This window comes from Lynx canadensis, chromosome X (assembly GCF_007474595.2).
Source record: "Lynx canadensis isolate LIC74 chromosome X, mLynCan4.pri.v2, whole genome shotgun sequence".
Taxonomy (NCBI): domain Eukaryota; kingdom Metazoa; phylum Chordata; class Mammalia; order Carnivora; family Felidae; genus Lynx; species Lynx canadensis.
Genome location: NC_044321.2, coordinates 104,297,923 through 104,370,011, shown reverse-complemented (window position 1 = coordinate 104,370,011; position 72,089 = coordinate 104,297,923). Strand labels below are relative to the sequence as shown.

Below are 72,089 nucleotides of genomic sequence, written 5' to 3'. Positions count from 1 at the left end.
TTGACTAACACCTTGATCTTGGCTTCCCAGGCTCCAGAACAATGAGAAAATATATTTCTGTTGTTTAAGCCACTGCATCTATGCTATTTTGTCATGGCAGCCCAACCTAAGACACATGTTCCCTGGTATGGAGATCTCAGAGATCACATGTTCCAGATAGCTCAGTTATTTGTCATCTGACCTGCATTAGATGTTGTGTGATCAAGAAATAAGCCTTTCCTAGAGCCCGAATGGATAAAGAAGATGTGGTATGTATATACAATGGAATACTACTTGGCAATGTAAAAGAATGAAATCTTGCCATTTGCAACAATGTGGATGGAACTGGAGGGTGTTATGCTAAGTGAAATAAGTCAGTCAGAGAAAGACAGATATCATATGTTTTCACTCATATATGGAATTTGAGAACTTAACAGAGGACCATGGGGGAAGAGAAGGGGAAAAATTGTTTCAAACAGAGAGGGAGGCAAACCATAAGAGACTCTTAAATACAGAGAACAAACTGAGGGTTGATGGGGGCAGAAGGAGGGGAAAATGGGTGATGGGCATTAAGGAGGGCACTTATTTGGACAAGCACTGGGTGTTGTACGTAAGCGATGAATCATGGGAAGCTACTCCTGAAGCTAAGAGCACACTGTATACACTGTATGTTAGCTGACTTGACAATAAATTATACTAAATAAATAAATAAATAAATAAATATTTTTTTAAAAAAGAAAGAAGCCTTTCCTGTGTCAAACCACTGAGATTTTAGGGGTTCTGTGTTACTGCAACATAACCTAACCCATCTTGACCAATGCACACTGGCAGAGAAAAGGACATGACATATATACCACGTTTGTCCAAACAAGGGCAAAAGCAGATGAGTGCCACCAGCACTAGTGAGTCCTTGGTATTCAGACAAATGCAAACTGTGTTTCCTGGGTCCTGGGATTCAGCCAACAGTGAAGATGTAAACAGCCCAAGGAATCCGTTGTGGTTTCACATAAGAAAACAAGAGCTCCAGCTGCTAAACATTGGGAAACCTGAGTGATAAGGCATTATCTCCAGAAAGCCCTAGTGAAATGCATACAAGTTCCCTGGAAGGACTCACTCATTTAACCTATGACAACCAGGCGGCACTGTCTTTTTCTTTTCTTTTCTTTTCTTTTCTTTTCTTTTCTTTTCTTTTCTTTTCTTTTCCTTTCTTTTCTTTCCTTTCCTTTTCTTTCTTTCTCTTTCTTTCTTCTTTCTTTCTTTCTTCTTTCTTTCTTTCTTTCTTTCTTTCTTTCTTTCTTTCTTTCTTTCTTTCTCTTTCTTCTTGTGAACAAATTTGTATTTAGATTTAGCCAACTGGACTCAGTTGAGATGATCCCAATTTTGTTGGCAACATCCAAAGCATCATAGTCAAGAGCCAGTTGAACACATGCCTTCTTTTCTCCATCCGGCCTGATCAAGGTGTTGACCTTGGCCATGTCAATGTCATAGAGCTTCTTCACAACCTATTTGATCTGGTGTTTGTTGGCCTTGACATGTACAATGGACATAAGTGCATTGTCTTCTGTCTTCTTCATGTCTGACTCGGGACTCGGGAACTTGGTGATGGCAGAGTGGTCAAGCTGGTTTCTCCTGAGGGCACTCTTTTGAGGATATTTGGGCTGCCTTCAGAGACGCAGTGTCTTGGGCCGTCAAAAGATAGGTGATGGGCGGATCTTTTTGGCGTATGACTGTGGACACCTTTAAGCATGCTTTCTTGGTCTTCAAAGCCTTTGCTTTGGCTTTGGCTTTGGCTTTGGGAGGGGCCGGTGCTTCTGTCTTTGTCTTTGGCACTATCTTTGTGGGAAAAAGGAGGAAGCACTTTCTTAAGGACTGATTTCTCAGGAGAGGGGTGGAGGGATAGGCCCAGGGGCTCAGGTCCACTCTGGATCACAAACTGGAGGCAGACTACACAGTTTGGCCCAGGGTTGTCTCTCCTTCCTCTGCCCACCAAAGGATTTGAATTTCATCAGAAGCAGGAGGGTCATTTCATCACTCCAGTTTCCCTGTGGATTCTCACTGCCATACCTCTCTCAGTCCAGGCTACCTCTATGACTGTTTATGTAAACCACCCATGAGAGAGAATCAAAGTGAACTTTGGAGCTTTGGCTTTTTGTTTAAATGCTTGGCAAGACTTATCTACAAGCATCTTCTCCCATCTGACCTCCCAAATTCTTCTTTTTCAAACCCAAGTTCAAGCCTGATCTCTCCTATGAAACCTTCCCTGACTCCCCATTCCCACTGTAATGCCTACCAATTTTTTCCTTCCTTCCTTCCTTCCTTCCTTCCTTCCTTCCTTCCTTCCTTCCTTCCTTCCCTCCTTCTTTTAGAGAGAGAGTGAGCAAGTAGGGGAGGGGCAGAGAGAGAGGGAGAGAATCCTAAGCAGACTCTGCACTGTCAGCACAGAGCCCAACACGGGGCTTGATCCCATGAACTGTGAGATTACGACCTGAGCCCAGATCAAGAGTAAGACCCTTAACTAACTGAGCCACCCAGGCACCCTGCCTCCTGATCTTTTAATAATAACTATAGCCAACATTTATTGTATACCACTATGCACCACTAAGCCTTTCAGTAGCTCATATTTCTTGTATGCTATCTTATCTGATCCTCCTACATTCTAAGGGAGGTGTTATCATCCCTATTTTACACCCAGGGAAACTGAGGCTCAGAGAGGGGAAGTGACCTACCCAGGATCCCACAGCTCATACGTGGCAAAGCTGGAACCCAAGCCTATCAGATTCTAAGACCTCCTGCTATAACCGGTACTTTCTTCTGCTCCTGACAGGTCAGCCTCCATTATCATATGTTTTGAGTTGCTCCTCAATCACTGTAAGTTCTTTGAGGATAGGGACAGTTTCTTTTAATTGGTTAATAATTAGCCTTTCTCTTTTGGCCAGCACTTTCCAGTTTCTATAGGGCTTCTACATACTTGGTGTCATCTGATCTTTACTGCCTTCCTGAGACATCTGTGTTATCCTCAGTTTACAGATGAGGAAACAGAGGTTTGGAGAGGTCCATGAGTTGCACAAGGCACACACCCAATGAATGACAATGAGCTGCTCTTTTTGCTATCCCAAGGTGCCTCTCACTTGTAAACTGGCCACCAGGTAATCCCTTCCTCCTCTCCTGGCACCATGGTGTCCTAAGCTTCATTTTTTGCCCAATTGAAAATAGCTGAGGTCAATGAAGGGCACTCATTTTATTTCTGATCCTTAGGAGTTGGAATAGAGGCATACAGACTTATGCAGTTGACATTCAACAAGATGTGAATGGGAGTTTTGTAGTTCCAGAACCGGTAACTAGGGCCTAAAGCTGAGGTCAAATGTCACATGAGAACTGCCAAGGGACTTCCAACAATGGGGGGGCCAGCACTTTCTGTGGAGTTTATCAAGAGCCTACTAGAGGCAAATGGGTGGCTCAGTGAAGCGTCTGACTCTTGACTTCAACTCAGGCCATGATCTCATGGTTTGTGAGTTCAAGTCCCGCATCAGTCTCCATGCTGGGAGTGTGGAGCTTGCTTGGGATCATCTCTCTCCTTCTCTCCCTCTCTCTGACTCTCCCTCTCTCTCTCTCTCTCTCTCTCAAAATAAATTTTAAAAAGAGCCTACCGAACAGGCTCTACTGCTCCAAATACCCTCCCACACTGTCTATACAAGCAGAAAAGGGGGGGGGTCATCATTGGGATCAGGAAGCTTTGGACTAGTGCTGTAACTTTTCCCCCCTCCCAGGCCCCCAGCCAGGTTAGGGGGTTCCAAGAGAATGCCATCAAGACTGGGGGACCTGTGAGGAGAGTAGAATGGCCTCTCATTCCTGGTTGGACATCTGCTTGCATGGCAGACTCGTGGCACTTTCCTCAGGTCAAGTGGATGCTTCAGAAGGTAGTGAGGTTTGAGCTGTTTTACCTTATACTACCCAAGAGGACTGGCCACTGGGTGAGGGGACCCTGGGAGCAAAGGCCTTTGAGGATACTGCTGGCAGCATCTGTGTGTAAGTGTGGGCATGAGGGCAGGAGGCTTGGTTGGAAGAAGTAGTGGCTGAATAGCTTCTTCCACATCAGGAAACTCTGAAGTGGGGAGGCCTCCAGAGCCCTCTCAAACTGAAGATAGTGAGTGAAGAAAAAGAAAATCATTGTATGTCTGTACCCCATTGAGTTAAGACTACAATGAACCAGTTACACAGTGTGAAACACTATCCCTGAATACCTGCCATCCATCTGACCTTCCTTCAAAGAGCTCTGGTGGCCCCTGCCTCTTTGTGGACCCTCTGAGGTTAGGCTGGCCTGGCAGCTGGATGGAGAACAAGGTCTCAGATTTCAATGCTGTGCCTGGGGCCAGGGCACGGGTGAGGTGCCTAGGGCACAAATTGTCAGGAGGTGCTCACTGTCAGGTGCTGACCCTGAACTTGCTTGGCCCTGCAGTGGATGAGAGCACCCCCCCTAAATTTTGCACCCTGGGCACCTCACCTGCCTCACCTTCTCCCAGTCCTATTTGTAGCTGCCACAGGGCCTGGGCCAAGGCCCAGTGGTTTCCTGTGATTCACGGAGTCTTTCAGGTCTACAAGGACATTCTAGGCTTGGTTGATGAGGATCCAGGGATGTGCGGCTAGCACAGTGGCCAACTTTGACTGAGCCGGGCGCACCCAGAACAGACAGGTTTTCCCACAGGGGAGTGGGGGGATGGGGAGTGTCAAGATTCAGGGAGGCAGCTTTCTGTGCCATTCGCCAACAAGCCAAACAAAACTGAGGTAATTCTGCCCCCTGGTGTCCACTTCTGTCACTGCAGTCACTGCCAGAGGTCCCTCTAAGTTTCAGGAGATTTAGAATCACTTACTAACCATTCATTCGTGCCTCACACGAATATTGAGTGCCCCACCCTGGGCCAAGTGCTGTGCCGTACACTGTGGGTACAAAGATGAATAATACAGAGACCTCCCCTCCTTGAAGGGTGCTGTAGTCTAGTGGAGCAGATAGACACACAAAGATCATTTTGAAGCATTTAAGTAAGTGCTCTGTTAAAGGTCATTATGTGGCACAAAGAAGGCCTGCTTGGCTTAGCGGAAGCAGGGGACACGTCAGAAAGAGCTTGGTTGAGTTTGATGACTGACTTTGAGGTTTTTTTTTTAAATGTTTACTTATTTATTTTGAGAGAGAGAGCACGAGCAGGGTAAGAGGAGAGAGAGAGAGAGAGAGAGAGAGAGAGAGAGAGAGAGAATCCCAAGCAGGCTCCCTTCTGTCAGCGCAGAGCCTGATGCAGGACTCAAACTCAGAAACTATGAGATCATGACCTGAGCCAAAATCAAGAGTCAGATACTTAATTGACTGAGCCACCCTGGCTCCCTGACTTTGAGTTCTTTAGGTGGCTGAGGGAAAGGCCTTCTGACAGAGATAGGTATGTGTGAAGGCATAGAGGCACATGTAAGGGACAACAGAATGTTTCATATGCTGGGCCTGTAGTGCACATTGAGAGGGACAGTGAGAGATAAAGTTAAGAGCTGACTGATGGTCAGGGCTTGGAGGGCCTTGTGTGCTACACGGAAGACTTAGACCTGATCCCTAGGTGATCAGTAATCCCTGAAAAGCTTTGAGCAGGATAGTGACATTGTTGGATTTGAATTTTTGAGTTTATTCTGGCTGCTTTATAGAGAATGGGTTGTAGAAGTGTAAGGCTGGGGAGGCTCTTGAGAGGGTTGCCAAATGTAGAAACAAAATAAAACAGAAGAAAAGAAAACATGATGCCTACTGAATTTGGCACTTCAGATAGACAAATTTTAGTATAAGTCTATCCCAAATATTGCATGGGATATACTAAAATTAATTATTCATGTATTTGAAATTCAAGTTTAACTGGGCATCCCATATCTAATCTGGCAACCTTATCTTAGAGACATCAAGGATATGCTGGAGGCTTGGACTAGGGTAGACGTAGTGAAGTTGGATAGAAGTGGAAAAATTCAAGGGGTATTCAGGAGATAGAAATGAAAGAACTTGGGGATGACATGGATGAGAAAAAGTGAGAAGAATGGTGTCAAACATAAGACCCAATCTCCTGTTTGGGCTGCTTGCTCTGTGTTGGGTCCTCTAACCGCACCTCACCACAATTACCACATACCTTGAGGTCAAAGGTCCTTCCTAAAACATCCCAGAGAACCTACCAACCCAGAAACCAAGACAGCCTCCAGACCCTTGTCCTCCCCTGCTCTGGCCAGTCTCCTGCCTGGCTCCTTTCGATTTCACACCTGCTTGCTTCTGCACTTTGGTCCAGCTAATTGGCCAGGATCTGGTACCTAGAATCAAGCTAGGGTCCCTTTAGGCTTCGTTCTTTGACTCTCTGCACCACTCTCCCCAACGGCTGGCATGAGGTGCCCAGGCCAGGCCTCCATGACTGACTAGAACAGATCCTTCCTGCCAAGGAGGAAAATTCCAAACATTCCCAGAACACCACAGGTTTCCCTAGGGGCTTTCTCACCCCCCAGAAGGCTGAGGCTAGAAGAGTGTCCTGGCTTCTCAGAGCTTCTTGTGACCCAACAGTGCCACTTAGTGGTCACACGGCACACTGCAGGCTGAGGCAAGATGGGAGACTGGTTTGCAGACCATGGAGAGAGCTTTACATTCCTATCTCTCCCCTGGCAGAGCACAGGAAGCCTGCCTCTGCTGGTGGCCATCCATCAGGAGTGCGGTTGACGCTCCTCAGCTCTTACGAATCTGAACAACACATCCATTTGGTGGACTTGCTGGTAGAGAGGTGGCCCAAGATGGCATCCAAAGAACTGAACAACTAGGCCTTGAGGTCTCTGTTCTTGACAGGATTCAGGAAGCTGGCCTCCAGGTTGAACTGCTCATAGCCTTCAAACTTCCCAGCCTTCCATATTTGATCAATACCAGCCTGGTATCTATCTAAAAATAGCTGTGTTTGCGGTCCCTCCCACACCTGCTTGTGGGACATTCCAGCCCAGAAAACTGGAAGTGCAGAGTGGGTCTCACAATCAGGTTCCCCATGGTGGGCGTGTTGCCAGACAAACAGCGGGCCTGGCCACTCTCCAGCATGCCACCATCTTCTCTGGGGTTATAGCCAGTCAGAAAGAACCTACCAGGTGCCCCACCCTCTCTCCCCTCCACACCAGAGCTTGTGAGTATGTGACCAGAGCCAACATTCTATGCCCCAAGCTGGGGATCTGAAAGACATCAGGCCTCAGATGACCCTGTGGGTTGTAGCACAAAGCTGATCTGGAGTTATTGAAAAGGTTTTCTAAGGAGACTGCCTCAGGAAATTCAGCTCCCTCCCTTCCCCTCTAGGAACTTGCCATGAGGGCCTGGGGACACCCAGGCTGTGTCACTGAGGCTGAGGTGATCACTGACCCACAGCTGTCTCCCACACCATCTGGCTGGAGATGGTAAGCCATTCCCGATGAATGCCATTTCCTCGTAGCAGGTTTTAGCCATCAGCCTTTTTCATGGCCTCTGGGAGCCCTGGACCCTATTTTCCTGTGCCTAAGACTTTGGAGAAATCTATAATTTATCATGTGTCATCTGCAAAATAGGAATAATAATACCCCATAGGGTGGCCACCCAGGCCACATGAGTTAATATACATAAAGTGTTTTGCTGTTTGTTATAATTAATACTTCTAAGGGTCTGAGATTGAGCCCCTGCAAGGATATAGACACCAGTTAGGTCCAAGTGCCTCACACTTTCTCCCTTTCCCTTCCCATCAGGGTCTCTGGTTGTTGACTTGAAATAGGAAGTCCTTCATCTTTTGTATGGGCAGTGAGTCTTCCAGAATGAGGACCTCTGGAGGTTGGGTTGGGGGGAGAAAAATTGTCACGGACATTAAGTTGTACAGTGCCCCAGCAATCTTTCAGTAACTAATGAACAACAGTTTGCCTGACCTCCTGGGCTGACAGGCTGTGGTCTTCTTAGGACATCAAGATATGCTCTTCAGGCTTCACCTTATGTGAGCCACTGGCCTATTCCATCCTAGACCATCAGATTTAGCCCCACCTCCTGGCTGGCTTTGAGAGATATACATTTGAGAAGCCCAGCGTGGGTGCCTTCTGTCCAACCAAGGGCTCCACCTGTTGCAGACAGCTCCATGAAACCCAAATCCCTTGCAGTCTCTGAGTCCCACAAGGCACCAATCACCTTTCATGTCTCCAACCTGATCATCCTGCCAGTGGCCTCCTCGGGCAGGGGAGGAGTTTCTCAGTCCCTGATTGTGGGACTTGTTTAGATGTGAGCTGTGGATCCAGTTGTATTTTCTTCCGAATGACTACCCAGTTGTCCCAACATGGCTTGTTGAAGAGTACACACTAGAATCACACCCAGTATGGTAAGATGCTCACGCAGGGAAAAGCATGTAGGGACGGTGACTGAGGGAACAGCAGATTCACAGTCCCCATGTATCTCGTGCCCTTTTAAGGTATGTGCTTGTTGAGTGGTAGCAGACTGAAATTCCTTGCATAAATCATTTTATCTCTTTTTTTGTTCTGAGCATATATATGTAAATTCCTAAAAGTTAAATGCTACATGACATTTACTTCCTATCAAGGCCAACCTCCAGGTTTGTGTGTGCTCTTTAAGGAGCCCCAGGCTCCAGTGATGGAAGACTAATACCACAACAGTCTAGAGCAGGGGTCAGCAAACTTTCTCTGTAAATGTCCAGATAGTAAATATACTAGACTTTGCAAGCCATATGGTCTCTGTTGCAACCACTCAATGCTGCTTTTGTCAGACAAAAGCAACCATAGACAACATGTAAAGAAATAAGCATGACTCTGTTCCAATAAACTTTATTTACAAAAACAGATGGTGGGCCATAGTTTGTCAACCTCTGAGAGCAACTGAGACCTAATTTTACAAGACCTGTCCAGAGCCAAATTACACATCAGTTACACAAGAGAGTGCCAAATCAAATATAGGGTCATAGAGAATCTTCATGGACATCTTAAATGGAGCCTTTCTGGCTGTCTAGGTGGGCAGGGCATCTGGCTTATGTCCCTCAACTGTCCTGTGCCCACCCTCACAGAGCAGGACCTCCTGGCATTCTGGGTATCCTAGACTGTCACTGGATTAAATCCAAACCTCAACTAGGGCCATTACACATAGGTATCAGTTCCTTGACTGCAGCAAGCCATTTATGTTAGCTCACTGGCTGATTCCAAGCACACCACCAGCCAATCCTGGGCCACCCCTTGCTCTGCCTGTCTGAGGAGAGAAGAGACATGAAGATTGCCAGGGTGGGATGGTGCTGCCATTCATTGAAAACACAGGAAGAGAAGGAGGTTTATGGGGGTATAGTGAGTTTGTTGTGGAATATGTTGAGTTTAAGATGGCTGTGGGACATTCAAGTGGAGATACCCAGCAGGTGGTTTCACACAAGCATTTGATTTACCTGAATTCAAGTCTACTCATGCTGCCAAAGAAAAAGATGACGATGGCAAGTATTCCAGTGATTCCACCTGCCCTTTGGCCAAGTAAGCATGGACTCTTCAATTAATGTAAGACAAAGAAGTGGGTCTGTCGCTCCTTCAGTGAGTCTCAGTTCTTCCATGCCTGTCACAGTAGGATCATCTCTCTGGGCTGATACGGGTCATGTATTTAAAACTGCTATTGTGGGGAGCCTGGCTGGCTTGATCATTAGAGCATGTGAGTCTGAATCTTGCTGTAAGTTTGAGCACCATGTTGGGTGGAGAGATTACTTAAGAATAAAATCTTTTTAAAAAAAAAAATAAAGCTGCTCTGTCAACAATAACCAAATTATGGAAAGAGCCCCAATGTCCATCGACCGATGAATGGATACAGAAGATGTGGTGAGTGTGTGTGTGTGTGTCTGTGTGTGTGTGTGTGTGTGTGTGTGTGTATATATATATACATATATATACATATATATATATATATGTATATATATATATATATATGAGAATATTACTTGGTGATCAAAAAGAATGAAATCTTGCCATTTGAAACAACGTGGCTGGAACTAGAGTGTGTTATGCTAAGCAAAATATGTCAGTCAGAGAGAGACAAATATCATATGATTTCACATATATGTGGAATTTAAGAAACAAAACAGATGAACACAGAGGATGGAAAGGAAAAATCAGATAAAAACAGAGAGAGAGGCAAACCATAAGAGACTCTTAAATACAGAGAACAAACTAAGGGTTGCTGGAGGGAGGTGGTGGCAGGGATGGGCTAAATAGGTGATGGGCATCAAGGAGGTCACTGGGTGTTATATGTAAGTGATGAATCACTGGGTTCTACTCTTGAAACCATTGTTACACTATATGTTAACTAAGTTGGATTTAAAAATGCAAAAAAAAATAAAGCTGTTGTTTTATGGTGTGTGCATGTGCACACATGTGTGCGTGACATGCTTCCTGGGAGCATTATTTCTCTTTTGGGGTATTTAAGGTTTTTTTCTGTGTATATTCAATTTTTGCCTGAAGTACTTGACTGTAGAGTGTATGCTGAATGGGGTGTGATGACACCGTAAATGTGTCTGAAGTACAAGGTGGTGGGGAAGGACACCGTTTCAGAGTTTTGGGGTCCATGTGCACATAGGTGGCAACAGCAGACAGAAGAGTGAGTGGGGTTTCCGGAGCAAGAGTATAGAATAAGAAGACAAGTGGCTCAAGCCTGATGCCTAGGACCTAGGATATGCTATCATTTAGCAATAGGGTCAGGGAGGAAGATGAGCCTACAATGGAGCCTGAGACCAAATGGTGGGTGAAGTGGGAAAGAAACCGGGAGGAGTTTGAGTCCTGGTGGCCTGGTGGAGGGAGTGTTCCAGAAGAAGTAGTGAAGTGCTACTGAGAGGTTGGAGAAGGTAAGGGCTAAGAAACAACCTTTGGCTTTGGAAACATGGAGGTTGCTGGCGACCTTGGTGGGAGTGGTATCAGAAGGGTGGGCCAGAGAGGGCCAAGGGGTGAGTGGAGGTGAGAAAGTGGGGGTGGCAAGTGGAGATAACTCTTTTAAGAAGTGTGGCTGTGGGGGACAGATTGGTAGAACAGGAAGGCTTCTCTCCATCAGCCATCACTCCTCATACCAGCATGTATAGTCCTGGGGATGAGCAAAGGAATTCCATTCATTTTCTGCCACCATCTCATTTTTCCTAGAACCTTGGCCCAAAGAGTCTAGTTTTCGAAGAGGGCTGCCATGACAAAGTGCCACAGACTTAAGCAAAAGGCATTTATTCTCTCATAGTTATAGAAGCCACAAGCTCAAGATCCAGGTTGGCACAGTTGGTTCCTTCTTAGGGTGGCAAGGGAGACTCTATTCCAGGCCTCTGCCCTGGCTTCTGGTCATTTGCTGGAAGTCTTTGGCATTCCTTCGTTTGTACGTGCATCACCCAGATCTCTACCTTCATCTTCACATGACCTTCTCCCTGTGTGTGCGTCCATGTCCAAATTTCCCCTTTTTCTAAGGACACCAGTCATACGGGATTAGGGCCCATCTACTCCAAAGTAACCTCATTTTACTTAACTAATTACATCTGCAGTGATGTTATTTCCAAATAAGGTCACAATCACAGGTACTGGAGGTTAGGGCTCTAACAGATGGATTTTCATGGGGGCAGGTGGGGCACAATTCAACCTATAACAAGCCTTTTGGTCTCCCTTCTTTCCACTTCCTGTCCAGTTGTATGGTCAGGAATTATTCTATTCCTTCCCATTCACATCTGTGCCCCCCCCTCCTCCAGCTGTTTCCAGGCCTCCATCCCTCCTGACCCCTCTCCAGAGAAGATCTAATGCATCATTTTTCTGCAGCAAAATGACCTCCCCACCCTTGTTGAAACTTTCTAAATAACTTGCAGCATTGAGTGATGGTGAAGGAAGCAAGAGACGAAAATGATATTTCATTTGGCCTGTTTTCAGCGAGATGGTGCTGAAACCTCCATGGCCATTACATAATTTCAGTCTAGTCCTGAAACATTGTTTTTGTTGTTGTTGACTTCAAAGGCCATAAGTGAGAGATTATAAGGAAAATAGTCAATGAAATTCCTCAAAATAGAAAGAAATGATCAGAAAATCAAAGTGACTGCAGCTTTAAATACCAGCTTTACATCTGGGAACACGCTCCTCTGCCACCTACTGGCCACAGCTACAATCAGTAAAAAAGATCCTTGCTGCACGGAGCCAGGGCCACCATTAAAGGTAGAGTGGCCCATGGTCACCAGATGGCACTTGCAACTGTGCTTTATGCCAGGACATGGCTTAGAACATCATGCCCCAGGGAGCTGCCAGGCTGGCTGGAGAGCCCCATGGTTGCCTGCTGGTGTGCTGGTGTGCTGGTGTGCTGGGCCAGAAGTTAGGGAAGAGAAGCTTGCAGACGCTAGGGACAGAGCAGGCCAGGGATGTGAGGGAGCGGTGTCGGGCTGGGCTCCATGCCCGAGAGGCCCTCTCCAGCCTCCTACAAGCCTGAGCAGGACACTGTGCCCGTTCATTCCAACACACAGACGTTTCTTTCTTTTATGAAATAATGTTTTCTTTAATCTTTTTCTGATATAAAAAGTAATGGGTGCTCATTGTAAGACATTTAGAGAAGCAGAGAAATATAAAAATAACAAAATAATTTAGGTTGGCACAGAGGGTGGCTTGGGGGGCTTTACCGTAATCTCCATTAGCACTCCCAAAGTCGTTCTAAATATACACGCAATGTAAGGAAAAACTCCACTTGCTATGCAAATACGGCTTGCAGTTTCCAGACAGTCACTAGCCTCCCTTTGAATGGCTTCTAAACCTTCCTTTAACAGACATTCTGGAGCCACTGCAGCCCACAATGCCACCACCGCGGGGTGACTGCTATTGACTGAATGGAACATTGACTTTCACTATTTTTGTGTCTATGTATTATCTTTTGTAAATTTTACTTTTTGTTGAGATATAATTGATATATAACACGATATTAGTATCAGGTGTATGACATAATAATTTAATATTTGTGTATATTGTGAAATGATCACAGTCTAGTTACCATCCACCACCACAGAGTTACACAATTTTTTCTTGTGAGGAGAACTTTTAAGATCTACTCTTTTAGCAGCTTTCAAATAAACAATACAGTATTGACTGTATTCACCATGCTCTACATCACATGTTTTATCTTTATGTATTATCTTTATAACTGATTTTTAAAATTTAGGAACACTTGGTACATACCTACTTAGAGCCTGCTTTTCTGCTCATCCCTCAGCAACATTACTTGTAAAGGCTGCATAATGTTTTATCCATAAAATATATAACATGTGTACCCATCTTCTGGTTCTGATTGTTGCCAGGTTTTCGTTCTACTAACACTAAGATGAACCTCTGTGGACTTGCCCCTTTGTGCTCCTCTTGGCACATTTCCTAGAAGCAGAACTGCTACTATGAATGTCTCTAGGCTCTTGATACCTATGACCATATCATTTCTAGAGAGGTGACACTCATTTGCCTTTGACAAGCGGTGGACACACGTTTTCCTTCACCTGTGCCTCTAGAGTTATAGATGACACAGATTATTGGGTGCCAGATATTGGGCTACGTCCTGGGGTTAGCACAGTAAGGAAAAAAAAAGAACATGGTCTCAGCCTCCTCAGTTCCTGACCTGGTGGGAGAACAGCCTGACCCAATAATGACCGTGTAAGTACAGACTGTGACGATGCTGTGGCGGTGGGGGGAGGGGGACGGGAGCGCAGGATGGGAAGAGCTGGCTCTGTGGTGAGAGGAAGCAGAGAGCAGTCAAGGAAGAAGTCTGTATAGCTGAAGCAGAGACCATGGGAGTAGCAGGATGTGGGAGGAGGCTGGAGTCAGTGGCACTCAGACCTGCTGCCTTTTGGGCCCCGGTTTTGGGAAGCCACTAAATGGCTCTAAACAGAGGGGTGATGCGATTACATCTGGCTTTCGAGAATCACTTTAAAAAATGTTTTTTAATTGTGGTACAAATAAAAAAAAATTACCACTGTAGCCATTTTTAAGTGTATGATTCAGTAGTGTGAAATATATTCATATTGTTGTGCAATAGATCCCCAAAATGTTTCCATCTTGTAAAACTGAAACTCTAAACCCATTAAACAACAACTTCCTATTTCTCCCTCCCCCCAGACCCTGGCAGTCACCATCTACTTTCTGTCTATAAATTTGCTAGGTAAGTGGGATCATACAGTACTTGTCTTTTTGCCACTGGCTTATTTCACTTAGCATAATGTCCTCAAGCTTCTTCCATGCTAGAACATGTGTCAGAATTTGCTTCATTTTTAAGGCTGAACAATATTTCACTGCATGCAGATACCACACTTTGTTTCTCCGCTCATCCATCAATGGATACTTGGGACTGCTTGCACATTTTAGTTATTGTGAATAATGCTGCTATGAACGTGTGTGCAAATACCTGTTCAAGTCCCTGTTTTCAATTCTTCTGGATCTATACCCAGAAGTGCAATTGATGGATCACATGGTAGTCTATGGCCATACCACCCTGAACGTGCCCAATCTCGTCTGATCTCGGAAGCTAAGCAGGGTCGGGCCTGGTTAGTACTTGGATGGGAGATCATATGGTAGTTCTATTTTTAATTTTTTGAGGAACCTTGAGAACCACTTTTAAAAAGCAAATTCAGCAAGGCTGATCTTGTTGCCCACAAAAACAATAGAAAATAGTACTGGATGGCTGCTAAAAGCTATTAACTTTTTGGACTACATTAATATAATTTACTAAGTACACACACACCCACAAGTGAACTCCTCTAAAGTTAATAGAGCTCAGTAGGAATAATTAAATGTATTCACCTTTTAAAAACACCTATTGTATACAGACTTGTGTCTTTAAGTGATCTGAAGAACAGTATTTATTAACCAAATATCATTGAGCACTTCTCTCAGCAAGGCATTGTGGGAAAATCCAAAATATGCCTAGCTTGGTTCCCACTCTCATGATACTTTGAGTCCCAGGTTGGCAACAACACTTTTTTTGTGTGTGGTGTGTTAATATAGTGGAACAAGGGGAAGGTTCTAAGAGTTCACAGGAAGCAAGAGTTGTGAGGAAAAGCTTCCTGGAGCCAGTGACATTTGGATTTGATAGGGTTTGGACAGGTGGAGTGGTAGTGGCCAAAGAGTTCCAAGTGGCTTACACAGACTGAGCCAAAGTGGAGTGTATGTGAGTTTAGGGAAGGCGAGGGCATGACAAGGTCAAGAGTGGGAGGTTTGGCCAGAGAGGTCGGCGGGAGAGACGAAAGAGAGCTTTAATACCGGGCTGAAGAACCGGGACTCTGCAGTAAGCGGAGGCTTGGGACTATGAGGGGTTTTGATTAGGGGAGTGTCATCAAAGTAATGCATTGGGAAGATTAGTCTGGCAGTGATGTGTGTAGAATAGACTGAAAGGGAGCTGAAAAATCAGTTAGAAAGGGATTAAACAGGATACACCAGGCCAGAAGTAATGAGGGTTTGAATTTGCTGGTGGGATGTGGGAAGTGCGCAGAGGAAAGGAGGGGCCAGATGGACAAGACTATGAACAACCTGACCTTGGACTCCCTTCTGAGACTATCCCATCACACCTTTTCTCCCCTCTTCTCCCTCTTCTTCCTTCCTTCCCTCTTTTCTCTTTCCCTCCCTCTTCTTTTTCTTTCTTCTTTTCTTCCTACTTCTTCTTGAAAAATATTATGTATGTCTTACAATGACCAGTTTTGCTCATTTTGGTTTCCTTTAGAACCTTGCATAGTGGCCTACACTTAGCAAGTGCTCTGTAAATATTTGTTGAATTGCAGCTGGTGACTAATTCGAAGTGGGACAGGGGCCAAAAATAACCAAAGCTTTAAGCCTGGCTGATGGGAGAGAGTAGGATGCCAGGAGAAGCTGCTCAAAGTCAGGTTAATTTGAGCTTCTGGAAGGTCATCCAGCTGACTTGAAATTTTGGGATGTAGCTTGAAGAGAGATTTCAAGGAACATCCCACTTTCATTCACACTCCAGCTGGGGAGATAGTGGCTATATTTAAGAGCACCAATTATGGTCTGGGGTCATATTCTGGTCTGCCACTAGCCCAGTACCAAGTAGTCTCTCTGAGCCTGTTTTATCCACCTATGAAAAGGGGATAAAGTAGTACTTAATAAAGTGGTTATCAAGGGTGAATGTGAGGTTAAATGTATTAGTACAGCACCTGGGGTAAATGATAGCTGTAGTTGTTAGTGACTATCACTGTTATTAAAGTCAGAGGGAGCATAAATCATGTCATTACCAAGTAAAGCCATTCATGGCTTCCTGTTGCACACACAGAATAAAAGGCAGCCTCCTTCTCCAGGCTCCACAGGCCCTGACCACTTCCTGTCCAGCACCCCCATCACCACCCCACTGTGTTCTCCCTGCCTGTCCCCTGAACACAGCAAGCTGCTTTGCTGCCTTAAGGCCTTTGCATTTGCTCTTTTCTTCCCCTGGAATGTTCTTTGCCAGATATTGTATGGCTGGCTTTTTTTTTTTGGAAGGGGGGGGGACATATATACTGTATAATCGTCATTCAAATCAGGATTTGGGATCTTTTGTCTTCCTGAAATTTAGGTCTTAGCAGACATCACCTCCTCAAAGCAACCTTCCCTGACCAAGTCCACTCGCCATGCCCTCTGGCACATCATCCTTAATTCTCTGCAGAGCATCTGTCATACTAATTACCTTGTGCACTATTTCTATGTCTGCTTTCCCCATCCCGCCCCACCCTCCTAGTGAAAGCACCGTGGTTTCTATAGCCTCAGCACCTTGAGAGGCACCTGGCATGCAGGAGGCCTCAATAAATACGTATTGAATGAATGGTTGATCAATATTGAAGACGCGAGGTGGGTGGTGATGAATGATGGGAACAAGCCCAATCAGGGTGGAAAGAGAAGGGCTCAAAGCACAGTGGAAGAGTTGGCCTAGGCAAGGAGGAAGACCACTTATTTCTGACAGGTGGGAAGGGGGAGGGATGAGCTATAGACATTTTGATTTGCAGAGCAGGGCTCGGAGATGGCTGCTTCAGCTAACTGCTTTGAAATTTGCATAAAGTAAAGGATGTGGCCACCTGCTGAGAGCTGAAGGGCTGAGGAAGAGAGGTCTGGGCCTTGAGGCCAGTGGAAGGTTTTAGAATTATACTAGTTGCCAATTATTTAGTGCTTATGCATGAGGCACTGCTCCCAGCCCTTGAAACATACTAGCCAATGCCATCTCATGATGATCCTATGAGGGAAGATACTATTATTACTTCCATTTTAAGATGTGGTAACTGAGGCCCAGAGAGGTCACTGAACTTTTGCCCAAGATCAGACATCTAGAAATGGCAGAGCTAGGATTTGAACCAGGCAATGTAGCTGTTGGAGCCTATGCAAAGAACCAAAGCAATCTCCTGCCTCTTAGTTCCTGAAGCACCAAGTCTAGGAAGGGTCTGTAAGAGATGAAGAGGAGGACTGTGGAATGAATGATATATGGCAGGCCTAGGAGCAGTCAGCCAATGCTATGCCAGGAAGCCCAGGAATGGGAGCAAACAAACAAAAAACCAAAATCCCCCAAAAAAACCATGAATGGGATGGAGGTGTATGGGGTGGTGGTAACTTTGAGTTAGGCATGGTAAAGGTAGAAACTGAGCTATCCTAAAGTGCACAAGAGAGGTGGTTTCTGAGTAGGAGAAAACAGCATGTGCAAAGGCCCTGAGGTGGAAAAGAGCTTAGCTAATTGGGGGTAGTCAGTGTCAGAGCACAGTGGTGGGGACAGGGGAGGGTTACTGGTGAGCATTCAAACATTGTAAGGTGGGGTGTAGGTACTAGTATTTTGTAAAAACCCTAGGTTATGTGGCCAGGGTTGAGAACCACTGATTTAGACCAGCTTCCAGGTGACACTCATTTGGGGACTACACTTTGAGAAACATGCCCTAGATGATTCTAATGAGCAGCCAGGGTTGAGAACCATGCATCTAAATTGAAGATGGGGAATTGAATGGCACAAAACCATGGCTTCAAAGTGTGATGGAGGAAGAGGAAAGCCCCTCTTCTCCACGCAGGAGCTAGGGGATGGGAGTAGCTTCCACAAGACAGAAATGAGGGAGAAGGTAGGTAGCACTGACTGGGTAAGAATCAATGTAGGTAAGAGCAGCAAAGGTACAAACTAGAGGTGGGGGGATTTATCCACAAAGCAGAAGGAAGAGAAAGAAGGGCTAGGAACCAGGCACCCAGGGCAGGGAACGGCAGCATAGGAAAGAGCAAAAGGAGGCTAATGGGGGGAAGGGCAGAACAGCAGGTGTGGCTCCTGAGGCTCAACAACAGCCAGGTGTATATGCTGGTGACCGCAGCTCCGCAGCTTGTTATTCATCCTTTCATTTACACCTCACCCCTACTCCCAAAAAATCTGCAGCAAAAGGCTTAAATACAGACGTATAGAAGGTGGCACCGTGGTGTGTCTGTGGTGGTGGGGGGGAGGAGGGCAACGGAGTAGGCTGACATGGGGTCTGATTATACCTAGTTGACAAGGTTAACATCAAATGAAAGCCATAAAGCCTTTGGCAGTGCGGTAGAGTCAATGAAATATAGTGGAGAGCTAGGGGAGCAGGACATAAGTTGACATCTACACAACACCTGCTGCGCACCAGGTACCATGGTTGCCACTTTGTTTCTTTCTCATTTAATAACGCAGGGCCTGGTAGGCCATGGAAAGTTTGGATTTTCTTCTAATTAGACTGTGAAGTCACTGAAGTTTTTAAGAGAGAAGTGAGGAGATGTAGTTAGGTCGTCAAAGATCAGTACTACACCTGTTCCATTTTATAGGCCAGGAAACTACAGGTTAGCCAGTCTGGGGTCACACGAGGAAGTGTCTGAATCTAGATTAAAGATCAGGCCTCTCTGAGATAAAGCAATGTGACAAAATGTTAACAGGTGATGAGTTAAGGGTATAAGGTATTCATTGTATCCTTTTGACTTTTCTGTATGTTTGAAAGATTTTGTAATAAAAAGTTGGGGAAAAAAAGAGGTCTGGGGTGCCTGGGTGGCTCAGTCAGTTAAGCATCTGACTCTTGATTTCAGCTCAGGTCATGATCTCATGGTTCATGAGTTCGAGCCCATTGGGATCCTCATTGACAGCGCAGAGCCTGCTTGGGATTCTGTCTCTCCCCCTCTCTTTGCCCCTCTCCTGTTTGTGCTCTCTCTCAAAATAAATAAAGTGAAACAAAAAGAATTAGGTCTAACATCAAAGCTTAAACTCTTTTTTACCCACTATGCATTACTGTGTCACTAATCTAAGTAACCCTGATTCCCTTGTTGTCCCCTCTGAGCCTGATTCTGCCCATTGTAACGAGGAGACTGGGTTAGATCACCATTAAGGTTCTCTCCCTACTACTCAGTAATCCCGCTGTGGCAGTGTCTAGCTTTAAATCATTAGGCCACACCAAGAGCCAGGTCATCAGCTTGTCCTGTGGTCTGAAAGAGCCTAATGGTTCTCCTGTAACAGCATCCAGGGATGCAGTTTGTAACCTCTGGAAAGAGGTGTGTGCTCGGCCATATCGCCTGCTGCTGTGTAAACACTGCTGGGTGTCAGTCTCCATCCACTGGGGGGAAATCACTCTCAAAAGGAAACATCTTCTTCTGCCAAGGCTTTGGGTGGGGCTAAGAAAACTGTTCGTGACAACACTGAATCAGCACATTCATCAGCGTCAAGCTCATAGTCAAAGGGAACTGGAAGAGGGCCCTGGTTATGAAAGCTCCAGCTGAGGCCTCTTCAGCCTCAAAGGGAATGGAACCAGAATGGGCAAAGTCATAATGGAGATCGGCAGGGGAATAAAAGGCAGCATGCTCAAATTAGGGGTTTCCTCCTAAAGTATTAGAGTTCAGAGTAGAGCTCCCTCAGAAGTACTTAATTTATGGACTTCATCCCCCCCGAGAGGTAATAAAGCTTCAAAATGGGTTTTCAAAAGTTGCAAAATGACTTTTGTGAAAACAGGCTCTTTGTAGGAACATGTCTAAACCGCTGAGGCTATTTTGGCAAGGACAACTGGGTTCTCCCAAAATGTGTATGTTGGGGTTTGTCAGATTTCTGGGGCTGGAGTGATCATGGATCTGACCCAGTGTGATATTTACATGCATAAACAATCAACATCCTTTTTGGTAATCATGTTATTTTGTTGCCTGAATCCCTGGAGTTAAAATAAGAATCCTGGGCTGGCCTCTGGAAGCACTGTGACTTTATTAGCCTCAGAAAATAACGTGGCTTCTTCTCCCCTCCAGGGGCAAACATACCGAGCATTCTTCTATTTCTGTGTAAGACAGGAAATAACAGTACAGTCGTAGCTGTGAGGACTGCAGTCAAGTAGGATCCAGTGACCATAAGCCCCCGTTTACCAAGATCACACTGATTTTTCACACAACATATATTTATTCAGAAAAACATTTGCAATAAATTATAATAAAAAAGATGACACAAAATACAGAATCCCACTAGCAGCTTTGCTTAGTGACCAAGACATTTTTGAGAAATGTAACAATTACAGAATAAGAATCAGAAAACAGTGAAAGGGAAACTAATGCAATGTCACCATATAGGTTCGAGCCATTTCTTCCCTAAAACAATAGATGTGGAGTCCTTCTCTACCAGTTGAATCTGAACTCCTTACTTCAGGAGCTATGAAATAAATAGCACATTAGAGTTACTTAGGAATCAGAGGTTGGCGTGCTGGAGTAGGCACAGTAGGGAGGCAGATTTCTTCCGTCTACTCTATTTCTGTCTCCCCTACCTAGAGATTGTCTCAAACCCTTAATGCAGTGTACATCCCAGGGCCAGAGCTGGAAAAACGTAGAGGCACTAAACAAATTTAGTGCATCTGCCTGCCTTATGAGGAAAGAGTTAGGATGCTGCCTACACCCCCCACCAACCACATCCTTGATCACCCAAAGGTCCCAGGTTGGCAATATACTAGATAATGTGTCCAGGACAGGCATCTCCCTGTCTTTGTGTAACGACCTTGCCCCAGATTCTATAATCTGCCTCTATGATCACCTTCTGGCCTAGTGGAGATGGCAAAAGCATTCTGCCTATAATATTCTATTAACTAAGTTCAATACCTAGCCTCCGACCTATCAGATCTGCAGCTGTTTGGCACAGAGAACTTAACTCCTAGTTCCATAACTCCCTATCAAGAAAGGATTTAACCAGTATATCACAGGATACATACCTTTTCTTCCCCACAGAACTCAACTTACAAGAGATGGGGGGAACTGAAGAACCATTCAGCAGTGGTGTTTCCCCTGGCTCTCTCCTTCAATGTGCTAGAAGAGTCAGGAGTCAATGCCCAAGACCAGACACAAAGCCTATACATTAGGCTCCTTGGATTTAATGTTAACAGCCAAGAATGAGTTAACTCAGGGTGGTTTTAATCAAAGAAAACCAGGAAGAAGCCAACTGCATCAGGTAGTTTTGCAGTTAGTGGCTGATGGCTGGTTTGCCAACCAACACAGAATAATTAAAAAACAACAACAACAACAACAATGCTCCCCACAGAGCTTGAGTGAATGAAATGCTCAGAGGGTTGTCTTGGGTGGGAGAGAAAGGGGCTTCCTTGGTCCCACTGCATAGTCTCTCTTACATAACACTGGATAAGGTGACTAGAAACCATGGGGAGCTGGTCATAGAGCCCAGAACCAGCCTTGATGGGAGAGGGGGCAACATCTACCCCCTGGTATTTCAGAAGACCAGAGAGGGGGTTCTAAGGGTTATCCACAACAGCCTTGCTGAAGGAAGGAGCAGTATCGCTGGAGAGGCCCACCTGAGATGCAGACTGCCTTTTTGACTGTGATGCAAGCATTGCTCTGGAGATGGATGTGTAAGTGGGGAACAGGTCCCACAGACAACCAGGATGAGTGCTCATGTACAATTTGAATAAAAACAGAAAAGCGATGGTAGAAAGCAGGACCTGTGAAACATGAATATTCTCACTCTTGAAACGCTCAAAGTGCTTCCACTCTGATCGTGATTCTCTCACATCAATGGGATGGCATCTCTGACAGTCCCTAAAGTTCTGCTACTCAATGTGGTTGGAGACAAGAGAATATGGTTCCACCTAGTGTTGATCCATGACAAGGACAATGTTACAGAGACATACAGATGCCATTGTAGTAGAAATGCACAAATGCATGTCACAACCACATGTAGACAGTTAACTCACTGTTGGGGACACCCGAGGAGTCACTAGCTTTACCCCGACTTCCTTCGACGTAATAGTACTAGTGGAGTGGAGTGCAAAGAGGTGATATGGGAGGGGGCCGGGCAAAAGTGCTTTAGACGAAGGACTACAGACTAGTCTGAGCTAGAGCACGTAATGCTTGCAGACCTAGAATGGGAACATCTCAGAATCTAGGCCTAGGGTGCTAAGGACAATCATGATAGCTGGCAGGAGGGCAACAAACACATCCCAGATAAAGGAGTGTAGATATAGATCTCTTGCCTTATAAAGAGAGAACACAAAAACACCAAAATATGGTACCTTTGGCTTGGCAATGTGAGTCTAAAAGTATTTTGCTGTGCAGGATATGGTATGGGAGGGATTAGGAAACTCTTTTCCTTTTGCACTAGAAACAACTTTTTCATGCCAACAGCCTCAAAATTCTGCAACTGCCCCTTCCTGTGGCATGACTTTTCAAACCATTCTGAAATACTTAGTGCCCAAGACCTTCCGCCTCTAGAACCTTGGAGAGTAGTAAGAGGTAAAGGCTTATTAGTCTTCATCGCTCTCAAGAAACCCCAGAAGGAACTGGATAGCACGTTGACGGTCACTTGGAGTCTGTCTTGCCATGAGGTTGGGTGGAGGCCTTAGGAGAAGACTAGTGAAGAGAGTAGCTAGAGGGTGAGAGAAAGGAAAGGTAAAACCCTTTGTCAGACACAACCTAAGCAAAGCCTCAGAGACAGGAAGTGGTGGGCCAGGGGACAAGGGCAATGGGAGGGAAGTAACTGCCATGTGCCTGGACGTGAAGGAAGGAACACACTGTGTACACCATACACAGACTGTCCCGACCAGCCTACCCCCACTCATGTTGCCATTCTTATGAAGCACTCTTACCGATCATGTTTTCGCTGACATTGTTGTATTTAGAGAATTTTAAGAGTTCTCGAAGGAATGCCATCAAGTAATGGAAAACATTTCTATGGCATCTTGGAAGCTGGGAAATCACCTGTTTTTTTTTTAAAAAAAGGGGGGGGAAGGGTGGGCAGTGAGAACAGGTGAAGGAAGGGAGTAAGAAGAGCTTACAGCTGCCACAGAAGTAGTTTATAATCCAACCTATACAGAACCCCATTCATCTGTCACAACTTTATTCACTCATGACTAACAGAGTACCTGCAAATAATAACTTCCAAGTCAGAAAGGTCATCCTGTTTGGCCTGTGTATACACTCAATGACCAGGCTACGTGGTCATCACACAGTCACACACACACCCCACCTCACAAGAAGGTTGGTATTAATCTGGTCTTCTCCCATCTCCTCAGACACGCATCCATGGCATCTGCCAAGCTGAATGGTTTTCTCTGTAATGTCATTTAGCATGGATGGGAGCTCCTCCCAATACTCACTAGCCTGATTGAGAAGTATTCTCAGCTACAGTGCATCAAAATTATTTCAAGATTAAAAACAAACACCAAGAAGGGGGTGCCTGGCTGGCTCAGTTGGCAGAGTGCGTGACTCTTGATCTCAGGATTGTGGGTTTGAGCCCCACGTTGTGTGTAGCCCCACACTGTCTGCAGAGACTACTTAAAAATAAAATCTTAAAAAAAACACCAAGAAGACAAAAAGAAGAAAGCCTCACAAGTATCACCGACCATTCCTGGTAATGTCAGCCAGAATTCAGCTTCATAAACAATCTTCTGCCAACGTAGAGGTATCCACCCTACTCAGTAGGCCAACTAGAAAAGTGTGGCAACTATAATAGGAAATAATACAACCTAAAATTTAAGAGTCCTAACTCTCGGGGCACCGGGGTGGCACAGTTGGTTAAGTGTCCGACTTAAGCTCAGGTCATGATCTCACAGTTCATGAGTTCAAGCCCTGTGTCGGGCTCTGTGCTGACAGCTCAGAGCCCAGAGCCTGCTTCGATTCTGTGTCTCCCTCTCTCTCTGCCCTCCCCCGCTCATAAATAAATAAGTCCCAACTCTCGAAGCTGGTGTTCTGCCATGAATAACAGATCCAGACCTATCTTACCACATAGCTAGCTACACGCCTGGCTTTGCTAGATTGATTTCTCTATGGGGGAACCTACCCCAGGCACATCCTCAGAGCAGTAAAACTCACCTGTCGACAGTTCTGGGGATCCTGAGCAGAGTCAAGGCATCGCTGATACAGCTCATAACAGATGACGGGTTCTGGCAGGGCCTCCAGGAAAATGAGCAGTGCTTCAGCCACAGAGTGATTACTGCCAGCTGTATCAACTTAAGTCAAGGGAAAGAGGCTCTAGGAAAAAGGCCACACAGAGACCTGATTTGCTTCCTTCCTCCAACCCCCTCAGGGACAGTTTCCTTCCTGTTATTCAGGGCACATTGATCCTAACTGGGGTTTGATATTTTATTGGTCCAGGTATGCTGCAGCTGAGTTGTTACAGAATTGATCAAAGACTCTTGGGAGGTTTGGCTCAACTTGAGAGGGGAATGTGGCATGCAGAATGATGTTCACACTCGATCAGTCCTTGAAACTAGTCCCCAGTGTTTCCCATTCTCTTTTATATCCTAGTGACAACATACATGGTGGCAGGAGTGATCAAAAGCCTGAAGCAGAACAGTACCAGTGCTGTGGGTCTTATGCTCCATGTTTATTAAAAGTTGTTGTTACCTACCCCTCTATTCCTTTCAGTAAGAGTCTGATACAGAGAGAAGTCAAAAGTTCCTGAAAGGAATTGAAAAACAACTGCAGACTTGATGATTACCTTATAATAGATGACAGTCAGAGAGAAAGAACAGATGGAAACACAAAAATCAAATGTAGGAGGGAAGAAAAGTTTGGTCAAGAATTCATCCAGCTTCCTAAGCCTTCGTCAAAAAGGATACGGATTGTCTCGGGAATGCTAGTATCCAGACAATCAATGATCTGCTGTAACTCCTCCTGCATTCCAGGGGTTTGGAACAGATCCTCCTACCAAAGACATGACAATAAATGGAACAAGGCAAGATAATCAGCCCTAAGGATCTGAAGTCCATCCAGGGATCAAGAGAGTGACAATGCAAATGGAAATGTAATGTGCATACTTGTGATTAGGAATGGAGGTGTGACAATGGCATCTTTTCCCTTTATCATCTGTATAATCCGTGTGAAATTTTACTTCAAACCAGAAAATGATCTCCACAGGTTTTAGCTTATACCTGATATGGCAGAGGACTAGATGGCTACAGTGGGAGACCAGATGTTTCCACTTCTAGCTTCCTGACAAGTAGAAGGCAGAGTCCAAACAGCTGAACCACAGTTAAATACTGATCTTAGGGAATGCTAGGGCAGCAGTAAATGGCATGCCCATACCAAACCTTGCTTTTGAGTTCTATTATACTTCAGTAGGTAAAAAAATGTTTTCCTTCAATTTAGTCCCAAGAAATTTCTCTTTTTAGGCGGTTGGCTTGGGGGTAGCTAATATTTTAGATAGGATTAAAAAATGAAAATCAAATTCAAGAAATGGGCTTGAAGTATTAGAAGTATAGAAATGGGCTTTGGACTTTAAAATCTGCAATGCCTATGTGAGACGGGAAACATGCATTATAGACCGAGGTACACAGTGGTCCAGGGGAAATTGTGTGGAGCCGGGAGACAGGCATGCTCAGTTTGGGCCTGGCTCCACCATTACACTTACACTGTGGTCTTAACTAAATCACTTAGTTTGTATGCTTCCATTGTCATATCTGTAAATACGGATACTTCCATCTGCCCAGATGATCTGACAGTGCTATTCTGTGAAGGTAGCTTGCAAAAGTTACAAGCACAATACCGACAGGAGGTATCACATACCTTCCAAAGTTGTAGGGTAGGCCCATAGTCACTTACCTGGTGGCAGGCATATTTGAACAAGTGATCTACCAGAAGCCAGATCTCCTTGGGGACCTGAAGGGGTCTCTCACTGGCACCTTCATCCAAGGGAACCATCTGCAGAAGGGATTTCTCCTAATAGATGACAAAGGAAGAGAATCAAAGCGGTCTCAATAAAAACATGTATGTAACTTGATGTCCTCCAGATTCTGCTTTATGTAAGTACAATTTCATCTTCATCTATTAAGATTTTTCATTTTTTCTCACTGGGGTCACTCCTGGTCAGAAGGCACTTGATACTGATTCCCACAGTTAAAGAATCTCGTTTTCTAGATGCTTAACAGGTAAGCATTCCATTTGGGTTCATTATGTTTATCACTGGATGCACTGTGTGTGGTAAATCCTCTCAAGGGTGACACGGAGAGCCAGCGCTGTAGCAGTACAGTCACGGCAGAGTGCACATACCAACTGAGACTTGTGGGCCATTAAATTACAATGGTCAACACAGTACTTTGGAAGAGCAGCATCTACTTAGGTTTTTGGTGACTTTTAACTTCTGATTCTTTCAGGTCTTACCACAAAATTACAGTTTTCATTGCTGATTTAAATGAGGTTCTCTGGTCCACAGAAATTAAAGACAATTCTCCACATTACACCTACATTCATGAATATTTCAGCCTCAATAGAAGTCTAATCTTAAGGCACTAAACTCATAGCCCTTAAGATCCAAAAATAGTAAACCGAATACAGCATACCAAGAGCCAAAAATACTGTGAAAAGTTCCAGGTTTGAGTCCAGAAGTTATTCTTTATATTAATAACTCAGCAGATTTCTCAAGGCTGTGACCCCTTTCACTTTTCTACTTTCTGTTAGATTCTCCTGAAAGAATCTAAGAGAAAAACCCAAAAGTGACAACTAAACCTGAACTTGGAAATGGCTGGGGACATAAACTCAGTTATCTTGTGTTTATATAGTCAAATATAAATTATATCAAAAAGGTGTTTGAAATAGATTAAGTCCTTGAGGGCAGCCTTCAGAAAAATTCTAGTGGAGAAAACAGTAACCAATTCTTTGCATCTTCCCCCCTTCTCCAGCTTGAGGTTATAAATTGTGTACTTTCAACTTTAGGAAATTCTGTAAATTCTAGCCCAACCCCAGCCATGTTGCTTTATGGGAAAGAAAAGCGTTTTACGACTTCCAAAGACTGTGTACACTAGAGCAGAGATGAGGGCTCTGCTTAACACTATGTTCTTCAACCAGCACTGCTGACGTTTTAAAGCTGTTTTACCTTTCTAAGAGAATGAGGAAGAGAAAAGAGCATGACAGTTGGTTACCATTTAAAATCTATTTTCTTCACATCCATTTTGCCTTCTTTCTTTCTTTCTTTCTTTCTTTCTTTCTTTCTTTCTTTCTTTCTTTCTTTCTTTCTTTCTTTCTTTCTTCTCTCTCTCTTTCCTTCCTTCCTTCCTTCCTTCCTTCCTTCCTTCCCTCCCTGGGAGTCTATCACTTGATATTCATGCTCCCTGTGGCTGCCAGAACTTTATCAGGGGCTCATCCACTAACTTCTTTCTAGTTGCAAGTATTAAATCCAGGTATCCACATGGTATCTGAATCAAAACACTGTCCATAATGCACTCTGCTCATTTTCTGAACCAAATGCAACACATGTACAGATTTAGCAGATGCCTCCAAACTTACCATATATAAATTATTCAGCACTGATTCATGTACTTTTTAAAAAATCTGACATCCAACTGGTGCTTTTCCTGTACTAAGGCATTAAGGCGACACAAGGCACTGTCCGCGATGAAAAGACAACATGGCCTGCTATTAACAGGGAAAGGCCGGGAAGCAGAACTGTCTCAACCCTTAGTGGTTTAAAAAGGTTAATAAAATGTCAGTAGGTTATATACATCATCCACTATCCATTTTCAAATTCATGCGTGATAACATGAAATGTCAGACGTGTGTCTCTGAAGTCTAGAGAAAGATCATGCACAAGAAATAGTACTTTCTCAAAAGTCCACAAATTATCCTGATAACTTTAATTTTCAAAGGGAAATAAAGCACACTTTGAAACCTTAGCGCTAATAATTAATGCAGAAAAACAGTACACCATTTCCACCATCAAAATGCATTAAACTCCACCAAATGGGGAGATGGTGTTAGATGCTGTGTGACACCGCTTTAAGAATGGTTTTCAAGCCCACATTTCTCTATGTGATAGCCCTGTGTGGAGCCAGACAACCTCCAACTTGAAGATAGAAGTGGCAAAGCACTACAGGAGCCCTTTACTAGGTTCCTTGACTGAGTATTCAGGAGATGTGGGTTCTAGTGCCCTCTGCCCCACACCCCTGATACCAGGAGCAGTATGACTTCAGTGAGTTTTTCAACCTTGGGCCTTGGTTGTCTTATCTATTAGAATGGGGAAAATTACCCTGTCTGAAGGCAGAGAGCTACACCAGATGATCCCTCATGGTCTTGTTCAACTCTATAATTCTATTCTACACTCTTTCTTTTTTTTTTTTTTTTTTTTTTTTTTTTTTTTTTTAAATTTTTTTTTTTCAACGTTTATTTATTTTTGGGACAGAGAGAGACAGAGCATGAACGGGGGAGGGGCAGAGAGAGAGGGAGACACAGCATGGGAAACAGGCTCCAGGCTCTGAGCCATCAGCCCAGAGCCCGACGCGGGGCTCGAACTCACGGACCGCGAGATCGTGACCTGGCTGAAGTCGGACGCTTAACCGACTGCGCCACCCAGGCGCCCCTACACTCTTTCTTAACCATATAACTGCATTCTTTCGGTAATTAATGACTACTGTCACCAACCCCAAATCACTCTTAATACAACACAAATCCACTTCTGCTTTTATTATCATTGGAAATGGAGGACAGCTGAATGGTACCCTGCTCCACCTCATGAGCTTTCACATATATCAAGACAGCTCTTGGGGCGCCTGGGTGGCGCAGTCGGTTAAGCGTCCGACTTCAGCCAGGTCACGATCTCGCGGTCCGTGAGTTCGAGCCCCGCGTCAGGCTCTGGGCTGATGGCTCAGAGCCTGGAGCCTGTTTCCGATTCTGTGTCTCCCTCTCTCTCTGCCCCTCCCCCATTCATGCTCTGTCTCTCTCTGTCCCAAAAATAAATAAAAAGCGTTGGAAAAAAAAAAATCAAGACAGCTCTTTAGTTACTTCTCATTTTAAAAATACAAATTTGGAAACTTGACTCCTATTGCTTTTATGTACTGGGTCTCAACGACCACCAGTGCAGTAAATATCTTTTCTATACTTCAGACACACTTAAAAACAGCTGGCAGGACTTTGGTGGATTCTCATGGAATCAGAGGTCTCTGATATGGGAAAGATTAGGGACAAATTCCAGGGACCACAGTTAAGTGTTAATTAAGCACAGGAAGCACATAACCACCAATGGATTGTATTACCTTTTCTAGGAAGCTGTCTTCTTCCTGAGAGCAGAGCAGGAAAAGAAAGTCATTGACAGACAGAAATCAGAATTAATTTACAGAATTAGAAACAGATCAGTATTATTAGAACTCACTATCTTGCTAGATGTATATACTTTAAACAGCTTTAAATTTTTCAAATTTATTTGAAAATTTATTCAAAATTTTATTCAAATTTATTTGAAAAATGCATGTTCTCTCTACATGCAAAGTTCTCTACTGTACATATTAAACGTTCATGTGGTTTATTGAGATTATCACTCAAGAAACATACATGTGCAGTTCTAGACTTTTGTGTCCTTTGGCAGCTTCCAGCTGACCTGGCCAAATGCCCAGTGATGGCTCCTTTCCACGTGCTGCCTGGAGGCAGGCACTGCTGCTACACTATGCGGCTTCCTAAGTCATCCTAATGCCACTCGATGCACGAATTTGGTTCTGAGTCTGACAGTGGCCATTCAGAAGGAGACAATTGGCTTCTCCCCTCTCCCTGCCATTCCTTTCACCCTAAGCAGTATCCCACACTCTTTTCCCTCGCCATGTACCTACTCCCCTCCTCAAAGGCCCCTAAACTCCCCAAATATGGAGGTCCCTCTGAAATGTAAATTTATTTCATTTCAGACCTTTGTGGACCAGAAGACCCATAATTATCCCTATTGTGATTTCTTGTATGATATAAGAGAAAAAAGAGAAGCAAGGGAGAGGGAAGAAGGTTAATTGGCTCTGTCTTCTGTGCTCTTATTATAATCCAATAACAAGAGCAACAATAACTACTGCCACCACTTAGGGAGCACCTGCCATGTACTGGAAACTGTAAAGTACTTGTATACAATGTCATTTAGTCTGCATAAGTGTGCACAGTAGATATTATTCCCATTTTACAGATGGGGAAACTGAGGCTCTACCAGGTTAAATTATTTGCCCAAGGTCATACTATTAGGTATTAAGTGGCAGGTACAGGATTAGAACTCAGGTCTGACTGACTCTATAGTCATTACCACTATTGTCCCCTAGACAACTCAAAAAATACAATCTAGCTGCTTCCTGGGCAGAGAGGCAAGGCAGGGCAAGGCTGTGAAAAAGACAGTGAGAAACAAAGCACCATGATTAGTGGAGAGAGTACAGAAACTAGTGGTAGACAGTCCTGGGTAAAATCTTTGTTCTGCCTCCTATTAATTTTGTACAAACCTTAGGCAAGTTACTAAACTTTATAAAGCCTCAGTTTCTTCATCTCCAAAACAGGGATAATGATATTTACTTTGTAGGACAAGGAAACAGCCTAAAATCCAGGCATGTTGGGACACTGGTGGTGCAGTATGCCAGCACCTCCCCACCAACTCCCAGCTGGAATCCTGCCAACGCTGCCACAGGCCACCAAGAACCTGAGTATAAATCACACGTCTCATGTCTGATAGTAAAAGGGGGAGTCCCGATCTTACTATGAGAGACGTGCAGGAGGCTGGAGGTGGGGGAGTGTGTGCTCCCTGATGTTCCAAATAGAATGCTAAATACATTTCCCCCAAACAACTTTTATATATATGGTGGATAGGTTTTTTAGTATTATTAGATACATTATGGATTAAACAGGCTCTTGTAGGTTTACCTAGACTTTTAAATACCACATATAAATCGAGCTAAAAATAATCAGAGTAATATTGTCTTATGAAGTATGCAGTATTAATAGTATTGCAATTACTTTATTTTTTTAATTTAAAAGTTAAATTCTGAATGCCAAACATCTAATTTAACACAATTTTGGAGCACAACCTTTCTTTAAATTTAGGACTACTTATTAAGAAATAGTAGAACTAGCCTAACAGACTTCTCTATTTTTCCTCCCATGAATACATGCCACATGATACGATGAGTAAAACTAGGCAGAGTTTTTATACACTAACCTGTCAAACCAGGTCCTCAAAGCAGTTTTCTTTGAGCAGTGCAAGGCATGCCTTTGGGGGGTGTAGTGGGGGGTGGATGAGAAAGGAGGCTACACAGAAGAGAATGATATGGTCCCTGATTTGGGTATGCAATTGATTTGGGGTAAGAAATCCCAGAATTTATAGCCTGATATTGTTATAATTCACAGATAGGAGTTCTCAATAAACGGTTAATATGAAAAACAAGCAAAGGGGTTCAAAAGAAGGAGATGGCTTTAGGCTGGGGCTGTCAGGGGACTTTTCACAATGGAGATGGGACCTAACTAGCCCTTAAAAGATTCATAGGATTTTAAGGAGTAGAGATGGGGTGAGGACACTACAAGTGGAAGGGGCAAAAATAAGCAAAGATTCAGAGAAGGTAAATCCCAAGGTGGGTGTAGGGAAAAGCTGGTCATCTGTTCTGCAGACAGCATGGGAAGATGTTGAGAAAAACAGTGGGAAATAAGTATGAAAACGAATGTTAAAGTCAGACTTTTGGTGAACTTGAATGACAGGTAAAGCAATTTGGACTGCATTTAGTAGGCATGGGCAGGCCACGGACTACCTTTAAGCAAGGAAGTGATAGGCCCCAAAGCTGTATTATAGAAAGATCAGTCTGACAGCCCTGAAGAGGAAAAATGAATGAGCAGCGATAGAGGCAAAAGGGATTGTTAAGAGGTTATCAAGGTAGATCAAAAAGGAGCGAGTAAACACTTTAATTATGGGAAAACTATATTTTTTTTAAATAAATAGATAAAAGAGAAAATTCTGAAAGAAGAATCAAAAGGACTTTGATTAGATATTGGTGGGGCAGCACATTTATACTGAGAGTTTACCTCTCTGGCTACAGGCATATAGTAGATGTAAATAACTTCTTTCAACACTAGGCTCAATTCTGCAAACAGAAACACTACTTAGCCTCCACTGATAAACAGCATACTCCTAAGGTAGTTCTAAGGTTGCTTATAATCACTTAGTTCAACTGACCTGTCCTCTCTCTACAAAAGGCTATGCATTGATTACATTTAAAATATTTTAATGTTTATTCATTTTTGATTGAGAGAAAGAGAGAGAGAATGAGAATAAGTGGGGGAGGGGCAGAGAGGGAGAGAGAGACACAAAATCTGAAGCAGGCTCCAGGCTCTGAGCTATCAGCACAGAGACCGACGTGGGGCTCAAACTCATGAGCAGTAAGATCACGACCTGAGCTGAAGTCAGACAGCCACCTAGGTGCCCCTGCACTGATTACATTTAAAAAGGAAACCTAATTCAGATTCCCTAGTGGGGCAACATTGGCATGCTACAAATGCACTGCAAATCATTCTTCACTCCAACACTCATCCCTAGAGGAATTTTGCCAGTAGTAAATGTAGCTAAGATAATGTTAAAGAGTCATTTAGAGACAGATTCAAATTTAAAAATAAATAGCAAATGGGTGCCTGGGTGGCTCAGTCCATTAAGTGCCCGACTCTTGATTTCAGCTCAGGTCATCATCTCATGGTTCATGAGTTCAAGCCCTACGTCATGCTCTGCACTGACAGCACAGACCCTACTTGGGATTCTCGCTCTCCCTCTCTCTGCCCCTCCCTTGCTTATGCGTTCTCTCAAAAATAAACTTTAACAATAAAAAATAAAAGAAAATAAAAAGCAGAAAACTGAATGGATATCGAAGTTCTAGAAAGGATTAATTAAAATGAAATATAAAAAGGAGAAACACAAACCATACACCTAACAGGATAAGAAATGAGTGGTTGATCAGTAAGACGAAGTAAACACCTAGTGAAAAGATCACTGGGGACGAACTAATCACCAAACCATTATTCTTATTATTTCAACTTCGATATTGTTCTAACAAAAATGTCCCCAAGAAAATATAGTCTGTCCATTCATCCTTCAACATTTTTTGTCTCCGTATCTACAAGAAAACCTTTAACCATATCTGGCAAGTTCAAACCTGGTCTGTCCATTAGCCCACTCTATAAGCAAGACCAAGCTGTTCCTCCAAATATGTCAATTTACAACCTCATACTACCCATAAAAGTCTTGTGATAGTTGTAGATGCCCTCTGCTCCAGCATAAACTCATCTGTTGACTTCAAGACTTTCTATTCCCTGCTCCCAACCTACCCAACCAGCCTCACATACTCTTTTCTTTAATCTTCACTCTTCCCAGGGATATCTCTTTTTTTAAGTTTATTTATCTATTTTGAGAGAGAAAGAGAGAGAGAGAGAGAGCAAGCATACACACGCACAAATGCGGGAAGGGCAGAGAGAGAGAATCCCAAGCAGGCTCTGTACTGTCAGCACAGAGCCTAACTCAGGGCTTGACCTCACCAACTGTGAGATCATGACCTAAGTTGAAATCAAGAGTTGGATGATTACCTGATTGAGTCACCCAGGTGCCCCTTCCCAGGGAAATCTTATAATTTTTCATATGTGGTCTTTTTGCTTTCACCTTTTTTTTAAAGTAGGCTCAATGCTCTGCATGGAGCCCAACATGGGGCTTGAACTCATGACCCTGAGATCAAGACCTGAGCTGAGATCATGAGTTGGATGCTTAACTGACTGAGCCACCTAGGTGCCTCTGCTTTTACCTTCTAGCATTTATCCATGATGTCCCTTACACCTGGGAGACATGCTCACCCAATATGTTAATACATATTTCTTGAATACTTGGACTTAACTCAAAATACTTCTATCATGAACCCCAAAACACTTTTCTAGTCAATTTTATTCTTATGTGCTGAACTTGTTTCTAGTTATGTTACTGTTACATGAATCAAATATGCATTAAAGCCAAAATAAGCTGGTTCTGAGATTGATTTTTATAGAAATTAGCTGGTTAATCAATAAGCTTTTATAACATATAAAGCTTGAGCAAACAGCACAGGAAAGGAATCTATTGTTAATACAAATTACAAGTTCCACAAGTCTCATTACAAATGCCTTTCCAAAATATTGACTTACCAAATACACTGCACATTAACCAGTAAAAGTAGCTAATGTTTAGAGTATCTCTAACCAAATTCCCTATTAACCTTGATTTATAATTTAGCCATATTGTATATATAAGTAAACTTTCATCACCACTAAATTTCAGGAACCCACATAAACTCCATAATACTTTGTATTCAATGTGTAATGAATAAATATTGATGATTATATGCTAGTTAATAAACTAGAAAATTTTATCTTTATTCTGGAAAAGAATAAAGATAATTACAAACAAATTTTCCTCTGTCTGTCACTTGTGTTAATTCCAACTATTCTAGTAGTGGCAAATTCACTATCATTGAGAAGGGCAAGAAGAATGAAAAGGGTTTATGCCAGTATTTCATTCCACATTTGGTGGGAAGAGGGTATGGCACAAGAATCTTTCTGAAACAGTACAAGGAAACTCAACATAGGCACTGAACTCATTTCTGGTTTCACCAAAATTTTAGAGTAAATAATACAATAGAAGATAATGGGTATCATTATTAATAGCATCATCTGATAGGATGTGAAATATGTTGGTCTTGGAACAAATATAAACAAATACAAGAAAGCATTGCAGAAGGTCAAAATCAAATCAAAATACACTGGGAAAATATTACAAATGGGGTACAGATAATTTTAGACTTCAGCTCAGGTCATGATCTCATGTTTCGTGTGTTCAAGCCCCACATCGGGTTTTGCGCTGACAGCTCAGAGCCTGGAGACTACATTGGATTCTGTGTCTCCCTTGCTCTCTGCCCCTCCCCTGCTCATGCTCGCTCTCTCTCAAAAATAAATAAACATTTTTAAAAATTTTTCAAAAAAGAGAGGCAGAGTAAGGTGTTCACCAGTGAAGTGACATATCACTACTTAATTTCAGATGTTACAGCAAAAAAAAAAAAACAAGAACAAAAAAACAAAAAACAAAAAAAAATGCCTATTTTATGTAAGGCATGTGGGGGTTCATTGTACTGTCCTTCCCATTTTTCTGTACATCTGCCAGTTTCATAATTAAAAGTTGGGAAAAAGAAAGCTGGGAAATGATATTTAGGATGGAAGGAAGGGGGCAGGGAAAAAATGGGAAACTTCATTTAGAATATATCCTAAACAGTAAAATACGAAATTGGAAAGACAGAATATGGTGGTGAAAGGAAAAAAACAATATCATAAAAAAATGAGAGAATGTAAGGATGTAAATTTCTGAAGAAAATGGTTCTCTCTCAAACAGAGGTAATACACCCAGTTATGAGGGCTCTAGGGAAACAAGTATAATTCCAAGAAAGAATGCTGGGACTGGACTCAAGTGTTTTAATCTGCCATCTGAGTCATAGCTAAAACAATTCCATGGCAACAGAACAGATCACACAGGCCAGCAGTCTGCCTGCTGGTCTAGCCCTCCTTGCTAGATGATAACATCACTGCTCTGGTGAGGCTGAAGAACATCAACATGAATACTAATAGTAGTGATAAAGTATGGCTGCCACATCACCTCATTTTTCTTGGTAAAAGACCAAAAGCATGCTTTTACAGCCCAAAGAGGTCTGCACACAAATCCAGCAATATTTTTATTTAGAAGAAAAGTTCTTAACAGGATGAACTTGTTACTACATCAATTTACATTATGTTAGGTAGTAAGCATTTCCTATATAAGAACACTGCTATTATAGTTTGGTGTCAGGGAAGGGAAATCCTACTGCTTCCCTTTCTTGAGTCCCATTAAACATGCAGCAAACTTCAGTGTACATTATAATCATGTGGGATGCTGATAAAATGCAGGTTCCTAAGCCCTGCACACCGAGACTGTCCTTCCATTGCCAGAGGTGAACGGAGGGAAGAATCTGTACTTGTTCAAGGACCCCCAGGGATTCTGAGGTTCATTTACAGGTCTGGGCTGCAACATGCAGCCAAGTTTGGGGTTAGATATGATGATACAAGTAAGGAATTACCAAACTGGGAATGAGAAAGTCTGGGGGACAGATTCGTTGCTAACTTATTCCACTTTGGGAAAGTTATTGTCTCATGCCTCAGTTTTCTCATGTGTTTAATGAGGATAATACTGCCCCCCCCCCCAACTTACTGGACCTCACACACATGCTAATTTATACAAAAGTAACTTAAATTATGAAGAGCATAACAAATAAGCATTAGATCTTTAAGAAGGGAGTCTTTAATCTAATTCAGTGAACACAGTATTATATATTCCTGACAAGAGCCAATTACAGATTACTCTTTTTTGAGACTTAATCTAATGAAAGTAGTGCTAGAGTAAAGTGACATTCTTGTTCTTATCACTTGACAATTCCCCCAACCCCAGCAAAAGAGAAAGCCTAGAGACAATGAGGACATCACTTAAGTATTGTGAAAATTATATCTAGAGGAGGTTCTGTGTCTTAGGATGTTTCTTACCAAGTCTATGAGTTTGGTTACAGGAACTTCTCGGATTGGTCTTTTCATTCGGCACAAAGCCTCTAAGGATGTACCAAAGCAACTTGGGAGGTAATTTCCACTAATGGTCAAGAAGTAATCTTTGCCTCGATCCAGGTGAAGGACTAGAATATCTTCAATCTTATCTTCCCCTGAGTTCAGGATGGTCACAGAGTCTTTGCTGACATACACATCAAGGGAAATGTCCACGGTCTCATCTGAAATATAAGAAATGACACATGGTAACAGAAACTTACGGTGGAAAAGTGAAAGGAGATGAAAACCAACAGAAGAAGCGTCCTCTAAAAAGTCATCAGGTGATGAAGGAGAGACTAGACACACAAAAGAGATCTCCCCAATATAATGACAGTAAAGGTAAGAGACATGTGGTTAGAAAACATGAAGTTAAACAGAGGGAGGGGGTGGGAGCCAGGGGGAGAGGATGCATTGCAAGCAGAGACAATGGTAAAGGGACAACTCACTTGGCTCCAAGTAGCCCTCAAAAGGTTCAGCCCGAAGCCATGGTTTGCAGTACTGGCTGTCATTAAGTTTAGGGATGAAAGAAAAATGGCAGGGAACCTGTCCATTGTTGCTGATCTGGAACTTCTCCTTTTGTAGTTGCCGAAACTTCACATTCTCAAACACAAACTGGGGAATAACAGACAGACACAAACATGCATCACTAGTAGGGGAAGTCAGTCAGTTGGATTATTCCATAGGGAATATGAATAAAGAATAAGGTAATTATTATTGACCAGGTGTACAACTATTGTCTGTACGCCTTCACTGACTGAGCTGGCTGTATGCCACGTCCTCTCATTTGTTATTCTACTCACACCAGCAGAAGAGGAATTAGGCAGCTCTTGCTACTTCTCTGGACTACTCTGATTATTCCTGAGATCCTAAGAGGATAGCCCAACCTTGGGTCAGGACATTCATCCCATGACCAAATCCTGGTTCCTGAGATATGAATTAACCAGCAGCTCTGAAATACTAAGTAAGAAAAGCTAACATCTGAGGGCTTACTTTGTGCTGGGCACAGTTTTAAGAGCTTCACATGTACTAACTCATGTAATCCTCACAACCACCCCTTTAAACAGAAAAGGAAAGTGTAGCTCTGAGAGAGTTAGACATGCGCCTCTGGTCATACATCTACTAAATGACAGTGCTGGAATCAGCATGGAGGCAGTTTGATTTCAACACACATGGTTTTCACCACTTTGTTGTGTTGCCTTCTCTAACAAACATGCTTTCCCCTGCACTGACCATGATGGGCAGTGCATGGGGAAGCCATGTATTTTTGCTCACCTCCCTCCTGCTGAGCTCCAAGGAAGGAAGGAAGTCATTTTCCATTCTGTCCATGATGCGTACAATATCTTCAAACACTTTCCGATACCTCCGTTCATCCACAACCTTCACCTGAAAGAAAGTAAACCCTCTTTTTCAGTCTTACATGCTCCTAGCTCATCTTCCTTTGAGATTACCTAACAATTTAAAAGGCGTTGCTACAGCAATCATTTAAAATAAAACGTGGTGCAAACAACATCTTCAAACACTTTCTGAAATATCACTCCATCCACAACTTTTACCTCAAAGAAAACAGATCCTTATTTTACTCTTGTGTGCTCTCAGCTTGAATCTCTAAGAGTCTAACAATTTTTTAAACATCACTAAAACAAATATAAATTAAACTAAGCATTTCAGCACTACACACTTTATGGTAAAGGTAAGGTTAATTGGTTAACTTCCTGGAAAAGTTAAACCTCTGTGCTAAAAAGCTTGGCAGTAAAAAATAAATAAATAAATAAATAAACAAACAAACAAATAAATAAATAAATAAAAAGCTTGGCAGTAATATTTGGGAAGAATATTTTCTTGCTCCATTGTTATTTGGTGTTGGGGGAAATGTGACAATTATGGTAAAAATTATTTCCTGCATTGCACAAATTAAGTGTCAAAACATACCTACTACTGTTTCTAACAATGATCACAAAGCGCTGAAACAGCAGAAAAATGATTAAAGCATTTAATTCTATTAGCTGCTATGCGCAATGCCAAGAATCATAATGTCAGTGCATTATATCATTATATAATGATAAAGGTACGTTAGTAAACAGATCCTATGGTTATTTTAGAGAAGAGCCAATACAAAATGCCCTAGATTAGGGTAAAAAAAGCATGACAAACAAATCATCTTGACTAATAGATCAAAAAATTTTCCCATCTGACACAGCGCTTTCAGCTTCCTGAAATAGCTTTGGGTTTTTTTCACTGTTAAACTTCATACAAATCAATGCCAAAAATGAACATAATTAACATAGCATTTTAACTTATTAAGGTTGCAGCTTCTTTTTAGAAAGAAAACTTCACAGATTCCATGTTGAGGGAAAAAAAAGGACTGATGCATGTAGCAGAGGTTGTAAATCAAATATGGAAAATAAAAGCATCAAAGCTGAGCCAAAGATCTCAACGACTGGGAAGGTTTTTACATGTCTAAGCCATAACTCTTAGAGAACTGAGGCCCAAGCAATCGCTAGTGTCACCAGGGTCCATACTATAGTGTTAAGAGAAATTTTATATATTTTTATTTTTATTTTTTTTTTTTTTAATTTTTTTTTCAACGTTTATTTATTTTTGGGACAGAGAGAGACAGAGCATGAACGGGGGAGGGGCAGAGAGAGAGGGAGACACAGAATCGGAGACAGGCTCCAGGCTCTGAGCCATCAGCCCAGAGCCTGACGCGGGGCTCGAACTCACGGACTGCGAGATCGTGACCTGGCTGAAGTCGGACGCTTAACCGACTGCGCCACCCAGGCGCCCCATATTTTTAATATTTTTATAAAATTTTGCAATTTCTTATTTCATAAAGTATTTTATGTGTGTCATCTTTTCACAACAACCAGCCAGGCTACCAAAGGAAGGATTATTCTTCTGATCCTTGAGAATATCAAGATACAAAAAGATCAGCTAAGTTGCTCACTGCCACAGTTGTATCCACAATTGTATCCAATTGTTGTATCTGGACCTCTAGTGTAAGATCCTTTCCAAAATACCAGGTACGCAACAGGATTAATTCATGTAGGTCTTAAAAAATGCAGATGCCTTGGCCTACTGCATTTTTTAAAAAGATCTCTAGGCAATTTCTCTGTCCACCAAAGTCTGAGAACCAATGCAACAGATCCTATTACCAAGTACAGGGGTGAAAACCATATCTCAGCTAGCCCACAGCAAGTCTTCTGAAGTTAATTAACTGGCCATTGAGCACTTGGTCCCTTTATTAACAGTCATTGATGACAATGGTGGTAAAAATATAATGTGGTTTCTTAAAGCCTCTAATCATGCCCAAGCATGCCCAAGAGACCAAAATATGGGGTGGTTAACTCAATAAACTCAAAACTTTTCTCAGTGGGTTATCATGATCATACCCCTTAATGGCATATCAAGAATAATGAAGGGGAAAACCACCATAAGAATGTCACCACCTGATACACCCACTTTAGAAAAGGAAATTACCAACAAAATTAGGAATTAAGAATGAGTTAGATGATTAATGAGCTAGATATTTACGTAGTAACATGGGTAGCTCTCCAAGACACACCACTGAATTTTTTTTTTAAAAAAGCAAGCTGCAGACCAACAAATACGGTATGAGACCATTTATGATACATGTACCAATATACAAAACAATACTCTATTGTATATGGGTAAACACTGAAAAGCATATGCAAAAGTCTAGAAGTGTGTTGTTCAAGATAATAGCCAGTAGCCACATATGGATATTTAAATTTACATTACTTCAGGGGCGTCTGGGTTGCTCAGTTGGTTAAGTGGCTGCCTTTGGCTCAGGTCATGATCTCACAGTTAGTGGGTTTGAGCCCTGCGTGGGGCTCTGTGCTGACACCTCACAGCCTGGAGCCTGCTTCTGGTTCTGTGTCTCCCTCTCTCTCTGCCCCTCTCCTGCTTGCACTCTGTCTCTCTCTCTCAAAAATAAACATTAATTTTTTTTTAATTTACATTACTTCAAATTAAATAAAATTGAAAATTCAGCTCTCTTAGTCTCACTACCCACACTTCAAGTGATCAATAGCTACCTGAAGCTAGTAGCTTTTGTACTGGACAGGATAGATCTATAACATTTCCATCATCACAGAAAGACCTATTGGACTATACTGGTCTAGAAAGATATAAATTCATAATGGTAGTTGGCCTGGCTGGAAAGTGGGGGTTTGGGACAAAGGTGGGAGTAGAACAGGGATTGAAGAACTTCAGCCTTACCTGTAAATTTTGCTTAAAACTTTTTTTTTAATTTTAAAGAGAAAGCACTTTTGATTTCCTGCATAATTTAAGTAGTATTAAAAATTAGAAAGGTAGACATTTATTAAAGATACACAAAAATACACAGGTAGTATGGAAAATTTTTAACTATCCTGGATTATCCCTGGATAACCATCCTGGGAGCTCTGGATTAATATGTGTGGAATATTACAAATATTCCAAGGTTCTGAAAAGAAATACAAACAAAAAAGCCAAGCACAACTGATTAAACCAAAAAGGTTAGTGTCTGGGGAAAGACATCCTTTTAAAAATGAATTAAGAGAATTCAAATGAAGAAAACAGAGCAGCTCACAAGTACAAAATAGAAATTAGGTGGGCTAGAAATAGTATCTAAAGGTTTATGTAGTCTGTAAGTTCTTTGTAACTATAGAGGCATTGTGGGGTTAGTGGAAAGAACATCCATAGGCTTGGGAGTTAAACAGACAAGATTAAAATCTTAGCTCTCCTTCTGGTTGAATGCTCTTAAGGAAGTTATTTTAACTCATTAGTTCTCCATTTGCTCACCTGTTAAATGAGAAATATTTAACTCATAGTACTGTTGTGAGGAGTAAATGAGATATGTCTAAACTGCCCATCCCAGTCCCCAGCACACATAGCTACTATTTGAGAAAAACTATTATTTATTATTATTTTAAAATTTCAAAATGGATAAAAGTCAAGTCACAATTGCTTCAGATTATTCTAAGACCAAGAAGTAACTTTGTAAATAAAGGAAATACCCCCAAAATTCCCCTTTAAGACAGAAGGATAAGACATGTTGGGGATAATCTATCTCAGAAGCAAAAAGAATCAACATATACACAGAGGAAAGAAATCTACCCTATTATGCTCTTTGCATGTCTTAACTCATTAATCCCCATAAGTAGTACCACTGTTATCCCCATTTTATAGTGGAGGAAACTGAGGCATAGGGCTGTTACATAAATTTTCATGGTTACATGGTCAGGAAGTAGTTGAACAAGGATGCAAATCTAAGCAGTCTATAAAGTCCACCCTATCAAGCACTGAACTATATAGATTCTGACAGATTACATGACTGTAGGTCTGGGAAATCTATAAGAAATAATCTAAATGTACTAGCTGTCATGGGGTGTCTGGGTGGCTCAGTCAGTTGGGCATCTGACTTCGGCTCAGGTCATGATCTCACAGTCTGTGAGTTCAAGCCCTGCATCCAGCTCTGTGCTGACAGTCCAGAGCCTGGAGCCTGCTTCGGATTCTGTGTCTTCCTCTCTCTCTGCCCCTCCCCTGCTCACACTCTGTCTCTCTCTTTCTCAAAAATAAATAAAGATTAAAAAAAAATTTTTAATGTACTAGCTGTAATAAATTAAATCAACAAGATCCCAAGATATAACCTATGTATACACACAACTAGAAAATACAATGTGAAAGCAAAAACTACTCACAAGAGAGACAAAAAAAATTAACTGGCCATTAATCCAGCCTAGGATGCAACAGAGTTAAAGAAAAATTTAAAACATGTGCTCCTGAACAGGAAAGTTTCACTAATAGTACAGCTGACAATATGCCTTTTAAGCTAATATACAGATTTGGTTGTATGCTGATCAGTCTATGCCTTTGTTCTTGCTGTTCCCAGCCCCTCTACCTGGAACCTCTCTCCTAGGCCTTTCCCTCCTTACTATCTATCTATCTACTCATTCTTTAAAACCTAGCTTCTAACTCTTCTTTATGAATAACAACTTTAGGAGGCTAAGGTTACCACCTAGCCACTCTGCAGCATGAGAAAACATCTGTGTCACTAAAAGGCCAAGCTCATTAAGAACCATATGGACAGCATTTAGGACGGTTGGGGGCACTAATTTCTCAAAGTTGCAAATAATTATTTGGTTATGGTAACATTTATGGCTCACTGAACTACTGATCTGTTTTGAGTCTAAATGATGCTCTAAGAATATATACTTAACCTACAAACAAATAAATGAACAAACAAGTGTTTACCCCAATATGGAAGAGGGCGCTAACAGGCTTGTGGTCACTGGTTTTTAGTTCCATATGACTCCGGTAATGAAGCTGATTAACATTTGTTCCTCTCCAAAGAATCCGGTCACACCAGGCTGGAACCCGACATTTCCCACTGCAAATAAAGAAAGGAATTATGAAGGGAACATACCACACAAGAATGTAATACCTACCACACTGGTTTAGACCAGGGTTAGGCCGTCTTGTTAAATGCTTCTCCTTCCCTAATGATCCCAACTATAATATTCCCTACTATACTGCAAACTCTGTAAAGGGTCTGTGTCTGCTTGTTTGCCACTGAATCTCCAACCCCTAGGACAGTGTCTTGTGTAAAGTAGGTGCTCAGTGATTAGTTATGTAATGAATGAATAAAAGTGCTCCCCAAATTAGCATTACATCTTTAACAACACTGCCCCAGAGGAAAATATAATAGCATCTTCTTAAAATATCCTCAGAAGGTCAGGATTATACTCAGAATACTTTGCTCTATGACATTTTGCAATGACATTTCACAACAGATAGACAACTGGTAAGAATCTAAAAATCCAATGCTATATTCCTAGACTGGGCTTGATCTCTGGAAATAACTAGAGATTTCTCCTTTTCAACCTGGACTTTCATGACTAGCTTCTTCAAACAGAGATGAACTAACATCTAAGCATGCAAGTCTGAACATATAACAGCCCACAGAATACCAAGGGTAGGGAAAAAGCCTAGTCATCATTCAATTAAAATAAATAACACCTTGTACACCTAAGCCACAAGGTGACACACATAAGTTCTTATCAGTAGCTCTTCAATTGACTCTCAAGTCAGGTGAGTGGAAGAAACAAGGTGAGGTGTACAAGATCTTTGAGTGTCACTTTTCACTTGCTGACCAGCTCGCTCAGAGCACAGGAATGCAGACCCCCTCTCCACCCCATCCTAGTGCTCTCTGAGTCTAAAGAAGTTTAATCAAGCTTCTGGGCTCAGCCAGCTAGTACGCCATAGGGAACAAAGAGACAGTAGGTAGAAGGCAAGTAGTTAGCAGGAACACACTGACAGAGGTACTTAACTGGGGATTATCAGGAAATCAAAGGGCCCCCTGGGCAATGGTTCTCAGCTTTCTCTGGCAGTTGCAGAGGTCAGGCCCAGGCATCAGTGTTTTTTAAATGTTTTATTTACTTTTGAGAGACAGAGAGCATGTGAGCAGGGGAGGGGCAGAGGGGGCAGGGGACAGAGGATCTGAAGCCAACTCTGCACTGACAGCAGTGAGCTTGCAGGCATCAGTATTTTTAAAAGTCCCCCAATAGATTCTAATGTGTGATCAGGACTGAGAACCATTGTGCTGGAAGAGCCCTTTGTGACTCAATTTCTGGTGTTCACAGTTGAAGAGTTGAGAAACAATTTGGATAAAACAATAAGAACAGGACAATAGATAAGGAAATGGGAGGGGGTCAGAAAGGTAAAAATCTCAGCAAGTCTGTTGAGATGATAGAAATAAGGCACTGCAGACAGCCCATAAAATTTCAACAAAAGTAATACTTTAAGATAAATTCACCTGTGAGTACACATGCATTAAAAACTTTTCTGTAACAGCACTGAACCATTAGGTCTTTATATCTGCATCTGGCATGACCTAAAAATTCCTAGCCGTTCACCAATCTGTAGGGACAGAAATAATACCAGGCCTGAACCTATTCTGTGACAAGGTTCTTGTAACTTTACCTGGAATCCCATCGGTCTGTTTTAGAGTCATACTTATAAGTGGGGATAAACTTGATTTCTCCTTCAGTGAAGTCAGCAAAAGCTTTTTTCTGTGTGCGCTGAATATTTAGCTAGAGATAGAAAAAAGCATCACATAAGCAGGGTAACACCATGTTAATACAGGTGATTATCAGGTTGATCAACGATTTCTAACTATCAAGTTTCATTGCCTTTGCAACTGTCAGAGTGCAAAAATAAAATTTCTGTACCTTATGAATTAAATCTTGCCATTCCCATGACATCTAAACTCACCCACAGATAGAATGCTCATTATGTGCAAATCACTAATTTTTTATTGCTAATAGTGGTTGGGTGGGGCACCCGGGTCGCTCAGTTAAGTGTCTGACTTCGGCTCAGGTCATGATCTTGTCATTGGGAAGTTCCAGCCCTGAATCAGGCTCTGTGCTAACAGCTCAGAGCCTGGAGCCTGCTTCAGATTCTGTGTCTCCCCCTCTCTCTAACCCTCCCATGCTCATGCTCTGTCTCTGTCTCTCAATAATAAATAAATGTTAAAAAAATTTTTTTTCTAATTTTAAAAATAGTGGTTGAGTAAAATGGAAAAATGAAATAAGAATAATCTTTCTCTGAAGTTGGACAGGAATCATCTAGCGCAATTTTAATTTTTTAAAAAAGCACACAAATGTTGAATGGATAATTCCAAAAGCCAAATTCAGTGAATAGTTATGGATCGTTTTGAAAGTTATCCTCACTCAAATACTCTACCAGAATTACATAAGACTCAGAATTTATTCCAACTGTACCCCCTTTGGAAACATGACAGAGGAAGAAATGCAAAGAAATTAGCCAGTCAACCTCAATATGAAGAAAGAGCCCAAAAAGACTCACTATATATATAAAAAAAAAAAACATTCTACTGCATAACTCCTACATTTTTACTATGTCTAAAGGTCAAAAAGGCTTTCATAAGGATTTAAAGACATTAAAATCAAGTCGAAACATTTTCTTCCCTCTGTAAGAAGTGTTCACTTTTAGCAACCAGTATCCATAAGCTGAAGTAAAAATTCAAGTCATGTGCCAGGTTCCAAGGCAAATTTACAGAAAACTAGGTTCCTGAATACCAAGTTTTATATAAATGTTACCAAATCAATGCTTTTCCCACAGGTTTTAACATCTATAAGCCAGCCAGGCCCAACTTCTCAATCAGTTCCCATTAGACCACAGTCTGTGCTATTTATCCCAAACTTCTGTTCTTTCCAATCCCCTCACAGGGCCTCCCTCTTTTACTTCTATGCTGTTTCTAAGACTGCCAAGTAATCATAGAGCAACTTTCCCTGTCCCATCTGCCAAACCGCATCAACATAGCTGAAGGCCCACTTCCTCCAGGAAGTGGTCTCCAATTAACCCCACCCATTATCCAACTTATTTTATATAAATCTCTAAAATCTCTTCTTGATAAAGACAATGAACAAATGTTATATTTACTTTTTATCTCCCCTTCTCCTATGCAAGCGCTCAATAAAAGCACTACAAACCTGTGTGCATTCACTGCATCGCTAGTCACACTGTTTTCCCAAGACAATGAGACCTTTCCATCTATTCCTAGAGTAAGACACACCTCCCACACGTATATCTCATAAACCGAACAATTTTATCTGCCATCTAGGAACATACCCATAAAACGAAAATTTACTTACCTGGTCAAACTTCAAGAGTCTCTGAAGGTCATTCTTGTTTATAAGACTCTTCACTTCATTGGCATCAGGCATGCAAAGCCTATAGTTCAAATCTCCCAACCAGATGACAACACTGAAGATCAAGAAATACAGGAACAGAAGTAGCAAGAATTACCATAACAAGTCAATCAGAGAAGAATGGAAAGAAGAAAACTAGTAGATTGTTGATAAGGATTCATTTATCACTACCTGACACAAGGAGTTTAAGTTGTAACTTATCCTCTGGGGGCAAGTACTACCAACACCTGAGAAGGACTAGGGATTACCAAATAGGTGGGAAGATAGGCACTCCATACATGAAGAACAAAGAGAGGGAAATACAGTATATGTGTGGAATTCAGAAGCTAAGGAGTTAACTGCCTAAAAGAAGCATGTAGTTTATTTGCTGGACTAGCTCCAAAATTTTGTCTGGCTTCCTGCCCCTCTTCCAGGGGAAGAGAATCTGAACATTTTCTGCCTCTCTGAGCCCTGACATTCTGCAGACTCTTAACTAAGGTCTGCGTGGTCTGACCAGCTATGCACCATAGCCAATTTGCCTACTCCTGCCCCAGATGAACAGTCCAAGTCTCAGGCAGGAAGGAGACTGGCTTGCCACAGGCCCCTAGATGAGCTGAGAGTCCCCCCACAGGGAAGACCCAGAAATTACCACACTAAAAAGGATTCTCCTGTGAGCTATCTCAAGTCCTGAATGGGTCTCTTTGCCAATCTTAAATGCAACATGAAATGTCTGGAATCCTGAGGAAATAAATTTAAGGCATTTCAGGACAACCTCATGACCATTAATGTCAAGGCCTTGACTTTACTACCATGAAGCAGAATTCTATAGGATCCTCGGGGCACCTGGGTGGCTCAGTCAGCTGAGCGTCCGACTTCAGCTCAGGTCATGATCTCGCGGTTTGTGAGTTCGAGCCCCGCGTCGGGCTCTGTGCTGAACGCTCAGAGCCTGGAGCCTGCTTCGGATTCTGTGTCTTCCTCTCTCTCTGCCCCTCTCCTGCTCACGCTCTGTCTCTCCCTCTCTCTCAAAAATAAATAAACATAAAAAAATTAAAAAAAAAAAGAATTCTATAGGATCCTAATTATTGAGACATTATGGAATCAGGCCAATATCACTACTCTTCCCTACTATTTTCACAAATACCCTACTCTGTGCTGATCCTAATATGTTAAATTATCTTTTGTTTTCCTAATTCCTATCTCAAATCACTTATTCCAAATCACACCACCCTCTCAGAATTTCAATTACCAATATTAATTTCTTGAAGACTAATCATTTTGTACTACCCAGTCCATCCCTCAACTGATTTCTGCTTGTATTCTTATTAAGTCCCATTCTTCACAAACTTTTCTCATATTATCCTGTTGATCCATTGTTGTCTACATCTCCAGTGCCCCAATTCTTAATGATTCACAGCCATTAAAAAAATAATATAGATATAATACAATATATATATAATGCATAAATTAATATAATATAATACATATACACACTGGCTTGGAATGAGACCCACAATAGGACAATACAGTCCTCTATAATGAGTGTGCATGTGTTTGTATATAGAGAAAGGTCTAGAACAGCACTATTCAAAGGAAATAAGATGCATGTCAGAGATGTAATTTTAAATTTTTTAGTAGCTGCATTTAAAAATGAAAAGAAACAAGTGAATATAACTTTAACAATATATTTCATTTAACTCAATATATCCAAATTATCATTTTGACATGTAATCAATATTGAAAAATGGAGATATTTTACATTTTTCTTACTAAGTCTCTTAAAATCCAGTGTATAGTTTATGCTTACAATACATCTCAATTTGGACTAGCTACTTTTAAGTGTCCAATAGCCACCTATGGCTACTAGCTATCACATTGGACAGCACAGTTCCAGGATATACACCAAACTATTAACAACACTTTCCTTTGATGATAGAAACTGGCTAGGGGACAGCAAAGTGATTTCTACTTTTATCTTTTATTACATTCATAATAAACATTTCTATTTTATAATAAAAAACAATAAAGGGGTGCCTGGTGACTCAGTCAGTTAAGCACCTGACTCATGATTTCCATTCAGGTCATGAGTTCACGGTTTGTGGGTTCAAACTCCACATCAGGCTCCACACTGGCAGTGCAGAGTCTGTTTGAGACTATGTCTCTGTCTCTTTCTCTTTCTCTCTCTCTCTCTCTCTCTCGCTCTCTGCCCCTCCCCCACCCATGCTCACTCACTCTCTCAAAATAAACTTAAAAAATCTTTTTAAATAATAAAAACTGACTCCAATTGACACACCCCTCCAGCATTACTCTTACATGCCCACTAATAGAACCTCTGATAGCAAATCTGATTTCTCTGTCTCAGTGAATCTCCTCAGTGAATCTGCCTCAGTGAATTCCTCAAAAACCCGCTCTTCTTTGCAACTCCAATCCCTAAACAGTATTCATTCACTCTTCACAGTTCCATAGTTTCCTACCAGTTTAATCTCATTTCAGCCCCACTATTCAAAGGACAAAGGAGATTTAACCACTCACTCATGTTTCATGATGTTCAGCTGTGGGAGTGTCTGATTTGGGACCACAAAACTCATTCGTGCACAGATGTCCTTATAATCTTGGTTCCTTCTCTCAAAGTCCTCCACATGGGCAGCCAGGTGAGAATTGACAATGCAAAAGGTAGTGTTGTGAAATACAAATCTCACAGCTACCCCACCTTTGTTTCCCTGTTAGCAAGAGTAATTATTCACAATTAGTACAAAGACAGAACTGGCAGGTGAATTTCACATGGACATAAATAATAATCAAGCTCATTTCCAAAGTAACTCACCATTTTCCCCATGATTCCAGTTCCAACTGTTTCTGTAGCAACATCACGGATATATTGCCACTGGTCCTTTCTGGCAAATATGAGGAGCATCATCCCAACAAGGCGGACTAGCTGAACCTACGAGTTCCAGGGAGTTAGAAAAAGGTTCATGTTAATACACTCTTTGCCACACATCTAATCCCACAACTAATTTTCCACCAAGAAGGTATTAATGATGTTCAAATCTGAATCCAAACCCTCTAATTTCCCAGTGGACCCCATACAAAGGAAACAAAATTTCTCTGGGGAAACTCTAATCCAGCTCTGACCAGTTGGAGATAAAAATCTTTGGGGACATCAAGCATACTCAGCTCTAGGATACATTATTTTAATCAAATCTATGTATGTATGTATGTATGTATGTATGTATGTATGTATGTATCTACCTACCTACCTATGTATCTATTTTAATCACTTTTAAACTTACCAGGGGTAGTTAGCACTAAAAAATCAAATCTAAAACCCCTATCCCAGCTTATTCCTTTTGCCTCTCCTTCCTAGTTTCTGATTTCCAATTTCTTAAGAAATTAAAATTTCTAAAATAGCAATCTTTTTTTAAGTATGTAAACTAGAGCTAGAAATATGTCTGAAATATGTGTTAGTCAGGGATCTATGTGAGAGGAATAACACCTTCAGTATTTTTATTACCTATATCAACTGTTGGAAGGAGTGGATGAAAAATATTGAGGACTCCTTTTAAAGGGGTTACTATGGTAACCATGTAATTAAAATAACTCTTCTGGTAGCCTCTACCACATGCCTTCCAAAGACCAAGAAATTAGCCCACCTTGCTAAAGTCAACTCTACTTTTGATTTACAAGGTTTAGAACTCATTTAAATTCCACAATACTTCTTCCTGATTCCACAGCATACCCTATGCACCCACATGCTTCAAACTGCTTTTCTGTAAAGTATCTGGTTCTGACCAGGTCAGTGAACAATTTTGATCTTAAACTCTTACTGTTGCTCTGTAAGTAATTATCATAAGCTAATTATCATTCTGAGAATAAAATTCTTTTTTTTCTCCTAAAAGCTACCTAAGCAATGAAAATATAGGGTCAGAAAGCTTAGGAAAAAAATTATTTTTAGAAAATAGGTGTAAAGGACTATTCTGCCCTATTGCAGTATTACACACAGAGAAGAATTCAATTAAGCCATTCTTTTGGAACAAGTCATAGATAACAGAATAACTTCTAGTGAGTTCTATTTAGTTGTATACTAATAATGAAATGCAGCTTACTTTCTTATACTTGGCTTTGGAATGCAAACCCCTCTCTACAGCCATGGACCACTCTTGTTCCTTCACAGATTCAAAGTAGAAAAAGGCTTCTGTGCTCAAATCCAGCTCTTGGAATCTGAAAAAAACATGAAGACGTGAGATCTATACATATCCCATAATTATCTCTGACTACCTCCCATCCCATTTTCTGAGATATTAGGTGGAAAGGGAATGGGGAAAGAGAGAAACTTTATAGAACTGGTCCACTGACCCAGGTGATCAGTAAGGACAAGCAACTTTGTTTTCAAAAGACTCTTTATAAGTATATGCACAGGTTATGCAAAACATAAACAAACAAACAAAAACCTCCACAAGGGATAACAGTGGAGCTTTGCTTATATATCCTAGGAATAGTCACTGTTGGAAATGACCTCAAGTCTCAGTTGCTCTTAAGAATATAGTTTTAGGGGCACCTGGGTGGCTCAGTTGGTTGAGCGTCTGACTTTGGCTCAGGTCATGATCTCACAGCTCATGGGTTTGAGCCCCACATCGGGCTCTGTGCTGACAGCTCAGAGCCTGGAGTCTGCTTCAGATTCTGTGTCTCCCTCTCTCTCTGCCCCTAACCCACTCGCATTCTGTCTGTCTCTCTCAAAAATAAAATAAACATTAAAAAAAAAATATATATATATATAGTTTTATTTGGGGGCACCTGGGTGGCTCAGTCGGTTAAGCACTCGACTTTGGCTCAGGTCATGATCTCACGGTTTGTGGGTTCGAGCCCCATGTCGGGCTCCGTGCTGACAGCTCAGAGCCTGGAGCCTGCTTCAGATTCTGTGTCTTCCTGTCTTTCTGCCCCTCCCCTGCTTGTGCTCTCTCTCTCTCTCAAAAATAAATAAAGATTCAAAAAAAAAAGAATATAGTTTTATTTGCATTTTGAGATGACTAGATGTTTCCTTTCACCATTTCAGGTATCATTCCTTTCTTATCTCACAAATTTGACCCACAAGATAATTCTCACATATAGTCTATAGTAGGTTTTTACCAAATCGTTAGAAAAAGGAGGGCAAAATGTCATGTAAACTAATACCAAACATATAGCCAAAAGGAAATTCCAGATGTGTTCTTTACCCAATGCAGTAGATATCAGGAGGATTCGAATCACAGTTCAGCCAAGGTTCCAGCTCACTATCTGGAGACTGGCCATTCACGTTCCACGTTCCAACAAAAAATCTAATACATAATATGAAAAATTACTTGAAAACAAAGGTCAAGTATGAAGCAATGAAAGTTCTCTCATCACTCTTTATACAAGGGTATATTCACAATAAGCCAACATAATTTCTCAAAATGTTTTGCTATACACATATAAGAAAAACCTCTTGCATGTAGAACACAAAGGCAGTAGGCTCATTCTGTAAATTTTATATTAGGTGAATCCACAAAAGGAAACCAAGTCTCTATTTAAAAAACATAAAGTTAATTGCTCTACCACATTTCCTTTCAATTAAACTCCATCCAAACTTATACTTGAAGGGAGAGCTTGTAGAGGGGGAAAAAAGGTATCTTCATGCTGTAAATACGTCTGATGTGGATAACTATTCCATAAGGAGCTATAGTTGAATCCAAAAACTCACTTCCCAAAGGATTACAAGGACATCTGTGTAGGAAATTCTGTTGAGGCAGATATAGTACTAAGGGGGAAAGCAGAAGGAAAAACTCATAACTGTCTTAACTGTTTACATACAAAAATAAGCATCATGGGGAATATGAGGAACTATAGATTTTGGCGTAGGGATACAGTTATAATTGAATTATAACAAATGAGGCTTAATGGGATAGCAGATGGGACTGGAATCTTGGACTATTAAGGGCACGTGCCGTTCACAAACAACAAAGAAAAGTGTTGCTGCTTTGCACGTTGGGATATACACCACGCCACATCAGATACCACTCATGCTAGGTACAGAGAAGAAGATATTGACAAGCAAAGGTGAAATGAAAAATATGATACAGAGAAAAGAAGAAAGAATCCAAGACAGACCTCTCAATCAAGAGGACTGGGTGAAATGTTCTTTAGTTAACTTACCAAAGTAAGCAAGTTAAACTAGTGGTAATGGGAGACTTTAATCTTCTAATATTGGTGAGAAAAAACTCAGCAGTCCAGAAAGATAAACACATTTGCTTAGGGAATGTGCTAAGGGATAATTCTCCAGTACATGTGAGTTTGATTTGGTTCTGAGTAGACAGAACCATTAGTAGACATGGTATCATTAGTAGTTAGAAAATCCAAGGGAAACTGTAGCATTTGCTACAGTTTTGTATATATATATGTTTGTATATGTATGTCACTGACTAATATAGAGATAGGGGCTTGAACTGGCTGACCATTCCTTTTTATTATGCTTTGATTCTTAAGCTAATTAAACTAATACCTTAAGTAACAAAAGGACATTTTATGCCATACCTCAGTAAGTAGAAGAGAGACTAACCTGAAATTCTGAATATTGACATATTCTTTCTCTCGCTTTGCCAGGATATGTTTGATGAGACCTTCTCGCTGCCCAGACTGGGTATTTGGTACAAAGAGCTTCCGCATGGTGTTGGTCACTTTGGGCTGTTCCTTATTAGGAGCTTCTTTGTCACGTGGAAGCCTAGCAAATAAATGAGAAATTCAAAAGTGAAACTGCCTAAAATATAAAAGTTCCTAAATGAGAAATACGTTATGACATAGGACTTACATTCTATTCACAGAAGGGGGTGGAGGTGGGGGTTCCCGATGAATCCCTGTAGGATGATTTTGTGAATTAATTTTCTTGTCCAAATTCATAGATGAAAAATTATCCTCAAATCCAAGAAGCCCTGAAGTACACAGAATCCAGAATCAAAGGGGGAAAATAAAGATAACATCCAAATTATCCAGGATAGACAGAGCTTTTTGCCTTCATCACAGTGGTTTTGATTTGATCACTATTTGCTCAATGGCATTACCAAACAGAAAGGTATCACAAGGAGAGTGATAAGTTAGACTGGGGGAAGAAACACATCTGTCCCTGAAGGACTTGACATATTAACTAGAACAACAGCAAGTTACATTAATTTGGTACCTAAATAATAACAGCTAACATTTATTGAAGACTTAGCATAATGCCTGGTTGATAGTAAGGGATTATATTATTATCTCTTTTAATCATCACAAAGACCCCATATGGCCAGTAGTGTTAAAAATCTTCCCATGTTACAGAAAAAGAAATGGAAACTCAGCATTGTTGAGTAACTTGACCAAGGTCATATGTAACTAGCAAGTCGTAGAATTGGAATTTAAACCCAAGCAGTTTGGCCCTGGAGCACGCCAATCTTTACCACACTGCTAAGCTGGCTCCTGAGGAGCTAACATGCCACAGAAAAGATCAGGAATGAACATCAGTCAGTGGGCATGAACTCAATAAAACCACTCCATAGGAGAAGGTGTCTGAGATTGACATTAATCCACACTATCTTATCTGTCCAGATAAAATCTATTGACTCTGCAATGATCATAGCAACCAGGCAAAAGAGAATCTTTTCAGTACCTGAAAAAGCAGAAGGTTTGTCCTTAGTGTCTAATTTCTGGTACCAGCTAGATGAGTCCTTTGGCTCTGGAACAAGAAGCTGTGACTGAGCTAGAGAGATAAGAGTCATGGTCAGAAACAGGGGAGCCCTTCACTGAGTGAATTTTACCATAACCAAAAGCCATTCATTCAGCACTCCTCAAATGCAGGGACCAGAAGCATTCTTGCATGTAAAGGAAGAGACTAAGAGAATGAGGGCAGCTCTGGGATGATCTGGGAACAGAAGGAGGATTACTGTCTTCAGTAACCTGTCCATGCTGTGACACTGAAGATTCTGGAAAATGGCTCAGTGTCCTTCCTTATAGCTGAATACACCTGTTCCCTAGCCTAACCCTGGTTCATTCCTGAAGGAAGAAAAATCAGCTATGAAGACTCAAGGGGTGAGGTACTTTGCTAACGGCTGCTTGCCTCTACATCAGCATGCCAGAATGTCACTGCCATTCAAACAAGTAGAAAGAAAACTGCTGAGTCTTGAGTTACCTTCCTGAGCAGCAAGGACCTCTGAGAGGAACTTCAAACAATGTTCCTCATCAGGGATTTCAAAGCGGCGCTCCCTGGTCCAGTCTCCCTGAATCCGAATTTTGCAGCCACCTAAAAAGAAGTGAAATCCATACACATACAGCTATGGAATATGTGCTTTCTTGGGGTCAGATTCTCAGCTTATTAGTTTAACAAGAGAAGGTCCAGATCACACATATTCTAAGACTTCTAATGTAGGAAGCATATCTACAGGATCAGGGGATTTGTTGTGGTGGGGGTGCAATACAGACAGGGAAATCTAAGGGGCCGATGAACTGTGTCAATGAGCAGCCCAGTACAGTGATATTGAAATCATAGTCTCCATTGTCAACGTAGGGACCAAATTCTAACAAAAGATCAATTCCCCAACCACCCTCCTCCCATCTTCCAGCCGTAGATTCCTACCATTTCAAATACAGATCATATAGTAAGAGTATCTAAAGCATAAAGGGAATAAAGAAAATAAGATGGTTTGCTCCTAGGTACATATTGTACCTAGACAATTGAATTTACAAACTAATTAAAAAAGAAAAGAGTAGTGGAATTGGTTTGAATTATTCCGGAAAGAAGCATCTAGATCTCATTACCTCAAGTAAACAATGTATATCTTGAATAAACATATGAAAGCAATATAATGACCTATGACTAGGAGTGGCCTGGTTCAAGCACAGCCAACTGGAAAACAGTATAATTAATAGTAAAGTTATCTAGGACTTTAGTTTCTTATGTGTCTAACATACTGTCTCCCTTTTTCTGATGCCCTAGTTCTCATCCATATCAATGGTCTGGATATGGTGATCCAGGAAACCTATGTACTTGTTTATATTCTTATTTAACTGACTTACTACATATATTGCTTTCTCATGCTCCTGGAAACTATAAGCTCCTTGAGAGCAAGAAGTGGGCTACACATACAAGTTATCCAACACAACACTTCCGAGGAGCTCCTAGACTGTCTGGGACGGAGGGGCTTCTCAGGACTCAGGACTTTCAAAGCGAACACTGGGAAAGTCTCAGGCAAACCAGGATGGTTGGTTCCTTTACTGGTGACAATGAATGTCAGACTTCACAGACAGAAGGCATTTAATAAATGACTATTGAACCTCTTTCATACTTGTAAATGACAAAGAGATGAGAAAATGAAATGAAAATCCTAGTTTCTTATGTTGGAAATCCACTTGTGAACCTCTGACTCTTTTTCCTTTGTATTTCTGTAAGTTTCTATCTTCACAGATTTAGTGATTAGAAGAAAAGAGGTAAAAATACTGAGAAAGGAGGCACCCAAGCAGACCACAGATAAGAAAATTACTGAGGGTGTTAATGTAAGGAGAAGAAGAAAATGAAGGGCATGAATAAAGGCTGTCAGTTATCGCAGCCTTGAAGATACAGGGAAAACCTCCTTCAGGGCACAAGTAGTCCTCCCTTTCTCAGATAATTTATATTAAAAGTAGAAAAGAAATTAAAAGATCAGTCTCTATCTGATAAAACTTAAACAATAATACATTTTCTCTCTCTCCCACAATCCTTGAAAGATATATTTTAGCAAACAGAAAAAATACACTGACTCATTTAACAGAAAATTCCAGAAATTGCTTACAAAATAACATTGGATGTTCTCTCACCATGTTGTATGGGAAAGAGGACAAATTATCCCATGACCCAACCTTCTACTACTCTTCCTTCCAAAACCCCCGGCCTCTTTGTGACCAGCAGGCACTCCTATATCCTCAAACTTCTCCTCTGAACATTCCCTATGTCTCTCAGTAACTCTCAACAAAATGCATTAGAATTACCAGAGGCATTTTTAGAAAACAGACATTTGCCTCCCATCCCAGGCCAATAAAGCAGAATGTCAGGGGGTGAAGCCCAGGCACTGGTAGTTTTTAAAATACTCCCCAAGTGATTCATGTGCATCCAGATTGAAAACCAAAGAGTCATCTGCAAAGTGGCTTATCCCTGGATGTTGTTTATGGTCTCTCACACCCTATGGAATTTAAGACTGGTGTCCTTTTTTGTCCTAACACCAACTCTAGACCATTCCCTCTTCTCCTCCCTCAGGACAAATCCTTTCTCCTTCGAGGTTCACCCACTGGGCTATACCAGCTTCTTCCCTTCCCTCCCCCATGAGATCATGTGCCATCCTTCCCAAAACTTCTGAATCCAGGATTCAATACCTGACTCATATGACTTCCTCTCCACTCAAACTCTTGGCTTAAATTTGAGTCCCTTCCAAATTAACACAGAAAACACAGTAAACATCTTCAACTTCCTCATGCAATGACCTTGCCCCACCATCTCAGCCACCTACTCCCTCAGTCCCTATGGGGACTCCCTCAGTTATACCCTGAAATTTTTCATCATAGAAACACTATCACCTCATAAATCTCTAATTAAAATACCCAACTCTGACCTGCTATTTCCAGCTTACTTGCTCAAATGGGAAACTCCAGCCTTCTACTTAGTGTCCATTCACACACTCCTACATTCACTTCCCATTTTATCAAACAGATGTCATCATTAAACTCTGTTGCAGGGGCACCTGGGTGGCTCAGTCGGTTAAGCGTCTGACTTCAGCTCAGGTCACGATCTCGCGGTCCGTGAGTTCGAGCCCCGCGTCGGGCTCTGGGCTGATGGCTCAGAGCCTGGAGCCTGCTTCCGATTCTGTGTCTCCCTCTCTCTCTGCCCCTCCCCCGTTCATGCTCTGTCTCTCTCTGTCTCAAAAATAAATAAACATTAAAAAAAAAAACAACTCTGTTGCAAAAGCTCAGAACTGCCTTACCACTCTGTTCCTCCACAGCACCTACCTGATTAACTTTCAACCCTCAGAAATCCAACTAACTGCCTTACTCCAGAGGGAGTAAACACACACACACACACACACACACACACACACACACACACACAATTATTACAAATTGATTGCTAACTTCAATCTGGCCCTCTATGATAGGAAGTAATGTTAAGTTTCAATAGTCAACTAGTCTCCCACTACTATCTGGAAAAACTATTTCACACCTCCTCATTTATCTGTGGATCCCCCTCTTCTCAAACCCTCTCATTCCAAGCTGATTGCTTCACCTCATGCTTCAGAGGAAATGGAAGGCACCACATGGAAAGCTACCTGTATTTGTACCCATCTTCTCCTTTCCCTTCTGATATAAGAGGAGCGCTCCTATCAAAGACCACCTTCTCTTTGAATTATAACCCCTCTAGTTCTCTCAGGAATTTTACACTCACAATCATTCCCTAGACACCTCCCACCAATATCTTTCATCTCCCCCTTTCACAGGCTCCTTCCCCTTAGCATTAAATTAAATTGCGCCTGGTGACTCAGTCTGTTAAGTACCTGATTCTTGGTTTCGGCTCAGGTCATGATCTCACAGTTTCATGAGTCTGAGCTCCACGTCAGGCTCTGTGCCAACACTGCGGAGCCTGCTTGGGATTCTCTCTCTCCCTTTCTCTCTGCCCCTCCCCAACTCGTGCTGTCTCTCTCAAGATAAAATAAATGAACTTTAAAAAATTAAAAGAAACAAATTGTGTTCTAAATTCTTCCCATTTGAAAAACAATAACCTTCCTGGACCCTGTATTTCCATCCAACTCCAGTCCATCTCTACATTCCCCTCCACAGTAAAGCTTTATTAAAAACACACAGTCACTACTTACCTCCCATTTCTCTCTTTAATCCATTCCAATATGACTTTGGCTCCCACCACCCCTCTGAAATAGCTTTGTTAAGGTCACCAAGAACCTCCAAATTGCTAAATCCAATGGATCCTCTTCAGTCATCTTATCAGACCTATCAGTAGAAATCAATAGTTGACCACTCCTTGAATATTCTTTTCCAAAGGATTCTATGATACCATCCTCATCTAGTTTGCCTCTGTCTTTGATCACTAATTTTTTAGTGCCCTTTGAGGTATCTCCTCCTCTATCTAACCTTTAAAAAAGAATTCCTTAGCGTTCAGTCCTAAACCTTTTTCTCACTCTGTATCAGCATTGTCCAATATGGTAACCAATAATCACATGTGGCTACTGAGTACTCGAAATGTGACTACTTTGAGGAACTGAACTTCTAATTTTATTTCTAATTAATTTAAATAGGCACATGTAGCTAGAAACTAACGTATCTGATAGCACAGCTCTATTTTCAATCATATCATCTCTCAGGGTTTCAAATACATCTATGTGCTAGTGGCCCAGACCTTTCTTTTGAGCTTCAGATGCATACATTCAACTGTCAATTTATAATCTACACTCAAATGTCTCAAAGAAATTTCAAACTAAATATAGCTAAAACTGAACTCATGACCCCCTCAAAGGAAAACTCATTCCTCCCACAATGTTCTTATTTTGGCAAATGGTACCATCATCCACATTCATGCTAGTAACCTAAGATTCATCTCTGACACTTCTCTAACTTACCCCCATGCCCAAACCAACCTCTGCTGATTTAACCTCTGAAAACATTTATCAAATCCGTCTGCTTTTCTCCATTTATACTGCCACCATACTCATAGTCTCTAGCTTAAACTCTGGAAACAGATTCCTAACTGATTTCCATGCAAATGATTGACACCCTGGGATAAAATCCTTCATATTCTTCCCATTTTTTTTTAATATAAAAATCCAGATTCCTCACCATGACTTACAAGATACTACTGGATCTGGCCTTACCCCATCCTAACTTGATGCCTAAGCCTTGTTCCAACCACCCTGGCCTTCTTTTATTTCAAAGGTGTCAAGCTACTTACCCAATTTGAGACCTTTACACATGTGGTTCCTTCTACTTGGCATACTTTTCTCTCCCCCATTTTTACCCGTCTTACTTAGCCCCTCTGGTCTCAATTTAAATGGTACTTATTAAATAGGCCTTCCCTGACCATGCCACCTAATTTAGTCAGCCCTTTTATAAACTCTTTGTATTTCTCCTTGATAGCATTGATCAAAACTGCAATTATGTAAGTATCTATACCTTATCAGTTTAAAGTCTGTTTCCTGCACTATTAAATGAAGTACCATGACTATACTGCTTTCTGATATATCCTTAGACCAGCACAGTGCCTGACACATAAAAGGTATTCATATTTTTATATGATGGATTATAGGTATCTGTGTGACACTAGTACCAAACAGCACAGAAGCAAGAACAAAAGCAGGAGCAGCAATCTTAGCTATGTTGTTCTCTACTGATTCTGCAGCACTTAGAACAGTGCTTGGCAAACAGAAGGCACTCAACAAATATTTGCTGAATAATGAATAAGGGAAGATTTATTATTAGGAAATTAATATAATACAGTCCATCGATGGGACAAATAAGGAATAACAATATTCCTTTACACTACAAATAGTGTAAAGACATCTGATAAAATTCAATATACATTCATGATCTTAAAAACCACACAAACTTGAAATGGAGTTTCTTAATATGGTTTTTTAAAAAAACCCTATCAAATCCACAGGCAATAATGTCCTCAACAATGAAGCACCACCTGAGGCTTTCTTACTGAAAATAGGAGCCAAACAAGGATTATCATCATTATTTAATACTGGTCTTAAAATTCTCATTGGTATAATGAGACACAAAGCAAAACTAATAGTTGTAGCTACTAAAAAGGAAACAAAATTATTATTTGTAGATGACCACGGCCGTCTATCAAAACCAAAAAACAAAATAAACAGAACCCCCCAAATTTAAAATATATTTCTATAAAGTGGCTAGATAAAAAATAAATATCTAAAACTCAGTAACTTCTCTATATAATAGAAATAAGCAATTAGAAAAAGATTCCACTGACAACAGCACTCAAACAAATAAAATGTACCATAAAATCCTTAACCTACAAATGTATGATATATATGAAGAAAACACAAAACATTACTGAGAAATATAAAGAGGACCTGAAGAAGTAGAATGATAGACCATGTTCCTTGACAGTGTCTTAATTTTGTAAAGGAGTTAATTCAATAAAATTTGGCACATACCTATGGTGAAATATTAGTCTTTAAAAATCATGTTTTTAAATAATTTTAAATGACATGGAAAAAAGTTACAATATAATATTAAATGAAAATGCAGGATAAAAGCTACATATAAAGATTCCAATTGTATTGGGGCATCTGGGTGGCTCAGTCGGTTGGGTGTCCGACTTTGGCTCAGGTCATTATCTCAGTCTGTGGGTTCAAGCCCTACGTCAGGCTCTGTGCTGACAGCTAAGAGCCTGGAGCCTGCTTCAGATTCTGTGTCTCCCTTCCTCTCTGTACCTCCCCTGCTCATGCTCTGTCTCTCTCTCTCTCAAAAATAAATAAACATTAAAAAAATTTTGTTTAAAGATTCCAATCATACAAAAGTAGAAATAGAAAACTGGAAGGAGATACAATATTAACTACAGTGCTGATCTCTAGGTTGCAGAAGCATAATTTTAATTTGGTACTTTAAACTTTTCTAAATTCTTCAAATTGTTTATAATGAAGATATGTCTATTTCCTCTACAATGAGAAAAAAATTATTTTAAAATGTTTAATACCAACATGCAGATAATGGGAAAACACATACTTATGTTAAAATCAGGACTACAAACAAACCCAGGGCCTCCCTCAAGCAACATACTGTGTGCTTTAAAGGTTTATGTATGAAGCCCAAGGATCATGATAAAATCTTATTTCACTGCAAATATTACTAAATGGGCAGACGTAACAAAGGATTTTATTCAAGTGGTTACTGAACTATTACCTTGCTGTGATCTAGTAACTGGAACTCTGGACAGAACAACACATGGCTAATTTCTATGTAGGCAAGGCCAAAACAACTAATGCCATAAATGTTTATGAGAGAAAAAGCACAGCTCAGTTTAACTTTTTCAGCCTTAGATCAAATATCTATTTCTACAGCAAGAACAGGACACTTCAACATCTTATTTCAGCAGCAATGCCAGTCACTGCTGAAATGCCTTTGCTCAAATTTTGCTTTTTTAGTGTTGTTTCTACCTTCTCCTTTCTAAGCACAGTAAGACAGAGATAGTAAGTTATTTGCTCTCTTGGATACCTGCAGAAGTCAGCAGCTGGGTTTATTTAGCCTTTCAGAATCAACCGTTAAGACTTCTAAAATCCATGACCAATGAAAAGAATAATAAAACCCAAACCAGAAAAAGCCTATCTAAACTGTTCAATACAAATTAATGGTGGCAAGTACAGAGACTGTTTCTAAACAAAGTTATGTATAACCCATAGCCCCAAGGTAAGGGCTAAGCCCCACTATCCAAGGACTCAACAAGGAGATAAGGCAACCACTTTGATTTACATTTATGTGATCACAAACTCTTTTCCATAGCAACCACAGACTAGTCAAGGTAGCATTCAAGTGCCCATTTTCTCCTCCCCATAACACAGTACAATTAGATGATAAACAGAGAACAGCTTGCACAGAAAGTCAAGATGATTTGCTTCAAACAGATAAAAATGAGAGAACTGAAACAGTGAGAAGGAAGATCATGTTCTTCCTGATAAAGGGATGCCCTGAGGGGATGGAGGTTAAATAAAAGACCAAAATTATTTTAAGGAAAAAAGGGTAGCTTGGGAAAAGCAAGGTATCTGGTACGAGAGTGACTCTATAGCCTCCCAAAATGATAAAATGAATAAAGGAAAAAATTATGATTTAATATGCAAAACTAAAAAGTCAGAAAATTTTTAAAAATATAATAGCAGTTAAAATAAAAACAAAACCACTCATAAACCTTATGTGCTTTAAACATTTTCTGGCTCTTTCTGGAATTTTTAATTCCACAGTAATGATTTAACTGATGGCAAAAATACTGATGGCTCAAAGAAGTTCAGCATTAGACAAGCAGATCATATATTCAACTTTTTAAAGATTCTTGCCAGCCACCTGCTTTTTCTTATGCTTAGCCTAAATGTTTTTGGGAGGACAATGCTAATTCACATGGCTGCCTTAAGAAAATGAAGAATAGAGGCGCCTGGGTGGCTCAGTCAGTTAAGCTTCCAACTCTTGATTTCGGCTCAGGTCAAGATGTCACACTTTGTGAGATCGAGCCCCTCGGTGGGCTCTGTGCTGACACAGCAGAGCCTGCTTGGGATATTCTCTCTCTCTTTCTCTCTCTGCCCCTCCCCCACTCAGGCTCATGTGTGCCCCCCCCAAATAAATAAATAAACATTAAAAAAAACAGAAAATGAAGAATACAGAATAAGACAGTAAAATAAAAATGTGCCAAAAAAGGTGTCTTAAATATAGTGGGTATTCAATTAAATATTTGTTGAACAAAAATCAACTCCACTCAGAAAGATACTCACTGTTTGAAGCTATATCAATCAAAAGAGTTTCTTCTGCTTCTGAGGGAAAAGAAGAAAGAACAAGATTAGGGAAGGGAAAACCATTCATTACAACTAAAAGAAGTACATGCCTAAGTAAATAACTGCTTCTCTCAATCACCACTCCTAGGTCTTACAATACATTTTACAAATCCTTTGTTTTTTTGTTTAGCATTTTTAAAAATGGATTTTGGTAGCACTAGGTTCTAAAGATTATGGCAATTCAACTAAAAGAAAACTAAACAAATAACTGAATGGAACAACTCAAAGCAAATCAAGCAATGACAATAGTAGGCAATATAAGAACATGTTAATTCAAGTGAAGGGGAGTTTAATTCCCCTCAACCAAAACATACTGACTTTAATATAATCTGTGTCATTTATTCTTTTTTTTAAGATTTTATTTTTAAGTAATCTCTACACCCAACATGGGGCTTCAATTTAAAACACTGAGATCAAGAGTCACATGCTCTACCAACTATGCCAGGCAGGTGTCCCTAGATAATTCTTATAAAAAGTCAAGAAAGTGACCCCAAAGGCCCAGAAGTGAATTATTTTCTTAACTTGGACCTAGTCTCTGAAAACTTCCAGCAATCTCCTTTCTTCAGCCTTTGCCATGTTTAGGATCAGAGAATACCTTCAGTTCTTGACCTTCAGGCTACAATTTAATACCTGGGTCGGGTCTACCACACCCAACAAGGAAGTATAAAACAGGGCAAAGCACAGTCTCTGTAGTTCAGAGCTTGGTTTTCTCCCCTCCCCCGGCTGTGTCTAGATCCAACCCATCTCTTCCTCTTGGACTTCCCTGGATTTGGCCAACAGCACCTGTAAGACCCTCCTGGCTAGTTGAACTCTGGGTACTGACTCCTTAGGATTAGTCTGGATCTACCTTGGCCAGATGGAGTAGCCTCAGCCTTTTCTAGCTCCTTCAGAAGCCCAGATTATATATTTGGCTGCATTATTCAGTTACTACAGAAGCTATGGTAAGGAACTAAGTAGTCTAATATTAAAAAAATAGCCTCAATATCCTTACTAGCATGATGAATCAACAGACAATAGTGAATCAGGACACAGTACTTTAAGTTCCCCACTGTTCTCCAGTAACTTTAATTCCTTAAAACCCAAGTATTTATAGACTTATCAAAATGGATGCACAGGCTGGGAAACAAAGGATGTGAAAACTGAAGGAGGTAGCCATCCTAGATTTGTCATGGGGAACGACTATGTGTGCACACACATATTTTCTTAGATTCCAACCTAACAATCTACCTTATATTTCTTATTAAAAACAATACTAAGAGAAAGAGAGTTAAAGAGACTGTAGAAGTAGTACAAAAAGGTAGAGGGTTAATAGGATGCGAAAACCTAAAGTTGTGTTCTTTAGTTTTTCTCCTCCTTAAAGGGCTAGGTATGTAATAAAGGGTACTACACCATGAAAAGTAAAGTGACCACAGCAACTTACTATGGCAGGCAAGTGCCTTGTTCAACATGTAACTCTCACACAGGTCAGGCTAAACGGCTATTTCACTCTTCTACACAATGTGGAGACTGTTGTTTTTAATTCTCAATACAATGTTGTCTTAAAAAGTCATACCCACTTAGTATTTCTACTTACAGGAATAAATCCTAATACGAGATGTGCAAGAAGATTTATGTACAGAGATATTCATCACATTACTATTTAAACTAGCAAAAAATAACTCAAATGTCAAACACAGGAATACTTACATTATAGGCTATTCATAAAATGGAATAGTACACTACCTATTTATAGCATGGAAAAGCACTCAATATGATGGCATGCAGAACAGACAAAAAACTACATATAGTGTGAGTTCTGCCCACCATGAAAGTTACATGTGTAAAAAAAAAAAAAAAGGGAAAATGTTATGTGTTTGTTCCTGAAGGATGGGAATGTACTTATTTTCTGTATACTTTTCTGTTCTTTCCAAACTTTCTACAGTATACATATTACTTCTGTGATAAAAAAAAGTTCAATGTAGTTTAAAAAAGAATCCATGCAAGGTAAGATTCAAGTTTTTCAAGAAGCTACAGCTGATACAGAATGTTTCTTTCTGACAAAGCCAATGAACCTACTGGAAACATAATGCGTTTGTTCTCTAGTAATCAATTTTCCTTCTACAGCAATGTGAGACGACAGAAGCAACACTTCCCACACAAAGCTCCCAAATTTTGAGTCTCATTGTAGCAGATGAAACAACAGATTTTCTGTTCTCTGTCCCCAAATTTGAGGGCACGAAGCCAAATATGTCCTCTCTGGAGTATGATTCACCAACATCAAGGTCTGAGAATCAGCACAATTGAGTGTAAGGTATTAAAATCTGGTAAGGCATGTTGCCAAATGTTTTAACTTCAAACAGTGTGGGGAGAAAGTACTGAATGTGTGTGAATCCAGTGACCTTGATACTTTACAATGAGCAGTGTGTTTGTTAAACCAAGAATGTCATTTAAATCCACATAGAAGTCCATAAGCATAAAAGACTACCAACATAGGTAAGAGACTACATACATCTCTAACACCCAGCCAGGGAAGCAGGTGAGTCTATATACATATTTCAGTATAGCCCTTCAGCACTCATAGACAAAGTATTTACCATGTTCTCAATGGTAGCTTAGTAATGTTATCACTTTATGCAAAGACTAATACATTTCATTTTATGTGTAGTGACATATTTAAATATGTATGGTATTAGACAATGCAAGAACGACTAAGGAAAAACACTGTAAAACTAGCTAGGCAATTAAAGCTAGTACCTTGAACGCATCTAAAGTGGCTATTTATAGGAATGATATCTTGAACATGCTGTTCCTTCTCGCGCAACTGGATTATTAACCTAGGAAACAGAAGAAGGCATCAACGAATGGCTACTGAAAAACCCAAACATTTAACAACAAAATATACTGCTGTGTTGTTACACAAATCTGGTCCATATTTATGAGACTTACTATATCTCATATTACTTACTATATCTCATATATTCCCTGGATCTGAGCATCATGACAGTGAGATATCACTCGAGATCTAAGAGAATGTTAGTGACGATCAATATCTGAATACCCACACTGTCCTATGCCATAAAGAATATATAATAGTCTATGTCCTAAAAACAGCTTACAATCTCAAAAGCAAGGATTATAGTGCATACACCTTCAGAGTATGTATACTAGAGCAAAGAATAGCTAGGTGTGAATGCCATGAGGGCAGACTTATGATTGCATTTTCACCATAGTATTTCTAGCAACTATCACAGTGCTTGGCACATAGCAGTCACTCAAGTTTGCTGAATAAGTGAATTAGAAATTTCATAAATTAGCTTTCAGATTATATTCCTCTGGCTTTTACCAAAGAATGGTTCTATCTCTTCAAACGACTATACAGGTTCATGGAGAAGTAAGAAGAGGTGCCCAGCCAGCTGGATCAGTTAACATAACCTGTGACCAAGGCAGCAGATATCATAACCAGTGCCTTATATTCCTTGTGTTTTACTATGGTTTCCAACTTCATGCTGGTATTTCTAGGTAAACATAACTGATTTGGCCTCCCGGTATGAAATGAAGGACTTCTAAATTCCTAGGTACTCCTGAAATATTAATTTTCATTTACTGCTTATCCTTAGTGGCCCAGGATCAAGGTATGACCTACTGGTAAAATGACCATTCTGAACCTCTCCTAGCTTTCCCAAATCAAGCAGTCTTCAGGTGGTTCTTTTTGCCAGGAACACTCTTGTATTCTTTCCGAGACCCAGCTCAAGTATCACCTCCTCTTTGCAGCTTTTCCTAATTCCCCCAAGCAGAAGCAGTCCCCTTTGTTTGGTTCCCTTTGTTTGCCCCTCTACTAGAGCATTTACACCCTTCATTGCAGTTATATTTATTTCCTTCATTGATTTGAGCTCCTTGAAAACAAAGACCCTATCATATTCAGTTTGCCTCCTGCCTAAGAGATGCTCAATAAATATTGGTTGAATCAATGGCCCAGTTTCACTAAGCTATAAACAGAGATAAATTTCTAAATATAATTTGTTCAACCTGACATTAAAAAATGTCATTGTTTTGAAGGGCTTTATTTCTAGTTTGATGTCTTCTCAGGGGCTTGTTTTAGCTTTTTGAATTTTTTTCAAAAGTATTAACTTTAAAGGAGATCACATGGGGAAAGGAATTGCTCAGATAGAACTAAGGGAAATAAAAGTATTAATGCTGTATTTCTGCTCTGATTCTGCATGCCTAATCTGTAGGGGTTCATATTTTAAGGTGACTAGAGGAATATGGGGCAGGCTCCTTTCAATGTGCAAAATTCATGAGTCAAGCAGAGTCCTATAAACCCAGATGGAGATCAGAAACTAGATAAAAAGCAAGAGTGAAGGAGGAAGAGCTTACTTTGGGGAAAATGAACACAAACCAATACAATCTCCAAGAAATGACTAAAAAGACAGTGTTTGATATTAGCAGTTAAAGCTTGAACTAGGTTGTACTGTTAAAAGCCCTCACAAAAGGGACAACATAGATGGAACTTGAGGGCATTATTCTAAGTGAAATAAGGTAGAAAAAGACAAATATCATATGATCTCACTTATATGTAGAATCTAAAAACAAAACAAAACCAAAAAACCAAAATCATAGATACAGAGGATAGGTGGTGGTTAGAGGTGGGGGGTAGGTGAAATGGATGGAGGGGGTCAAAAGGCTCAAACTTCCAGTTATAAAATAAATAAGTCATGGGGATGTAATGTATAGCATGGTGACTACAATCAATAATACTGTACTGTATATTTGAAAGGTGCTAAGAGAGTAGATCTCAAAAGTTCTCATCATAAGAAAAAAATCTGTAACTATGTATGGTGATGGATGTTAAGGAGCCTTACTGTGGTCATTTCACAATATATACAAATATTGAATCATTGTGTTGTGCATTTGAAACTAATATATGTCAATTATATCTCAATTTAAAAATGCAACCTCCCCCCAAAAAATCCATCACAAAACAAAGATCAACTTGGAATTTAAGTCAATTCCACAATATCTACCATGTGTTAGTCACTAAATAAATTGTAGCAAGAATAGGGTTAAGAATAAGTATAAAAATTCTTCTGGAGTTCATGGCTGGCTCAGTCAGTAGAGCATACGACTCTTGGTCTCAGGGTCATGAGTTCAAGCTCCATATTGGGCATGGAGCCTACTTAAAAATTTTTTTTAAAAATTCTTCCTAAATGTAATCATTACTTTCAGAACAGAAAGATGAAAAATAATAGGTATATGACAAAACAATGGAAATTAGAACTTGAGTGTTGTCAAACAGAAAAGAATAACAAATTGCAGACTCAGCATTATTCTAGGAAATACTTTGATTTGTTCAAGGAAGGTTAAAGATGAAACAACAGGTTGCATCACAATCCATTCTCCTTGAAAAAAACCTTTATTTTCAATTGTAATTTTACTCTCTCAACTAAATTTCTCCTATTGACAGCAGGTTGACAGCAGGAACTACAGTACTAAATACTAAAACAGACTTCAAGTTCTAGAATAAAAAGACCAAAGGAAAAAAGTTGTGAGAAGAGCCCAAGTCAGAGAAGGTACCCATGAGACAAGAATGTGAGGATTATAGATGGTATGACAATAGTCGGTATCTCCAATAAATGATTTCAAAAGAAACTTCTCAAACGGTGTCATTCTGAAATGTTACATGTGTTCAAATCTCAGGTATGCTACTTCCTAACTATGAACAAGTGACTTAATCTCTCTGTGCCTCAATTTCTGTATCTAGAAAATGGGGGTGATGGTGATATCACAATTTCACAGTAACCCTGACATGAGGGTTAAATGAACTAATTCATGGAAAGTGCTCAGAAGAGTACCTGGCACACACCAAGCCAATTAAGTCTCAGTTGTTGCTATACCCCCTTAACTCAAACAGATATGGAACATAAAACTTTCATTTCTTTGTGGAGAGGACACAAATAGAGCTATCACTCCGAGTTTACCAGTTCTCCTACCACATGAGGCAAGATAGAATGAGGCATTCATTTCAAGGCCAGCTGCTCACTCCCCTATTAGCTAACTAGAGCTCCAACCCTATCAAACCAAGGAACCATATCTGAGGCTGTGGTCATTTCAACAATGTAGCTATTTTATTTAATCCTCAAAACATTGTTTTTACAGAAGAGGAAACCAAGATGTAAAAAATTTACTGATTTATTCAAGGGTCACATCTCTCCACCCCATTCTAGCCTTTGGAAGTGGCAGTGGTATTCCACTTTTCAATTCACTTTTCTGTTGAATTTACTATTCAACTGGTCTTTCAGTGTTTGATGAAATCTGGGGAAAATAACATCAATTTACCACATCAACAGAACTGACCAAGCAGGACCTAAGGAAGAACCACTTCATAGGCCCTGCTGTTGTCCAGTTAGAGTGGCAGCAAGAGTCTCAAGAAAAGGGCAGGCTAGGTCAGTGGGAATTTCTTCTGTGTAAATTCGACAGCATAGACCCAGACTGAGTCTGTAAGATCTAAAAGCAGGGACCGAGGGGCGCCTGGGTGGCGCAGTCGGTTAAGCGTCCGACTTCAGCCAGGTCACGATCTCGCGCTCCGCGAGTTCGAGCCCCGCGTCAGGCTCTGGGCTGATGGCTCGGAGCCTGGAGCCTGTTTCCGATTCTGTGTCTCCCTCTCTCTCTGCCCCTCCCCCGTTCATGCTCTGTCTCTCTCTGTCCCAAAAATAAATAAACGTTGAAAAAAAAAAATTAAAAAAATAAAAAATAAAAAATAAAAGCAGGGACCGAGAAAAATTGGCCGAATCCAATGTTGGGAGAAAGCAGGATTTAAAAATCACCGATTTTTAAACTCTGATGTCAAGAAACCAACAGAAGACCCAAGGGAGGTGAATTGGGCACAGAGCGATAGGGCCTATGCTATGTATGTAATGGTCACCATGGATACTTTTAAGATGAGGCATTAGTGGAAAGGGAGTGAGATCAGCAGCTATAGTGATAGCTTATCAAAATAATCTTTTATTCAACCAGTCAACAGTATTTACTGAGCTCCTATATATGCAAGGCAGAATGGAAAGTAACACACACTGATACACTGCCAAATGCTGTTTATATTTCTACACGTTTCGTTACTTTTTCTAACAGTCAAGTCAATAAGTGAGGCAGTTACTGGCTTACACTAAACCATTACTGAATTAATGAATATGCCTGCAAGCAAGTGAAATAAGGGAGTAGGGCGACAGGAGGAACCAGTTGAATGGGTTAAGAAAAGGCACTTCTGTAAGGTTAACAATGCAGCTCTTCTACAACACTTTTACTTTTTGCAAACCACTTTTGCATTTATTTATTATTCCACCAGTTGCAACTTCAAAGTCTATAAGGTAAGGCAGTTAATGTTTTCATTTGACCGATGAGGACACCAAGGCCCAGAAATCATTGTTGACTTGCCCAAGATTACACAACACATGCCAGTTGCAGAGGCAGGAACTAAAAACCCAGGCTTCCTGCTTCAACGCCCGCCTGTTGAGTCCTTCCACTGAGCCACACTGCCAGGAGCGACCTAGCGGCTTGAGAGTTGGGGACAAAGCCCCATGGCTACAGCACTCACACTTCACACCTGGGCCTGAACCTGTTGCCCACGCTGCCTCAGTGGACGGAGAGTGGGCGGCTTGTCGCGGTTTGGGGTTAGGAGGTAATGGCAGGCTCCCCTCCTCCGTGGGAATCAGGTGGTTACTTACTCATATTGCCCGTTCCTTTGGGCTAGCGTCAGGAAGCAGGGCTCCCGGAGAGCACCCTTCATCTCCATACCCTCAACAGTATGTGGGCGACAGTCAAGGGTCTCCTCCAGAAGCGCGGCCGGGGAGGGGTGGCGCGGTGCGGGGTGGAGGGAGGCTCCCGCCCCTCTGCCCGCCCTCCTGGGTGCCCAAGGCATCGCCTCCCGCGCCGGCCCCCCTCCTCGGCTCGGCTCTGCCTCTGAGTCCGACCGACCACCCACCCCTCTGCCGCGTTCCGCAGTCCCTCCGACCCCCGCCCCTCCCGCCCTGCGCGGCCTCCCCTCCCCCTTCCCTCTGGTGGATACGGCAAGGGGCTGGGCTCCGACCGGGAGCGGCGGCTCCATCCCGGCGGCCTCCGGGCTCAGTGGGGCTGCGGACTGCGGGCGGATCCCACCGCCCTTGGTTGCGCGCTGTTTGAGGAACAACTCCGCGAAGGGCACCGGGCGCCGGGCGCCGGGAGCCGGGAGTCGGGAGCCGGGAGCCGGGAGCCGAGCCGAGAACCGAGAGCCTGACCCGAGAGAGAGCGGCGCCTTGCGCCCCCGTCAGTTTTCCAGGCCGCCGCAGATTTCGCCCCCTGCGGCCAACCTGCGGAACTGCAGCGAGAGACCGACGGACGCGGGAGTCTCTACCAGGTCCAAGGAGGAGTGCGTTTTAAATGCTGCCTGTGACACCAGAATTATTCTGTGGATTTTGAAGATTGCCACAGAAACAAAACACAGCCATACCTGTGGGAAAACTCAAATGTGTTGGGCCAATAGGACCCACATCATCCAGTAAAAAAAATCCTTATTACAGTTAGAACGCGCCGTGTTGGTTAATTCTACCTCTCAGATGTTCTCCCCTTCCTCTTCTTCCTTCCACCACCGAAATCGTCGGACAAATCCTCAAAGCTTCGACTTTTGCTCTTCCTTTGCACCCCCTCCAGGTCATCTCTAAGCAGACAACGACCAAATACACTTCCCTTAGCTCAGACCCCTTGCCTAATACACCCCATCGTTAACACAATACTGGATGACAAAACTAACTCGTCATTTCACACTGCCACTCAGGCTTGAAACTTCGAAGCCATATGCTTTCTTCCTCTCTCCTAATTTCTCTGTATCTAATCCGTCAACAAAGGTTGTTAATTTTTTCTTTGGAGTTACTTTCAGATTCCTTGTTTTCTCCCCATCTGTACCACCATTCACTTTGTTAGCTCTTGTGATATCTCCTTTGATCATTTTACTCTGTTGATAATCATAACAACATTCTTCTCAGAGTAATGTTTCAATTGTATTTTTTAC

General features: G+C 41.4%; 1 protein-coding gene across 4 annotated transcripts; it reads right to left on the bottom strand.

Moving 5' to 3' along the window:
* Window positions 1–20,345: 20,345 nt before the first annotated feature.
* On the bottom strand, window positions 20,346–71,725 carry OCRL (OCRL inositol polyphosphate-5-phosphatase). Of its 4 annotated transcripts, none has more exons than XM_030305141.1 (23): window positions 71,631–71,725; window positions 65,807–65,886; window positions 63,014–63,052; window positions 54,670–54,780; window positions 54,151–54,240; window positions 53,320–53,440; window positions 53,071–53,232; window positions 51,710–51,811; window positions 50,603–50,717; window positions 49,324–49,440; window positions 49,032–49,219; window positions 46,467–46,578; window positions 44,773–44,882; window positions 43,045–43,180; window positions 38,062–38,172; window positions 37,236–37,401; window positions 36,736–36,971; window positions 29,421–29,444; window positions 25,999–26,115; window positions 25,017–25,101; window positions 24,268–24,395; window positions 23,043–23,154; window positions 20,346–22,822 (listed from the first exon to the last, which is right to left on the bottom strand). In XM_030305141.1, exons 6-23 carry the CDS (start codon window positions 53,406–53,408, stop codon window positions 22,701–22,703), a joined length of 2,232 nt encoding a protein of 743 aa, XP_030161001.1. In that variant the 5' UTR covers window positions 53,409–53,440; window positions 54,151–54,240; window positions 54,670–54,780; window positions 63,014–63,052; window positions 65,807–65,886; window positions 71,631–71,725; the 3' UTR covers window positions 20,346–22,700. The 4 variants fall into 4 exon arrangements, with proteins under 4 accessions (XP_030161001.1, XP_030160995.1, XP_030160996.1 ...); XM_030305135.1 differs by lacking the exon at window positions 71,631–71,725 and adding an exon at window positions 70,771–71,023; XM_030305136.1 differs by lacking the exon at window positions 71,631–71,725 and adding an exon at window positions 70,771–71,023 and having other exon boundaries at window positions 63,014–63,049.
* Window positions 71,726–72,089: the final 364 nt, after the last annotated feature.

Excerpts from the sequence above, each read along its gene's own strand:
- OCRL (XM_030305135.1), bottom strand. The coding sequence starts at position 70,964 with ATGCCTTGGGCACCCAGGAGGGCGGGCAGAGGGGCGGGAGCCTCCCTC. Across the intron at positions 38,173-43,044 it reads GCGCCCTCTTCCATATTGGG|GTGAAGGTTGTGGATGAACG; the intron begins GTAAACACTTGT and ends ACTTTCTTTCAG. Across the intron at positions 29,445-36,735 it reads TAACCAAACTCATAGACTTG|GAAGAAGACAGCTTCCTAGA; the intron begins GTAAGAAACATC and ends CTCTGCTCTCAG.